Genomic DNA, 60,948 nt, shown 5'->3' with positions numbered 1-60,948 from the left:
CCTGGGTAGGGAGGCAAAGGTTGAGCGTGGCTGGATGAAGATACTGGACACATGCCTAATAAGAGCCATGGTGGAGGAGGGAGAGGAACAAAGCGATGGAGAGAAGAGACGGGCAGACTCTGTGTGGAGGCGACCTGGACGAGAGAGAGCTCAGAGCCGAGCGGTCTGAGTTCAGCTGTCGTGTGCTGAGTGATTCACAGCTCGGTGCCGACGTCTGGATGTTTGCTCAGGGACTTTTCTTTTCTCCTGCTGCTACAACAGAGCACATACAGTGAAATTCTCCTTAGATTTGTATATTATCCATGATTTATTCATTCATTTGTATTAACAGTTTTTTTTTTAAATCAATTTTTCATTTATTATTCAACATGAGTGTGTCCTTGACTTTTTTATCTAAAAGCTTATTTCTCTTTACTGGAGGGAAAAGTCTGGTGGAGAAAATAGCTAAAATTGTATTCACTAATTCAAGTGTTTATAATTTACGGTTATCCCTTCAATAGTGACGATAATTCAGTTTGTACCAAAGTGGACTTATGAACAACACCACTGGGATTGTAGCTCAAAAACCAAGCTGGAAAAGGACCTGAAGCTGATGTCACAGACCTAATTCATGTTTTTCTGATGCAGGAATTATGAATCTGCTGTAAGACACGGGAGAAAGTCTCTGCAGATCTCTCCAGCAAATAACGTTATGTTTGATCTCCCAAATCCCAACCACGCATGGCGTCGCGCTGCTCATCGAGCTGATTGGCTAATCCGATCTCTGTTTGGGCGGCAGCTTTGACACAGTCTGAATATTTACCGTTGTGCTTAAAATGTTTGTAACTACAAATATAAACTAAAAAGAGCCACCTGTCACTGCAGGGAACCCACGCACCTCAGGACCCTCACGTTCCAGCTTTGAGGAGAACATTTCAAGAAAGACTTATCGCAATACTAATTTGTATCTGTTCAAGCATTGCTTCTGCAACGCAAGTAATTTCCTCTTTCAGTCAAACTACAGCTGCAAGATATATTTAACAAAAATAAGCACCTCTCTGACCCCAGCTGTTTAAAGCGGCAAATATAAAAGCTTCTGGAAACTGACTTTGATGAGAATGGTTTGGTGTTCACGTGTGTTTGGAGGCAGCACGGTGACGTGGTGCCTCAGAGCAAGAAGGTTCCTGGTTCGAATCACATCTTGCTTGGGGCTTTCTATGTGGGGTTTTCCCCATGTCTACAGCTTCCTCCCACAATCCGAAGATATGCAGATTGGCTATTTGGAGACTGTGAATATGGCTGTGAGAGCTTTGTTTGTCTCCGACCTGTCCAGAGTGTACCCGCCTCTCACCCAATGGGATCTGCTCCAGCTCCCCCCACGGCCGTCAAAAGATAAGGGGTATAGACGATGGGTGGATGTTTTCGAAGGAGGAGGATGTTCGAAAAACCACGATGGTGACAAGACAGGACAGAAAGGAGGTGCATCCACAATCTTCAGTTTCTCATCATGACCACATGAGGGGACAGACGAGAAATCATCTCATCATCAGCCTGAAAGTCATGAAGAAGATTCACCTTCTCTGCAGTGAACATTTATTCTGTTGCATTAAAGAGAGAATTTGTGTTATTTGCTTCCTCAGACATCAGTGAGTGTGCGACACAAAGGCAGAGAGATGGAGTCCTTGTAGCGCCCGGGCTCTGTAAGGACGAAGAGGTGAACATTTAGAGGAGTGTAAAGAGATGTCACGCCTTTTTATGGGCTTATCCGCTGACCTCCAGCAGCCAATCAGACGGCTACTTTTGAAGGCGACACTTGAAGGTCCAGGCTTCTCTGAGGAGGACGGGACAATGGGATTACACAGCACACACACACGCACACACACACACACACGCACACACACACATGCACACACACACACACACACACACAGCAACAGCGGAGACTCAGGAGAGTGGAGAAATGGATATTTGCGTGAGTGTGTGTTTCATGCATGCTTTCCCATGTGTGTGGGAGGACCAAAGCACACAAGAGTGGGTAGTTGGGTAGAGGTGTGTTACTTACAGCATAGTGCAGCATGTGTGTATGTGTGTGTGTGTGTGCGTGTGTGTGTGTGTGTTTGTGTGTGTGTGTGTGTGTGTGTGTGTGCAGGCAGGTGGGCGGTAGCTTTCCAAAGAGCAAACCATTTAATTGAATTCTGTGCAGCTCCTTGTTATTCTAGTCATGACTGAGAGCCGCTCCATATTGTCCCAGCAGTGTGGGAGGGCCGGCCATACCTGCAACGGACTGGTTGGCACTTTTTGTGTGCGTGTGTGTGTGTGTGAGAGTTTGTGTGTGTGCATGTGTGTTTGTGTGTGTGTGTGTGTGTGTGTGTGTGTGTGTGTGTGTGTGTGTGTGTATGTAGAGGCAGGGGTTGTGAAGTGATTGTGGTTGTGCTGGTGTTTTTCTTGCGCAACTCGAGTCCTGATGTGGTAACGAGGAGGGGAAGTGGTGAAAGTCAGCCCTGAACCTCACCCTGAAAAGAAAGCACGAAACTGCTACAACATTAATACTAAATGTGTGCATGTGAGAGAGAGAGAGAAAGAGAGAGAGAGAGAGCGAAAGAGAGTCAAAAAGCAAGAGAACATGAGAGATTTGAGAATGAGTGCGTGTAAACCCATCAACTCATTGTCCTTGTTACAAAGCGACCCAAACTGCACAAAAGAGCACAAAATAACACAGTTCCCGACACACAGTCAGTTGAGCCACAGAGAAGATATGCTGTCTAATAAAATGAATAGAGTCTCTAAGCAATTACAAGCTTAAACGATGATGCATAAATTTCATTTATAGATAGATTTCACCAGGGCTTATCTCCGAGAAACACTGTAATAGGATTCAGAAAGATGTGTGTGTGTGTGTGTGTGTGTGTGTGTGTGTGTGTGTGTGTGTGTGTGTGTGTGTGTGTGTGTGTGTGTGTGTGTGTGTGTGTGTATGCGAGCATGTGCAAAGCTTTGATTGTGATTAGGCTGATTGGTAAAAAGGTGACCAGGATTCACGGTAATGACTCGCTGCTCAACAAGGACACCTAAAACCTCGGTGGATCTCGACATGGTTAACGATTGGTTTCATATTACTGTAGCTGAAGGGTAATTCTCCAGGGAGATGTTTCAGGTACGAGCTAAATACAGCACAATGACAATCCAATCAACCCTTTCCTCCCCAAACACACACACACACACGCACACACACACACACACACACACACACACACACACACACACACACACACACGGATGCTCCCACTGCCCTCCTCTATTGGTGACCTCATAGTCTTTGATCGGTGCTATTGGACACACTTGTGTTTGTGTGTGTTGCTGATTGTCTGTTAAAATCAAAACCAGGATGACAAAAGGCAAAGAGTCCCTGTTCCCTGGTGACAGACGCCTGTAAAGGTTTTATTGGCTGAAGTTGTCATGTCTGCAGTCCAATGCTTCCTGAGGTTGACACACACATTCAATTTATGATATACTTATGGTAGAATATAGTATTTAACAGTATTTTACGATGGCTTTGGCTCAGGTCTCACGCCAGATAACTTTGACAGCTGTCAACGCAGAAAATGTGGCCAATTTGGAAAATTGATTGCAACTTCCTGTCTTTTCATCACTGTGCAAATGTCGCAATGTATTGAATCTATGTCACAACAGTGTAAAATGACAGTTTACGTTAATGTTATATGTTGCATGCCAGCTTAATGTATTTTAGATCATTAAACTGGGAAAACGATCTTTTGTGTCCGGGATAAAAAACAATAACATTGTGATTGATAGAGACAAAGGAAACTGATATGAAATACACTCAGTCATGATTTACCTTCATCGTCTAATAAATTAATTACAACACAGACCTAGTTGCACATTTTTCCCTCTATTTCTTATTTTCCGCTATTTTGTATAATCTCAATCAAGTTATATTTGGACGAACTTTTGCTCACTGATGTTCGAAAGCATTTTTTTATATCAAGCATTTAATCTTAAAATGCAACAGTGACAATAACCATTGATATGACATGTTTGATTGGTATTTTTTGAGGTCACAAACAACCATTATCATTTATGTGTGAAACTGAGCCAAAGCTATGTCAAAAAGTCCAATGATGGTAAAATCCCCATTAAACAAATGTGTTGAATATCTTGTGGTAGAGAGCCGAGTGTTGGGTTGACAGATCTGTGACTGTGCACCGACCACAAACACATTCACAATGGTTTTCAGTGCATGAATAGATTTTCACTTATGTATGGGCTTAAGTTGACCAGTGTGTTAAAAATGGGGCTCTGAAACAGCAATTTGTCACATGAAGTGGCACATTAACCTGCCCCCTTCACACACATACACACACTGACATGCATGTGCGCACACACACACACACACACACACACACACACACACACACACACACACACACACACACACACACACACACACACACACACACACACACACACACACACACACACATACACAGGCTGTCTCAGTGAACGTTCTGCTATTTAGTGGCTGAGTAAATGAACATGATATTTAAGTGACTGCTATTTCCTGAGCCCAGGCTTTTCTTTCCTCCTCCTCCTCCGGCTTTTTTCTAAATTTCCCCCGGGAGCTACAGCCCCCTGGGCTTGGCTTGGTGTCAGAGTCCCGGCAGCCACGATACTTCATCAGGCTTTTGCACCATTATTGGCAAGAGCACTCCATATCCTCTTAGCAGTTATAGCTTTTCAATTTTCCTTTGAAATGCTGAGCCCAGCAGAACATATGGCAATATCTTGGCTTTAGGTCCTGGATTGGAGTGAAAGCCTGTAAAACGGCCGTGCATCCTGAACACGCAGCCACAGGCTACACACACCACCCTGACCTTTTCAGAGGCTCAGAGGGAGCTGCTGTGACCACTGTTAACGACATTTATAATAGGCACAATTACAAGATGCTGTTGGACGGTTTGACACAGTGATGTTACGGTGTGAGCTGTCCTATAAAAAATGATTTCAACCCCACCCCCACCACGTCTTACCCCCACCCTCAGGACGCAGAGTTTCAAGAAAGGACGAAAGAAAGAAAGAAGAAGAGAAATGATGAGAGAGAACTATCAAATACGTTCACCAGCTATTGTATCATTTTCAACTGCTCAACACACTATGGATTTTTGGTCCATTCCATTACTAATTCATGGCAGTGGAGGGGCCGGGGCTGCGGAGGCAGGAGGCGGGTCGACCCTTCTTGAAACCTAATCTGGATCAATAGGGTTGACCTTGGGCTGGGCTGCTACCAGGCACACTGGACCGACTGATAACTGCTGCTTTATTCATTATATTCATCATGTAACACAGTTTAATTCTAAAGAGCAGCTCGACAGTTTAGGGGCGTACAAATATTTGTATGCTTTCTGGCACATGGTTAGAAACAGGTGAGAGCACTCACATGTCGGCAGGGAGACACAGCCAGCAACTGGTTAGCTTAGCACACCTTTCTGAAGGGTCCCTGTAACAGTAAAAACCATCTAAGTACATGAAGTGAACTCTCTATGACCCGAGCGCTAGAATATTTGAAATCAGTGGTGGATGAAGTACTCTAATGTTATAATAAGTAAAAGTACAACTGAATTTAGACAAAATGTACTAAGGTAAAAGTATAAGTACCACATTCTCTTTTCTGTTTTAATAAAATTAAGTACTTGCTTTTGAATATGAGTATTAAATGTAAAAGTAGCCTATTCCTTAATTTAACGCCTTACTATCTTTATTCTCATTATGGCTGAGAATCGGTGATGTTTCTTCACTGGTGATGCTGCTGCGGCAGGAGGCGGGGTCTAATGTTACCGGCCCTCTCTGATTGGATACATTGACCGATTTCCTTCTTGTTATTTATTACTTTAAAAAAATGTATTTAACAAACAATGTAAACATGTAACGCAATGTCAAAATGTAGTGGAGCAGAAAGTGCAGATATTTGCAGATATGAGTAGTGGAGTACAAGTGAAAAGTACCTCGAAACAAACCCTTTTCAGTAAGGTACTAATACATGATAAATGTACTTAAGTACAGTAACTACGTAAATGTTACATCCCACCACTGACTGGAATGACACCTGTATGACAGCATGTCGTGGCAGAACAGTTGAACTGGATTGTATTCGACTGTACAGGAGCTAAATGTATGTGTTTTATGGACCATGCATGACATATATTTATACCTTTAGTTGGTCAGAGTCATTCGCAGCCAAAGGCATCGACAGTGTAGCAGTGACACTGTTTATGTTTAGAGGCGATTTCAGACCCTGTAGTGTGTCTACCTGTTACACACTTAGAGCTGGGCCTCAGGAGGAACAGAAGGTTGTTCACTAACCAGAAGGTTGGCAGTTCGATCCCGATCTCATCTCGGTCTGTTTCTTTTTATAAATGGTCCCTTGTTAAATTTTTTACTATAATATTTACTTGAATGTTACAGTGTGAACAACCTATTATTTTACTTTAAAATCTCTTAATAAAAATAGCATCACAAACTGAGCAGCTTGTAATTGATGTATTTTATTGTGAGATGGGGAGTCATAAAAAATGAATTAAAACAAAAAAACAAAAACAAAAAAAAACAATCATTATAAAAAAAGATGAGGGTGTTAAAAGGGGCGGGGGGCATATAAAAGTGGGTGTGGTCTTGACACTGACATATAAAGTAACAAATTGGCACAAATAAAAACATAAGAACATACGTCATTATTATTTTGGCTTGGCAAAAAGGACAGTTTGTGTGGTTAAGCATCATCCTTCAATACAACAGCACACACTCATGCTATTAGACATACAATTAGTTTTTTTTCTCAAAAGTTCAGTAGCATTATATTAGAGAGGGGGAAAGAAAACTAAACTAACATGAGAATGGATGCAGAAAGGTCACAGGTTCCAATTTTCAGGCTTGTAGGGTGCGGGTTTCTTTTCCCGAGGAAAAACATAATTTTGTTTGTTCGTAAAACATACTTCAGTATGCCGGAGTCTCGTTTTCCAGGCTTGTAGCTGTAGTTGCCTTTGAATCTTTTTTTGTTTTCCATACTAAAATATATTATCGTATTAATACAAACTACAGTATTGTACACTACATAGTGTAATAAATAACCATAAAGAAATATAAAAAATAAGACACATAAATATAAAAGTTCTCTATGACTAAACAGACATTACCATCTCATGGGGGGGTGGGGATAATACTGCCATTGCTGGAAACGTACAGTACACACACTGAACAGAACAGAACATAAAACAACATAAGAGACAAAAAATAATACTGACAGGTAAAAACTTTGTTGAATTAAACTCCTGGGATTTGCCTACATTTTGTTACCTGAAGAGACGTTTGAGCGTTTCGTGGTGTGTTAAACAAGTGCACTGAATAAGCTTTGAAAAAGGCAGGACACAGTTAACAAGTGGAAATCATACTTCATCATCATCATCCATTTTGAAAACATGTGCATCGTAATTCATGTAGTCGCTCGGCGTAGAAATAAAAACAAGTCATCTAGAGTCTATGGTACATGATTATGTGGTCGGGCTAAATTCTGCTCGCTCAGGTCTGATCATACCTGCGAAGCTTCGACAGCAATATTCTGTGGCACTTCTGATTTGCATGTTTCTCTTGTTTTAGTTTGATTCTTTTTTGCATAAGCCTCGGGGGGGTGTTGGGTAGGGGGTTACAGGGAGGGGTAAAGAAAGGGTCAGAAAGTTTTCTACATCTCCTTCTGCTCACTCTGAACATTTAAAAAAATAGCTTGACATTTAAGGTGTTACGCTCATTTGCTTTCACGCTAAGACCTGAGACAACAAGATACTGCGACCATATCTGCACGGTAAATACCAGGGTACAGCCAGGGGGGGCTAGTTTAAGTTTGCATGAATGCTGCAATCAGCAGGTAACAAGCTAACCAGACTCCATCTCTAGCTTTTTTTTCTTCGTCATCATTTGGGTTTTATTAGCATTTGGCAAACCAGGTTACAGGTGCATTACTGCCAACTACTGGACTGGAAGGAAATAACATATTTCCCTAAAGTTCTGGTTTTCATGTTACGCTATACTAAGCTAAATTTCGTGACAGGCGATTTACCGTACAGGCACGAGATTGGTATCAATCTTTACATCTCACTCTCACGAAAAAAAGCAGACAAGCATATAAACCGATATGTCAAACTATTCCTGTAAAACACTGATAGATACTTTGACAACAATGTGTCTAAACGTCTTAAAAGGAACTAAAGTGAAAAGACCCGTCCATCTTCCGTTGTTTTTCTTCTTAAGGCTCACATTCCGATCTAAATAACACACACACACAAAAAGTAATGCTAACATCTGCTAGCGGGATGATGTGGTATAATCTAGTGCGGTAATACTGAAGGGTAGACAACACAACTCAACTGCTTAATCCAAAGGTAAACCAAGCCACTTGTAGTGCACAGGATTTTTCTCATTTTCCTTCCAACTTAATAAAATACTGACTTTTTTTTGTTCATTGGCAATAAAAAGGTATAGAAATATCTCCCAACTGTACAGCTTTTAAAGGTTAAAATATGAGTGATAAAATTAGTAACACTGATAAAAAGAAATGACCCAAGGTGTTTTAGTAATAAAACATTATCTAAAACATGTCGGCTCTAGCTTCCAAAGTCTGTATAATGCATTTCCTTTGTTAAAATTTGTGTTCGTCTTCATCTTTTTCTTTACAAATGGATTTTTCTAACAGTGAGAAACTGCTCTCCTGTGGAAAAGTCACTAGTATTTTTTTCAGGCACACCTGGATTTCTACACAGTAGTGAACTGAAACAAACTGTCAGAGTGACCAGACATCATCTCCTGCGTTCTTCCTCTGCACGAGGAGAGGAGGAATCTGATTGTGTTTCATGGAGGAGTCTGGTTCCTCTTTTAGTCAGTATCTCCTTCCTCCTGCGGCGTCTGGTTCTCGTCTTCAGAACCCGTGTTCCTGTTTGTTTCGACTCCGCTCTCCTCTCCGACCTCTCCCTCTGCATTCCCCTCTTCTGTCACCCCTCCTTCTGTATCCATCACCTCCTCTTCCTCCATCTTGACTTCCTCCTCTTCCTGAGTGCCCGTGAGCTCCTCCTGCCTCGTGTCAGCCTCCACTTCCTCAGGTTTCATTTCTTTCTCTGATTTCTCTTCTTCTCCTTCTTCTCCTTCTTCTCCCACCATTACTGTTTCCATCTCCTTCTCGTTCCCTTGCTCTTGCTCCTCTTCTTCTTCCTCGTCTTCTCCTATCTGTACTACCTGGATGTCATTCATGTCTACCACACCTTCCTCCTCCTCCTCCTCTTCCTCGCTCTCCTCGTCCTCCCTTGTGCTGCTTCCTCGCTCATCCAAATCCAGCTGGAGAGGAGCCATGTGCTGCATCTGCACGTGGTTCAGGGCCTCCATCTCGACCGGGGCCTCTCCATCCTCCTCTGGGCTCTCCCGGTCTAGGTTCTGTGTCTCCTTCTTGCAGTAGGAGTAGCGGTGGTTCATGTGCTGGGAGTAGGAGCCCGAGTGGGAGAAGCGCTTGCCGCACTTGTCGCACTGGTACGGCTTCTCCCCCGAGTGTAGCCGCATGTGTTCAATCAAGTGGTGTTTGTGTTTGAAAGCCTTGCTGCAGATGCCGCACTCGTGAGGTCGCTTCCCTGCACAGAGAGAAAAAAAAACAATATGAGTCAACATATTTATGATAAATGACAACTCCCTTGAGTTAAAAACAGACTAAGGAGGGAAACAATAAACAGAACAATCACTACAGACCCCCACACTGTCGCATGAACAATGCCAAAGCTTGAGAAGGCCATAACGTTAACGTATCCAAGGAAAACATATCAAAACAATACAACTAAATCACAACAATTGTGCTTAAAAACCTTCAAGGAAACTTTATCCAGGCCACTTACACCTAGGCTGAGGTCATTTGGAGCCGGGAACAGTGCTTTCAAGCCAGGTATCAGAGTAATAAAGAAAAAAAGCTCAAATGCCTCTGAGAGGATTGACCTGAGCTTGGCCGCGGCATCATCATCTTAGAGCAATCCAAATCACTACCAGAGCCTCTTACAACATTCGGTGCTTCACATGAGAAGCTGGCAGTGTAGAGGTGGGGAGTTGGCGGAAAGAAATTCTCAGACCTCTTCTACGCATGTTGAGTAATACCTGCTGGAATGGAGCTGTCCACCCTTTTTTATACTGCAGCGCAAAATCCCCCTTTGGTCAAAACTCTGACTCATCTTTCCCAGGATCCAAAAAAGTAAGTGATGGTTAGACAAGTTCCCTTTCCTCAGTTTTATCTATGTTCTGTTATTCATATTAGTATTATTCCAGCTTCATCTGTGACTGGTGCTTGTGGAAAACAACACGAATTTGTATTCACCTGTGTGTTCATATTTGTGTCTCAGCAGCGAGCTGCTCTTCTGGAAGATCTTGTCGCACAGGTCGCAGGCGTACATGCCGCTCTCCGTCTTCTTCATCTTCTTCCTCTGAGGGCCTGAGTCTGAGTCATTCTGGTCCTCCACAGTAGATACGCCCTCCGAGTATGTGTCCTGTCTCTCCTCCTGGAGAATATGAGAAACCATAATAATACAGTGGTTGGAATTCAAAGGGAGGTTTTGTTTTGCAGCAAAAACACAATGAATGACTCAAAACAGAAAATACCATTGAACAGTGTACGTGGTGCTTGATGCTGTGTCATACACTACTCATCAGTCTCTGTGGACACTTAAGCAATCTTTTCCTTTGCCTGAAACAACCACACTGTTCACTTATGAGTGTATCTGCAGCTCTCTCCTGTCCCTTGGCTGCTAAAACATATGCACTGATACAGTGAACGAGGAAGTGAGGCATTATTAAGAAGCAGATATAAATACACAGGGCTCTTTTTTTACAAGGCAGGTCTATGCCAATCCACTTAACACAAAAGTATAATACAACAACAATAAATCAATGGGGCAGGCGGAGGTGTGGCGTTTAAACAGATTCCAGCAGATCAATAGGGGCGCTGCAGTAAAGTGCAGCCTCATGTCCTCTGGGCGACAGCCCAGGAAGATCACTCACACATGGTGAGATCTACATCCATCTTTAGGGGCCCATTAGGTGTCTGCACAATGAAGAACTATTAAGGGCTATTATTTTTACAAAGCGCTGAATTCTGACATTTCTGTATATGGGTTATTGATTAGATTTCTGAATGGTTTCACACTATTTATAATGTTGTAGTGGTTTTGAATAATGAGAGGTAATAATCTGGACTAAAGAGTCTGATTCCAATCCACTCCCTTCTCAAAGTGATTACTGGATTAGACACTGAAGCAGCTTACCCCCTTAGCCTGAACAACATGTGATTTGTTATATTAAAATATGTTGCTTTTATTCTATGACTTTTGCAATAAACAAATGTCACGTGTAATCTCAATTTTTCAAGTCATTCCGTTTTTCCTGTTTTATTTTTTGTTTAACGCTTCCTGTTGTTTTAGTTCCTGAACCCCGTTCTCTTGACATATACACACCTGCTCCCGATGTCCCTGTGATTCCCACCAAGAAACCCCTTATATACTCTGCATTCTTTAATCTTAGTTGCCACATTGTCACTCTCGTGTTTTTCCCAGTGTAACCTTCTCTTATCTCATGAACCTCACATGACTTTTTGATCTTTGGATTTTTGCCTGCTCCTTGCCTGTGTTTGTTTGCCTGATTCAGACTGACTACCTGTTCTCCTACCTGTTCTACACCAGTTGCTGTCTCCTGTCACAAGTTAAAAAAATCTACTTTAACTGAGCTGGTGGGCGGATTTTTTATTTTTAAATATAGCCTGGCTTAGTCTTTGTGAGAAAGCTAAACTAAGTTTCCGACAGTAGCTTTATATGAATATGTGAGTGGTATCTATCGTTGTTATATGTTGGCTTGAAAGCAAAAAGTGATGCTTTCCAAAATATCAAACTATGATTTTAACAGAAACAGGGCAGCTTAATTGTTGCTAGGATGGAATATAAACGGTTGCACACCTTCACTCCGTTGAGGTGGATGGTTTCGTGCATCTCGGTTCCTGCAGGGCTGTTTGCTGTAGTGGTATAGGTGTAAGCCAGCTGGGGGATCAGGATAGTCTGTTTATTATTGGTGGCTAGCGCCCTGAGGCATTGCATCGTGGTAACAATGTCGAGGGGTTTGGCACTTGGCTGGCTGGCGTACAGTGCGATGGGACAGTTGCCCATGACTGAGAGTGGCGATGCCTCTTTCTTTGTGCAAGTTAAGTTTAGGGGTTCTTCCTCATTGGTCAAGCAAGAGGAGGGAGAGGGGTGCATGCTGGCTTTAGCCACCACTCTCTCTGCTTCCTCTCTGGTGGGCTTTGGCAGCGATAGGTCTAGGGGTCCCTCTGTGCTCTGAGGGGTCTGGGCCGGTACTGGGCCGCCAGCTCTCACGTTTAGTGATGATTCCGGGAAGCTGTGATCACCATTTGTCTCTGCCGGGCTGGCTTCTGTAGGGCTGTCCTGGCTCACAGCAGGGCTCATAGTGGATGTGTCCTTGCCTGGGACCAGGGAGACCACACTGTTGGCTTCACAGGTATCCTCTTCCTCTGAGGGAGGTGTCGGGGCACCCAGTGATATTTGACCCTCCTGCATTTTGTCAAACCACTTCTTAACCACATGGACTGGCAGGCTCACTGAGTCAGAGATCTTGGCCAGCTCATCCTTAGTGGGCTCTGCATTTAAGGCAAAGTAGGCCTTGAGCAGGGACAGGAGGTTCTTGGGCTGGTTGCAGAGTCCTCCCTCTGACAGCAGGGCTGCAACAGCAGACTCAGACTTTCCCAGGCCTGCTCCATTCAGCCTGAGACAATCCTTCTTGCAGTGCTTGAGGGCATGGAGAGCTTCCAGCCCACCGGGACAGTTATCACACAGGAGACAAGTTTTAGTGGTCTTTTCCTCTTTTTCGTTTGTCTCAATGGACCTGGTGCCTCTGATCGTGAGATCTTCTGGGAGTTTCTGGGACTTGAAAGTGTCAGTGGTGGTGTGAGTTGGTGAATCAGCCCCAGGCTCTTTCTTCAGGTTTTGGGCTGTGAGCTGGCCATGGTCCAAGCTGTAGTTGATGATGATTTTTGCATTTCCATCCTGACCCATAATAGGCAGACTAATGGCTGAGATGAGTTGCTGCTGTTGAGGGTGGAGCATTCCAGTGGTTAACCCCGAGTTCATCTGCCCCTGGCTTTTGGCATTGTTTTCGAGCACCTGACGAATGACATCGCTGTCCACTGCTACTTTGAGAGCATTCTGCAGGTCTGCCAGGTTGATGCTGATGGGCGACATCAGCCCCACAGTCGGCAAGACTACGGCCTGCACTGTGCCCAGAGGAGCAGCAGCACCTCCGTTGAAAACCCCGTTCATGGCCGTCTGGGACGTGATCATTGACGGCTTGTACTCGTAGTCCACAGGCTCAGTCTTGATCTGATTGAGGGGCAGCTGCTCCTGCAGGGGCTTGCTGTGCTCCAGCTTCTCCCTGATCTGGGTGCGGAGGACTGAGGGCGGTGTGGGCAGCGCCGGCGATGGACCCTGGGTCTGGGTTTTGGTGTTCCCCGAGCGTGGTCTGCCGTTAACTGAGATGACGCTGATGCACTTCTTACTGCTGATGTGGGAGCTGTAGGAACCTGAGTGGGAGAACCTCTTCTTGCAGTTGGAGCACTCGTAGGGTTTCTCTCCTGAATAGAAACCACAATGTGGAGAACAGAGAGAGAGATAGAGAGGGGGAGGGGGAGGCATGTTTCCATTAGTGAATGAACCTAAATGAGCAAGCTAGGCTATGAGCACTATGGCAGGAAAAAGCTCTAATGCGTTTCAACGATGCTCAAACGCTGATGTAATGGCACCATTGGGAACCCTTCTCTAATTGCTGTCCCATAATGCAAAAAGAAACACAATTATTGCACATTAAGGAAGAGCACACAGTGGACTGAAACACAATAAAGGATATGTAATACAGGGAATTGGCTCAAACATAAATAAAATATAAATGCAATTTCAATTGAGACAGACATTTCTGTGGCCAGGAGAGACTCACCGTAGAGACATGTACACTAGACCTGCTCAAGTGCACGGACACGCCCATTTACACACACACACACAAACAGACACACAACGCTGCCATCGTGACATGGGTTGTCCACTCACCGCTGTGGATGCGTAGGTGCTCCTTCAGATGATGCTTGTATTTAAATGCTTTGCCACATTCAGTGCACTTGAATTTACGATTGCCGCCCGACGGCGTGATGTGTCTCTGTCAGACGAGGGGGGAGAGGGGTCACTCAGTGAGATACACAATGAAAACACAACCTTTGAACTGCCACTAATTCATGTCACAATGTCATTAATCAATCGAGGGCAAAAGTTCATGTTTATTTATCATGTTTGGAAGAAGCAGGACCAGGCTTCCATGTCAGGTTGCATAATTTAGAATCACTCCGTCATGATTAGTGTAGTACGACAAAGTAGAGTGCTACTGAAGTGAATCACAAGTCATCTAATCTGAAAATGATAATTGTAAGTGTAGACTGATCCTTATAAATAATAACACTTAAATATTAAACTCCTGCTTGGTTTCAGTCAATCTTTTAAAATATTCATGTTCATGTGTACACTTTGTTATTAGTAGTAGAAGTAAAAGTACCAGAGTAGTTGAATGTTCTTAAAAGAGGATTCATCTGGCTGCATTAAGTATTTAAATCAAATGTTCCCTTACAACTTTAAACACTGAGAGCAGAATACAAATTAAATCATTTAAGGTTACAAGATAACACGATTTGTCTGTCTATCCAGTGATTGTATCATTTGTATCCAGACATGAGTAAAGTGTTGAGTTTGTACCTGATCCCGTCCGCCCTTGTGGACTGTCATGTGCCTCTCCAGCTGCGCCCGGTAAGCGAAGCTGTAGCTGCACTCGGGGCAGTTGAAGCTCTCCTCTGTCTTCTCGTGCCGGTACTTGATGTGCTCCTTCAGGGAGCTGTAACGCTTGTAGCCGCGAGTGCAGTACGGGCAGGTGAGCAGCTGAGAGAAGGAATCAGGAGTTCCTGGATGGGGGGGGGGAGAAAAAAAAAGAAGAGATTGTAACGACATGTGCGAGAAGGAAGTGGGGAGGAGAGGAAAGGGTTAAAGACACATGGTCAACAGGCAGGGCTCTTTGATGTTCCACATGGGCTGCTGGAGCAGTAACGCTCCTGTGTGATTTCACCAATCACTGAAAGTTCCTCCCTCTCAGGTAAACAGCACCCAGGTACCCAGACAGATAGAGGCTGATTTCTGATCCATTTAACACCCCCCAGTCTTAAAGGACTGCAGTTTATTTATGATTTTGTCCTCCTTGCTTAGCAATAACAGCTTTCACACCTGAGATTCCACCATCCGATTGCCTATTGCACATTGGACGTGTTTCGAATAAAAAAACACCCACGTATGTTAGGAAAAGTGAGCTGGGTAAACAACTTCCACCTGTCTGGATCCACGCTGGTGAACAGAGGGTCTGAGTCGCACGGCTCCCACACAGGTAAAGCATTAGTGTGTTAACAGGTGATGTATTAAGTTCTCCTGTGGGACAGGTGAGGGCCTCGGGATGGGAATGCACACACATTACTGGCCAGGTAGCCGTGAGTCACAACTCGCACAGACGTGACAAATTTACTCAGGTGTTACTGTTTCTCTTCCTTCCCCCCCTTTCCTCCTCCCCTCCCTCTCTTTTTTCCAGCCGTCTGCGGTCGCAGGTAAAAGGCAAAAGCCCGGGAGCCATAAAGGGCCCAGTGTGCTGCACTTAACAAATTGCAGAGGGTGTAATGAAGTTGGAAAGTGGCGTTAATGGGATGGAGTTAACACCTGAGGTGAGACAGGGAGCAGGTAGAGCCGTCTCCAGGGGGCGTAATTACTGGGTAGGTGCAGTTATAGCGTGACGGCTCATTGACTGTGAGTTCATGGGTGGAAGTACTGGTGTGTTTGAAGAAGTAGGATATTGAAACAAGGCGGTAATGCCCCTTGGCATCGGTTGCTAACCGCCAGTAAGCCAAAAGAAGAAGAAGAAGGAGTAGTGGTGGGTAATTTTAGTGTGATTTATGGACACAACACTGCTTGTGTACACTAACAAACCAATTAATGAAAAGATCAAACAAAATTATGATTTTTTTTTTTACCGTTCTCATCGTGGATGCTGGCATCAGGCGTGCCCTGTCGTTGCGGCTCATCCTCCGGGGCTTCTGGGTAGATGACGGCTGTGTCTCCTTGCTGGAGCATCTCCTCCATCAGGGCGTCAGTGCTCACATTGTCCTCTCCATCCGACACACAATCCTCCTTCACTGTGAGACAAAAAACACACACTGATTAGAGTCGGGCCTGCAAAAAGGTATTATCGATTACTCTTTTATTACATGACTTGCACGCTCTCTCGCCATTGTTGCAAGCTCTGCATATGAAACTGTAACCTTTGTGTTTGAAATGCGATAATCCAATAATGTCACAGTGAGTGTCATTATAGCTGAACCGGATCTTCCAGTCCAAGCCCTCGGTCAGGACATGTTCACCAGCATGGAATGGGGCATGTGGCACGGGGAGAAATAAAGTGAACGCTGCTGTTCATAATAGGATGAGAAAACTAATTAGCATCAAAGGCCACGGGCGACTGTACGAGCATCAAGCTCTTTGTAAGAACTGAATGGCAAGCCGCTATTCACAGTGTTAGGTAAGGTACTTGTTGACACTGGGGCTGATAATTAGGTGATGAATCTTGTCCTGCTGTATTGTGGCTGATAGATATCGCACAGGAAAGGATGCACACACATGTTAACAAACACACACTCTGGCCTTCAGACTCCTCAAATCCAAGCAAATGAGAACCTGCATGTGGGAGCACAGAAGCACGCCTAGCTAACGTCTAACGAGTACTAATTACCAGGCAGCATTTGTAGGATGTGTAACCTGAGGACGACGTTCAGGATGAAATGAAAGCTTCCTTTCCCTCCCTCCGTCTTTGCTCACCCATCGTTTCCTGATGTGGCGGCCGGAAACCAGGTATAGTGTGTCTGCGATTCAACCGAGCATCATTCCTCTACGGATATGTTAGTGTGCCTGCGTGTATCATTACAGGGAATACTGTGGAGGTGTGTAGAAGGCAGATGTTTTATGGATTGATTTAAGGGCTCCCAGTGCAAGTGGAGATTTGAGGATTGTGTTTTGTGAATTGTGTGCTTTGAAAGACCAGAGCCAGCTGCGTTTTCCGCGGGGATGGGAACAGGTGTAGCGCCTCATGACTCACGGACACACAAGCGAATGCCAGTAGTGTTACGTACAGCCCTGCTCCGGCTTCCTCTGGTGCACCTTAATAACGCCAGGAAACAATAGGAGAGCAGTCATTTGTTGCTATGGTTATTAAAGACCATTCATAGAAACCTCCCGCCCTGACAAAAACACATAAGAGATAATCCAGAGAAAGAGGTTGTCTGCTGCAGAATGTGTGTGTGTGTGTGTGTGTGTGTCAAGCAGGAGCCAACAGCAGGTGCTGAGAAAGTCAGAATGAGGAATTCTCATCCCACAGTGGAGGGTCAGGAACACATTAAGTGCTGCTAACCCCGACATATCACACAGCTTTTCTCCCACGACCTCAACCGCATAAATTAAACACCCCTAGACATGTTTGCCACATTTTTATTACCTGGAAATAAATAACCCACCATTCTACAAAACAACCTTATTTGAGTTTGTTTTTTGTAGGTGGATTTCAAAAAATGATACGACTCTATGTGGCAGCCACTATTCCGACTATTCGGTAAATTATAAAATACACCTACCCGAAAGTGCTGATCTGACTGTGTTTAGTTCCCATCCGCTGCTCAAAGGCAGCATCCAAACACACAAACACACCTCCAGGCAACTAAATGTTGACCAAGTGTGTGAAGTGGAGTCCCAGTTGAGGGCCTGTGGTGCAAACGTATGACAAGCTGTTGTTTTCTCTCAGTCTGTGTGTGTGTGTGTGTGTGTGTCTGTGTGTTTCTGTGTGTAGTTGGCTCTCCCGTCCTTTTGTTTTCGTGCAGAGCGAGGCTGGAGGGGTTCACAGCCTCTCTGGGGCGGCTCTGTGTTATCAGGCTGCTCCCCTGACATGAAACATCACACAGGCCATTTATGTGCTGAGTCAGGGATGTGAATGCACCACTGCACAAGTGGAAAGCCCCCCCCCCCCCCCCCCCCCCCAGAGCTCCGGCCCCGCGAGGCTGCAGAGGGACATTCTGTTATAGTTCGGAAAATCTAAAAGAACTATCACAACCTGACTACAGTTTGTCTTAGAACAAAATAAGCAGACCACCTACTCTCTCCTCTTTCCCACACTCCTTTTCTCATCATTCTCTGCAACATGATACAACGCTATCCCATGATGCATTTCCTGGCCTGGCTCACCTCTGCCCCCACTGCTTCCTGTGGTCGTGCATCCAGACCAGACCCAAGCGATTCTATCTGGGATGGGGAGAGACTGTCACTGATAAGGATTTTCACAAACCGCTGAAAAAATTCCACCATCGCTAGTAAAGACGTTAAACCGAAAGGAGATAAGTGAATGACAAGACAAATGTAGGATGATCTGCTCCACCTTGTGCAATGAAACATTTCTGCTTAGTCTCCACTTGCTTTTCTGCCCAGCTCTCTGAAAAGGGGGTCTCAGTTTTAACATCACATAATGACATATAGCACACAGGAATGTAGGTGTTCCTGTGTGTTCTACGGAACATAGTGTCAGGCCAGCCGGGAGGAAAGAGTAAGTGTCATCGCGCCTGAAAGCCTTGTAACATCACTGCTGGTGGGAATTATGCAGTGCTGCATGAGTGCCCATCAAACACTCTCAGAATCCATCTTCTTGCCGCCTTAGGCTGTAGTTTCATGCAGATAAACCTAGTCTTTGTCACTAAGTGCCCTAGCAACCTCATGATATCCAAGCTCTCCAACTTCACCCTGCCTATTCTCTGAGATGTAATCATGCTCTACAACTTATCAAATGTAGAGGCCCTCCCAAGTTAACTCTCTCTCTTCACCTTCTTCTCCCTGGAGTAAGTCGGCCTGTTCTTACAGGAGAGCAGGCTGCGGTGTACTGCACCAGCACTGCGCTGCTCCACTGCCACATAATCATTTAAGAGTGAATGAGTAATGACAGCTAGCAGGGGGCCCATGATACCTTATAATCAAGAGGAATGATTCAGAACAAGAGACACAGTGAGAGAGAGAGAGAATGGTAGTGTAAAAAAACGAGAAGGATTGCAGGGAAAGAAAGAAGGCAAAGTGCTGAAAAAAAGGCTGTTTGGCTTTGGAGTGCAGCAGTCCCAGGAGACGGGGTGTCAAGGCTTTAATTTGAAGCAAACTGGGCTACACTGAAGAGAAGATTAGTGGGTGGTGGTCATCTTTCAAGGCTGAACCAGAGACTTCTCAGTTCTCAGGAGTGAAACCAGCAAAGGGAGGGATGAAGGGATGAGAGATGAGAGAAGTGTGTTTGTTTAAAGGACTGTGGCTTTCGGCATGTTTCATCAGACCGATCCAGAGTGACAGCATAGATGTTGCTTGATGTATGAGATGAGGGCTAGAGAGGTGTGTGTGTGTGTGTGTGTGTGTGTGTGTTTGTGTGTGTGTGTGTGTGTGTGTGTGTGTGTGTGTGTGTACTTGCATGTGTTTGCGTGTGCACATGAGTGAAGGCAAAAGAAAATATGCCTGATCAGGCAGAACTGTGGAGCAGAGCCAGCTTGCTGAGCTGTTACAGTGTAACTTATGTTTTTGAAGTGCTTAATGTTCACGGGCCCCGGCCAAAACCAATGACATTATTCTTCCCACAACTTTCCCTTTAAAAATAGAGGTGCGGCTTGAGAGCAGTGATGAAAATGACGGAATAGACAGGGGAATAGGTGGCAGGTCTGAAAACCATGCAACTGAGCTGAAACTGAGGTTAACTCATGGAAGAGGAATTTCTAAAAAGTCCCTCCCTAGATTATGTTGATAGGTTGCTAGACCTTTTTGCAAAGGCTCACTTGGCCAATTGCTAAATCAACGCTCCCCCTCAGTGTCACCCATGAGAAATTCAGTCAAAATCTGCAAGATGCAACACTCCACAATAAATATTCCTGTGATTGAAAATCACGTCAACGTGTCTAATTGCATATGGGCCTGTCACATTGTTGCACATACTGTACTTGGCACAGAGCCGAAGCTAGCAGCCTCACAAGTCCACTGAAGCATATTTATAAACACACACGCAGTATCAGGTCAGGAGCACAGCATGGAAGCCTTGGACCCAGCTTGAAACAGCAACATCCTTCAGCACCTGTAATTGTTGTTTGGAGGAGTCTGTGTCTGCGTATGTGTGCCTGCGTGTGTGTCAGCCCTTCCTGTGGACGTCAGCTGCCTGTGATGTCACTTCCTCATGGTTTGAGGTAAAAAGAAGTTCACTGAGGCGCCTCCAATGCCCACCAGTGCCGTAAACCTCTCCACCGGCTCTGTGCTCGCAAGGCTGTTCTCTGTGCTTGAAGGTCTCTCCCTCTGTTGGCATTGTCTTTGTATAATATCATGCTTCCTGCCTCGGTTAGAAATCCACCACATGTAGTACCTGCTTCCTCACACTCTGTGTTTCACAATGAGACAAAGCCTGGTACTTAATGGTGTACAGATGTCATTGAGACATTTTTTAACTTAGCCCCACATCACGTCATCTGAGGCCAAAATGAGAATAAAGACAATTGATATGTAACATAAAGATAAAGAGGTGGAGGACATATTTGCTTTTATGTGCTAGATCGATCAGTTACTACGGTTCTTATTCTGAGGGGGTAGGAGTAGCTATCATGTTCACACTTTATCGGCCTTGTGATGGCAGGACTGACAGTGAAAGGAGATAACTGTCATAAAAACACATGTTAAGATGCCATCTTTCAAGATGACACTTGAAATCATTTAAGCGTTAAATCTACAAGTGTAGTTTTGGTGACGCAGCATGCAGGAGGCAGGACGTAAGGTATAACTTCAGCTGTTTAAAAAACATCGAAACATCGTCAGTATCTTCTATTGGTCTTTTTCATGCTGAGATATTTGTATTCTTTTTGTTTTTTTCACTTGCCTCTGTCGTTGTTAGAAACGTCATCAACACACTCACTCGCTCGCAGTGAATCCTGTGGAGAATCTTATGCAGTTTTCTTATATGGGCTCACTGGAACATTATCCAGGGTTTTTACTCTGAGGAAACTTCAGACACTGTCCGCAGCAACTGACTGGGGAATTTGCGTTGTCACATAAATCCCTTCTGGATACTTTCAGGAGATTATCCGAGTCCAGTGCATGTCTGACAGCAGCTATGACGTTTCTTTTACAGTGTTTAGTGCTGTTGTCCCCTATCGTCATACTGAACTTTTCCACAATGCAGAAAAGTGGAACATGTTTCAGAACATTGTTGGTGGTGACTGTGAAGGGGGTGATGTGTGTTTGCATGATGCAGCGCGGATGTGCGATAATAATAATGCGGCCTATGAGTCTCACCTCGGTCCCAGCAGTGGTCCCTGGGGAGCTCATCATCTGGCAGGGTGCTGTCGCAGTCGGCCCCGTCCGCCAGGCTACTTTCCTCCTCCACAATCTGCAGCTTGTCCTCATCATCCGATTCTGAGCCCGCCGCCACCAGATTACCGTAGTTAGTCACTGTGCAAAGGGAACAAGGGGGACAGAGGTTAGAAGGACTTGTCTGATTGTGTCAACTCTTTAATTAGTCTTAAATGGAGAGTGAACGGGCGACACGCTTTTAGTATTTCTATCCTTTAATAAAGATAATGGGAGGGGTACTGTGTGAGCTCCTTGATTATGAGTACTGAATGTGAAAGGCCATGAGTCGTAGAGGTTAAATATACAGTAAATGTCAAAACTATTAGAGGGAATGGTTGGAGGAAGAGGGTGTAGTTAGCTTGAAACACCAATTAAATAGATCATGGCCCAACTTCAGTTGATTAGATTAAACTTAAATGACCCTGTGGGGAAAGTGGGTTGTTAAAGTGGGAGCAAATAAGACGGCTCGGGGAGTGAATAGGGGGCTAATAAAAAGTAATGCAAACGGTAATTATTGACGCTTTAATGTTTATAAAATTATGCAAATGGGAACCAAAGAAGGATTTTAATCTACGGTAAAAACAAGAGTAAAAAGGAGAGAACAAATCCCCAGACCCAAATTTCCACCCAGATGTAAAGTATTGAGTAAAGCCAGTGATAACAAGTTAATGCCTTTGAATCCATACTCTGTAAACAAGTCAAACTCGTTCCAATGAAAATACTACTTTTCTTGCCAATCGACATATCAACTTCACCACCTGATGACATAAATATGAACTTTATTATAAAAAAAAAAAAAAAAATTCAGCTCCAAATACAAAATGATTACAGAGGGACTGACGCACAGACATACTGATCACTGCGTCCCCCTGTGTTATACGCCAGGGGAAACCAAGCTCTTGAACAACACGCTCTGTGTTGCAGAGAAACAGAGAAAATTCACACTTGAGACACTTGCGGACACGCAGACAGTACCAGTGTGAGATCATTAGATTGCAGGCAGAAGTGGTGTGTGTGCTGTGTGGGAGTCGGCGTGACCTGGCCGGTTGTGTTATGGGCTGGAGGAGCCAGGAGACACAGAGACAGCCAACCTACAGAGAGGGTTATTACGGGGAGTAAATTTTCCTGACCGACTGTCTTCATCAGATGTGTGTGTGTGTCTCTGTGTGCCTGTGTGTGTGTGTGTGTGTGTGTGTGTGTGTGTGTGTGTGTGCCTGTGTGTGTGTGTGTGTTCCTGTGTCTTCTCATTTCCACCCTGTTCCCCCGTCTCTCAATTCCACCTGTGTTACTTCCACCCACTCTTCTTCCATTTTCTCTCTCTACCATCCATCCCTCTGTTCCGCTGAGAGAGATACAGATCCTCTCGGAGGCCAAATCAATTCTCCTGTGAGAGCAGCCCAGTCAGCAGAGGGCCCGGACTGCAGCACTGAAACTACCTCTCAGGCTACTTCATCTCACATCACACACACACACACACACACACACACACACACACACACACACACACACACACACACACACACACACACACACACGGCACTCACACATATGCACACACACCAACTGCATTCACTCGCTGAATATGCCGTGCCAGTACAAAGCATCTGAAATTTTTTTTCAATCTCTCTACCTTCCCCTCACCCCAACCCCACTCGCCCACCTCCTTCTGAAGTGGCTGCTAATATTCTTCTCTGGAGAATCGTGATCCTGTGTTCCAATCAATGAGAATTGTTTTGTCGAGGTCTCTCCCTTTCCCTCTGCATTGTGCGGGTCACTACAACCGGTTGGTCTTCACACAGACCCGAAGACAAGCAGAGTTCAGGCTGAGGGGGAGGCAGGAGGAAGGAGGTGTGGGGGCGGAGGGATGAAAGGTGGTGGAGGAGGAGGAGGAGGAGGGAGAAGCTCTCTTATTTGGCGAGTCGCTCGTAGGGTCAACTCCGCTGTGCTGCAGCTGCAAAATCCTATCGGGGTTCATCAGGAGAGCTTTTTCATTCACAACCTCTTTCCTCTCTTTGAACTATTTCTCACTCCACAATTCTTTATCTTAACCATGATGTGGTGGTGCCACGGCATTGTAGTTTTTGAGATGACGCACATCAAGTGTACCTGGCGTACCTCCACACTACATGTTATAGTTTAAAAATGATTAGCCCTGAGAGTCACAAAGATGGGATCCCATTCAGATAAACAGCTAAACTGTTAAACGATTAAAGTAATATAACATTGCAAGGCAGTATACATTTCATTCTTGCTTGTCTCCCTTACACCACCTCTATTTCCCTATTCCCACCTTTCTTTTCTGTCAGAGCCACTGTGCCAGGTGATATATTGTCCGTTCAGCAGCCCAACAAGGGTGCAACTCTTCATTCTCACACAGGAGGTACTTCAGGACAGGTCTGAGAGTCTGTTTAGGGCCACAGCCACTCAGGTGTGGAGCTGAGGTCAGCGATTACAAAGGCAACACTCTCCACGGACGGTGTCAAGAGAAAATGATCAACCATAAAGCTGTGGAGAGAAAATCGATGCGCGGTGTGCCCAGACAGGAGGTGGCAACGGAGAGCGGGATAATATAAACGGGAGCTGCAAAGTACAGCAAATAGGGTGAGAGAACGAGTAAAAAGGATGGAGGGTGGTGCGGGGAGCGACAAGAGATGGCCTTCCTGTGCCAAATGGTTGGCGGTGATGAAACAAAAGTGTGTGTTCCAACAGGAGATGTAACACCTAGCATCAACAAAGGCTGCAGTCCCTTCTGGCTGACCGGCTGAGCGTTTGGACAGCTGGCCTCATTAGCGCTAGCATGTTAGCACACAACAGGAGGACGACTCCTACGCATCTGAGAGAGAAAGCATTGCTAGGTGGAGGAGGTGAAGCGCTTACTTCTAAAAGTTTGCTTTCCTACATAGGTTGCAGGGAGCTGAGCACTTGTAGCCTCAAAATACTGTATCATGTCTTGATTTTAGTTACCCATGTTTCTAATCCTGAAAGAATTATTGATGCTTGGAAACAAGCTGGCAAGCAAGCACTTAAATATGCCTGCTGCGGACAGGGTTGTGTTGTTGTGACACCTGCCATGTTGTATCAATTACTAGCAAAGGAATGGGTGACTGGGTGGGTTACTCCCAAAACAGACCCAACATTATCCTGTTGGAGGGGGGTCATTTTGTAGGCTCCGTCCTGTAATTGTGTCAACTTGTTGACACTTATTTTAGACCCGTGCTGTTTGATCTTGGCCTGATTGATTTGATTGAATAAAAGACATTTCAGCAATTTAAAAAAACTTTAACTGAACTTTTCCGACACCAGATTGCCTGTTTTGTGCTCTCCTACACTGAGACGTGCCAGCCAGGAATGGCAGTATCTCAACCTCTGTGGGAGGGAGCTATCTCTGTGCTTGGAGGCCCTCAAGGTGTGAGTGACTGGTTTAATAACTGAACATTGGATGGGGACAAGGACACATATGTAAAGCCAGCATGTGAAAAAACATATTAGCATCTGAAGCAAGCTTTTATCTCGATTCCTGTAAGGACATCTGTGTGGGACTCAGGACCTATACATCTTGGGTGCAAAACTTCCACACCACACCAGAACATGTAGGTGGTATGTGTGGAATGTACAACCAAAACACTTTTTCTCTGAGTTTGTCTCTTTAAGAGACAGATCAAAAGGATGGGCTCTCCCTGCTACAAATTGTAATCAACTAACTAACACATATTCCAGATCTGCTGTTATTCGTTTTGTGATAAGACAGATTGACTCAGCATGAGCAGCAGCAACTCTTTGTCTGTCCTTCTACCTCTCTTGTGTCTCTATATTTATCCTTGGTACAAGGCTCCCTCATTGAGGTACGCCACTTATCTCATGCGGAGCTTGGAGCCAGGCAGGCCCTGGTGAAACTACCACAGGCATCCTCAAAGAGTACAGACCCTGCCGTCACAGAGTCTGCCCTTGCGGCTCTGCAATGCCATTTTCTCAGGGAAGCCAACCACTACAAAAAAAAACCAGCTTGAACCAAAGTAAAACAAAGCTGTGCCATTCAAAACCTCAAGTATGCCGTCTCAAGGTGAGGCGCCTCATTCAGCTCTGAGGTAAACGCTGCTGGTTTTGTTAAAACAACAGCCTTCCTCCCACAGAGTCAGGAAGGTCAACTCAAGTGGCAATAACAAAACAAAAGAATTGGGGATTTTTCATGGTTTGCCTGTTCGCAGGCTGCCTCCAACTTGCGAAACCATTTAGAACGGACAAAGACTGTTTGGTTCTAGCAGTTAAGACATATAAATGTGGACACAACCGTAAGGGATCACACGCTCAGTTAACTGTTGAGGGCACAATGGGTCCAGAGGGTCTGTTTCCTATCCTTGCTTAGTGGCTAACGCACAGTCTGTCCATTAGAAGTGTCTGCAAACAATACCATAACAGGCCAGTCGCATTTAGGAATATGTCATATCCTCCACAGATACACAGCACAACATTTAGCTCCACAAACAACATCAAATGACTCTTACTCATGAGGATGGGAGGCCAAAAAAGCACACCCACTGGACATACTGTAGACTTGAGGTAAAAAAATAAAATTGCACCTAGCAGTCCTAAGAATTAGTCCCTTTATTTGCAGTTTGTGTAAAATGTTCTATTAATAGATTAGGGCTGCAAATTCAACAATAAAATAACAATACAGGCATAATGCAGACAATTGGTTGATTATTTCATCAAAAGCAAAGCTCTTCAACAACCTGTGGAGCACAGCTCTTCACAGGAACCATTTCAGAGGTGAGCTGGAAGACAATGGGCTCTTGTCTTTCTAATGATGCTGATCAAGGTTTTAGCATGTGAGCTAATAGGCCTCTGCGGGTCACTCATCTCCCATCTGATGAGCACTTTCCATGATAACACTATTGCTAATGGGGACTATTGTTCTGGTAATCTGCATGATGACACTTGGAAGTGTAAAGGAAGTCGTGGGTGTCATTGAGTGTTAGGGAAAAGCAAAAAAGAGACTTAACTGCACCGCAGAGATTGTGGATTGCTCCTTTTCCAAAAAGAAAATTACTAAACCTTGCCTGTTACATGCTTTTCTTATATGGGCACGGGTTAGACCTAATATTGAAACAAAATGACAGCCTGATAATAGACTGTATTTCTAGTCAAAGGTTGTTCCAGGTACAAATGATAGTAGCAGGCAATAGTGTTTCTCTCCGGGGGTAATGAGCATGGTGATGAGCCACACACATTCTGTTACACCGGGTGTCCTCTGAGTGTTGCTGCTTCTGGCTCCTCTCAGCTCTTCTAAATAAGGCCAGGTGGGCTGGTAGGGACCGGCGGGTGTGATCACACCACATACACACACAAACACGCACACACAGAGCAATGCCTTGGCCACCGAGTATACACTAGTCACCCATGTTTATGTTGGAGGTGAGACAGCCCATCCAAGATAATAACTCTGGTACACCTAAGTGAGAGTGAAGAGTGTGTACGTGTGTCCTGTATACAAAGTTGTAAAAAGGCATGCTTAGTATGTAGACGGCTTTCAATCATTTTAAGGGGGGCGTGACCATGGCTGTGTATCCATCACAGAGCAAAACATTCCCCTAAGACAAAACGTTCTAAAGGACGGAGGCAACCCAACAAAGCCTCCACCAACACATGCTACCTACTTAGAGTATCTCTGGACCCTCGGCCTCCATCAGTGAGGAGGCCTGCTCCAGCTCTCGAACACTCAGCAGGCCTCTAGTGAGAGAATGCCCACCCATCACACTGAGCTGGATATGTACAATTTAGGCAGGCAACAGAAGGTGGGGTAGAGGTGGGTGAGTAGGGGAAGACTAAAACAAGAGAGGAAACATCTGCTGTTGATTCTGTTAAGACCAGAAAACCTGCAGTCACGCTTATGGCAACACCTCCCTCCTGCTCTCTCGTTTAGCTCTCTGCTCAAATTTTTATGCTTTTTACGGTTCATCGGTCACAGTGTGTTTTCCGCCTTGTTTCTGTCAGTGGACTATCAGCTATTAGACCTCTAAAACAAAACCGTGTTCACATCCTAAGTCCATACGATTAGGTCTGGAAAGTTGTCTGTTTGGGATGCGTCCTCACCTACCATGGCAAGGTGTGGCGCCTGGGTAGAGCGTAAATGAACGACAGAAACGACATCACAATGTCCACTCACTATCCAGCTTAGACATTGCACATGGTAATGGTCTGTTTAATGTCCTGTTCAAGAGATTTGACATTTAATTGGAAACATACAGTTCCTACGGGTGACCTTTACTGACGTTAGGGTGTACATGTGTGAAAGCAACTCAAACAATACCACACAATAAACTCCTACCATGTATTTGGCTTGATATTTTCCCTGGTGACTGCACTACAAATGACCTCGAACACAGACCCAACACCAAAACAGCAATACAAATATTTATGCCTGGCAGGAAGGCATTCGCTTCACACCTGGGTAAAAAGTTGTTTCCCTTCTGTCTCAAGTGAGGAGCAACACCTCTGTATCACCAGGCAGCCAACCAAACACAAACTGGCTAATGTTACATTAGCCTCCGTCAAGACTCGTTGGAGTGTTGCAGGCAAAATGAAATGTCCCTGCCACCTCTGCTGTCAGACTCCATTCAGGCTGCAGCTACCGACTGATGGGTTGTGAAAGCTGCACAGTGGAATAATGGTCTTCTTCCCTTTGATTTTGCCAGTTTGTGTCTAGGACTGACATTTTTAGGGGAGGCTCTTTGAGGATATTATTAGAGCAACTGACTAAAGGTATTCAGCCTGTGTAAATGTAGCTGGTTACATCAGCAGCATCGAACTTCATTAGATGGCTTGGTTACTCTGTATCCAACCGCTGCAACGCTAATGATGGGAACACGACTGGGTCAGCAGATACTGTCTGAGCACCGTGAAATTCATCCACTCATGCATTAAGGCCGCACGACAGGCGAATGCATCGAGTGGTGTTCTAATCATTTATGATCAACAAGAGGCAGGCCAAACAGTTGAGCCTGTTCTATGTGTTGTCAGACAACAGAGTCCAATTTCACAGCTTGATCCAAACGCTGTCACAGATACACATGGGTCAGATGGCTCAGCACTTCCAAGTTATGCCTAACACGCCTGAAATGCTACCATTTGTTCCAGTTACTTATGCATGGTTTTATCTGTGAGGGATCATTTAAAATGTTATGTTGGGATCATGAATAGGTTTTATTTTTGGTATATTAACTATGAGCAAATATACAGTAATTGCAAAACATATCAAATCCATCATTTGTTCTTATCTGAGCATATTTTCAATCTAATATGATTCAATCATTTTCTACAATTTAACCATATCATAGAATGGCCTAGCTTTGAGTTTTACTTTCCACACAGCAGGGCTGTGGCCTAACAGCTGAGCTGGGGCACACTGAGGTGTGTGTTTAAATATATGCAATGAGCAATAACGGTGTTATCCAACCTGCTTGAGTAGTGCAGGTCTATATTAGGTTAGTGTAGCACAGGGCTGTTGCATTTTAGGAGCAGGTGACTGGACATTCCTGCCTGTATTAGGCCTGACAGTTTACTGTGGGGGAGTACAGAGCAAGGAGAATTACACTGGCCTATGAAGAGGGAGGGACACATACTGCAAAACAATTCTCCCACTGGAAAATCTTATTAGATCTTGTGTACCTGTAAGTGTACCTTAGCACAGACTAGCATCAGTAAACCCACATCAGTTTACTGAACAGTGAAACATGTTACTCATCAGTTCCCAACTCTAGTCGAGACTGTGTTTGTTATGTTGATTAAAACAAAGATTGCCAGTCAGCAGCAAGGGATGTGTGCGCACAATCACAAAATGTTCAGGAAAGGTACACAGAGAGGAATGGTGGCCGGGTGGGAGGAGAGGAACCGCTAATGGCTTAAAAAGACAAAGCTGGCCTGTCACAAACGATGCTCATCTGAACTGATGGCTGCCCCAGGGAGGGAGTGTCACAAACTGTCAGACTGACTGAGAGAGAAAGAGTCAGAGAGAGCACAGAGGAGAAGTGGAGGCTGGGAAAAGGAGTCATAAAAGGTTGAGGCAAGGGTGGAAAAGTGAGTGAATAATAAAAACTGAATAGACGTAAAGGGAGTGAGAGCAGAGAAGAAAGACAAACTAAAGAAGGGAGGGTAATGGACAACATTAGTGTGTGTGCATTCTGTGGTTGCCTGCACTTCAGTAAAGGTCAGGTGTTGAATCTGTGGCTCTTCTTGACAGATGTCTCATTGAGGGGACAGGCCATCGGGGACAGGCTGTACACACACACACACACACACACACACACACAGACACACTTTGTACCCACTTGTATACAAATACACAGACAGTACAGAGTCCAGAAGTAATCCAAAAGGGCTTCTTTTGTTTTTTTCTCATTTGGTTACATCAAATTTGTACAACAGTTGCATTTACAGCATCGCAATCAGCAGTTCAGCACACCTCAGTGAGGCCGTGCTCTGAGATCCATGGTGACAACCGGCTACGGCTTCACTAATTCTGACACTAACATGAAAAAGTGCAGCGAGAGATCTCTTTTGTCAAAAATCCTGCTCTTTGTGGCATTTTGACAACAGCTGACCACACTCTCATTTCTCCAGAATGTCAGCTCTGTCACAAGACTCCCGAGGCCAAATGTCCTGGACGACCCCTCTCACACACACACATAATCAAACACACTGCCCCAGGCTATTGCTCAGATGTCACAGTGGTTTCTTGTTATTCATGTGAAGCGGGGAGGAGAAAGGGGTTAATGCCGTAAACGTACATCTACAAAAAGCCCTTTTGTCATTCCCCCCCTCCCCTCACCTTATCGTCCTTTCCTCTCCCCAGGGCAGAGTGGCCTTTTCCCCTTGTGATCAGGAAGGGTTGCCCCCCCCCCCTGCTCCCCACTACACGAGCCTCCAGGGCGGCCAGAACTGAAGAGCAGTCAACCAGCACTGCTCACACCATTACCCTGCTGTTAAATGACCATGAGGGTGGACTACAGACAGCGTGTCACATGGACAGTTACGGACATCTGTCATGCTAAACCAGGCGAGAGCGACACGGCCCATGTATGTGTGTGTGTGTGTGTATAGACCAATCATAACATTAAAACCCGTTATCTTTGTTTTAATCCCGTGGCGGATCGGCATGTGTTGCAAGGCCTCACTGTGGATGAGGGGGTCAAATTAGTCCACCGCCTCCCAGCTCTATACTGGGACTGAACCTAATATAACTACATGTAAACTTTGGTTTGTGGAGCAGGGGCGGACAAATGAAATATCGCAAATCGAGTAAGCACCATTGTTAATGTACCCTCTCAACATCGCGCTGATTGGTGAAATGGCTGAGGCAGCAGGTAAATGCAGGTCGTCAAGTATTGATGTATTGACGGGCCCTTTTTTGTCCATTACACCCAGAGGTGCTGGAGCGGTGCGTGGGCGTGTGTCTGGTTGCCACTAACCCAAGAGACCATTAGTCCGCTGTGTCAGAATTTGAAGGGGCGTATCGACAGGCCAGCTGGGGGGATCGATGTGTGCAGATCTCTCACTCCCCTCTGCCATCTACAGTAATGGGCCTACAGTGAGTCAAACAGTGCTGCTGTGGGACTCTTATGTACCCGGTTATATCACCTCACTTAGTATATTCCAGTATTGGACTATACTCACTCAGGGATTTCTTTCTATGTTCTTCTACTCATGTGAAGTCATGTCACATGAGTGTGTACTTGGTGAATTATAGTGTTTGTGTTGTATGTAGCCAGGTGCTATGCTAATATCTGTTTCTGTTTTTTCGCCTAAACTTATCTACACATGTATTAACAATGTGTATTACTTTGCTTCAGTTTGCTGCCATGAGAATTCCCCTGTTCAAGCCCCCTGGAGGGTTTTTAGGCAGTTCAACTTCACAGTCACTCGCAGCTTACATACTGCATCTTTATATGTGTAAACAAAGACTCAAAACAAAATGAAACCATAAACAGCAGAAAAATTAGCTGTTGCTTTTGAGCGAGGAAACGGAACAAAAGTAGGTCAACCAGAGTGAGACTGAGTGCGTTGCAATTGTGGGACTAATGCAACTGCCAGCCAAACAACGCTGTTTCTTTCTGATGGCATGCAAGCTCCATACAGCTGTCTTGTCCCTAATTCAGCTTCGTCATGTTCTTACCCACTGGTCAGATGCTAGCTTCATCCTTTAGCCTCTGGGGGTAGCGACTAAGACCAGGGCTTTTCTCGTACGCAAAAAGGGTGGGGAGCTCTATTACCCAAGCACACTGCAATCATTGGACTGCACTCTCGGGACTATCCCATGTGATGTCAGCCATGATGTGAAGTCATTCAACAGGGAACAGCCAGATGTTTTCTGGGATAGACTCACATACACCCAAGTAGAAATGCAGGAACACAGTGTCTGATAGAAGCAAAAACTACAACTATAATCATAATGGCTGTCTATCAGAGGATCTCTTCAATTACTTTCTGTTTAACAAGTGACCTGTCCTTGTGACCTCGGTTGTTTTATGAGTTTTATTACACAACGCCACTCCCCTAGGGACGTCCATGGAGCAATGACTTCCTCCAGGAAGGCCGCATTCATAGGGATTCAGTGATTTGCTAAAAAAAACACAGGCAAAGCTTTTCCAAGGACACCCAATAGATCTAACCCGTGCTTGAGGGCAGCAAACATCAGGGCTGATATCACCATTTGCAGTTTGTGACCTGAGCATAGAACAACTCACCAGAGCTTTACAGATACTGCCCGAGCAAAGATTGTCTGAGGGAAAGCAAGCTTGGATAGAAGAGGAGCTTGTGCTTAGTATTTTCCGACACTGACAGTATCTGAACTGGGTCATCAGAGATATGTTTTGCTCTTGTGAGCTCCCTGCAGTTCAGGGGGAATTCCACTGGGCAGCGCGTGACCCTGCACACTGACCTTCCTGTTCAACCATGGAGATGAGCTCTGTAGCCGAGAGGAAGAGGAAAGAAAGACAGTTCTGTCCAAGGACTAGCACTTCTTGTCACACCACTGACATGAGTGTGGCTTGTGCTGATGGCTTGTGTTAGAGCCGCCTGTGTGTTTATGTGTGTGTGTGTGTGTGTGTGTGTGTGTGTGTGTGTGTGTGTGTGTGTGTGTGTATGTGTTGCTCTGCTCTGGTGTACAGCTGTTGTCAGACAGATCAGTGATAACACACTGGCTTTTAATAAACTCAGCAGGAGTGTGTATGTGTTAGTACCTTAGAGTGTGTGTGTGTGTGTGGCTTGCTGAAAGGTCCTGGGCGTGTGATTGATGGGAGCTTTAGCACAGTAAACACATGCACACACACATTGGATGTGGGTGGAGAGAGGGGTGGTCATATGCAGCAATGCTCAGCTAATATTATTCATGCCGTGTTCATCTGTATGAGCTGAGCCCACCGTTGCTCATATTGATGAGCAGGGCGGCGTGTACTAGTCACTTTATTTACATGGCAACAAACACACACAGGAAGGGACATTAATGAAGCCCCTGTGAGACTAGCAGCACAGAATTGAGGTAATTTAGAGCATGTGGGCTGCTTTTCTTCTGCGTTCCTTCTTGTGTTCTGCACTTCTCCTATTTGTTTTTAGGGCGACGGGGTGATTCAGAGAAAAGGTCGGGAGAGGGTGGCTGAGGAGGAGAGAACTGAGGGAGAGAGTGAGCAGGGAGGAGGAGAGGTTATTTTGGAGTCTCTAAACTGTAATCACCACCTACAGCTGCTTCCTCCCAGGTGCCCCGACTGGACATGAACAGAGAGAGAGGGAGGGAGAAGTAAAGAAGCGAGAAGAGAAAGAGAAACTGTATCTCCACATCAACGTGAGATACTCATGGAGTCGATGTACTAGCATTTTTCCTGTTTAAAATTAAGCCACAATTTCCATCTGTCACTTGATTACTAAACCACACTCGTAATATCTTTTCCACAGCAGTCATGTGTAACCTGCTCATGTCTTTTCTCGCAAACAAGGGGAAGTTTTATCTTGAGAGAAGGAGGAAGTTGAGGAGGCCATCAGAGAGCTGACAGGACACTTCCAGTACCTGCCAGAGGAGACAGGATGGTGACTCCTTTAGAGGAAGCTAGACTGGCTGTGTGTCATGCCAGACAGCATGTGACTTGCGCAAAAAACAGCAGATGACCAACAGGTGAGACCAGATGACCAGCAGGGATTGATCTATGTGGCAACCTGGTCCACACGTTACGTTAATCATTTACTCCCACAGCATATATTTGACTGAAAATAAATGAATTAGTATGTGGAGTACATCACACACTGTAACAGAGGTACAGAGCAAATGTATAGTATATTAATTCCACAGTGCAGTAATGCCATGGAAGTCTGTGTCTCTGTCAGTATTGGCAGATTTACACAGTGAATTGCAGAATAACTGCAATTAAATGTGATCTGTAAAATTACCTTTTAGATTACTGAAAGTAATATTTAACATATAACGTTTGTATTGGACCCGTTTTACATTATCATTGCATGGAACTGTGAATGAATATGGCATGGCAACACAACCTAAATTAGTTAAAATCCTGAGGTCTGTCTAATGGTAATGTTTAGTCTTACAAAAAGGACGAAGACCTAATTTATCCTTGACCTATTTTAACAGCATAAATAAAAAATATCTGGATTCACAGTTCAATACAACACTTTCCTTTTCACTTTGCAACAGATTTTCTTAAAATAAAAATATCATCATACAACGCAGTTTTTAGCTTCTCTTTTTTCCTACAGCATCGAATTGGTGAAAAGGATATTAACAACAATAATGTAAATCTGCATCGGCTGGCTAGCACACCAAAAGTCCCAGTCATTAAAGTGGGCATAAACATTGGATAGAAAAATGAGCAAAAAATATAGACAATATTAATGTTGAATTGCCTGGTTTGTATTTTGCTAACTAGATGACAATTTGACAAGCAAATGTTAAACTACAACTACTTTACATTTCAGAGTGAATAATAAAGGTAATCCCTTTATGTAATCCAAGAATTTCAAGAATTTCCTTAGCACTTCCCTACTACTCCTCAATGCTGAACTAGGTCAATCTGATAACCTAACACTGTTATTTCATTAGCTCACACATCCCACGACCACGTAATGAACTAATGAGGGCGGACTTATATACAAGCTGCCTTATTGTCCAATCAAAACAAGCAGTAACCTGTCTTCCTGTTCTGATACGGAGGAGCAAACGTCACCAGCTCATCATAACACAAGATGTATTCTACAAAACAACAGTACATGAACACATAAAGTACTACAAATGTACAACTACTAATTTTCCACAGTGCCTCACATCACCTATGATGCATGTTTTAGAACTCATGGCACCGTGGCACAAACACAATTATTCATCCGGCCAAAAGCTGCACCCACACAGCTATAGGTGTTGCTGTGTTAAGTGTCTGAGGCCAGAAAATACATCATACAACGGTTCACTTGCGCTATAGCAAAACTTTCCACATGTGCACCAAGCGTCTTGTCTTCAAATAAAACCCCCTCCGTATGGAGGGTTGCGGCTGCATCCCTGTAAGTCATCCATGGCAGCCTCCCATTATTGTCCAATAAAAGCAGCTGGCGCCATGTGAGCTGTACATGTCACCACCAACAGCTCCACTGTCTGCTGCATTTCCAGCAAGCACACGGTGACATGGTGGAAGCACCAACAAATATGGATTAATAATACCACTAAAGAGAATACACAACTGCTCTAGCACAGACCAGATTACAGGGTAGATAAAGAGAGATGGGGTTAGAATACCTAAAAGACAAATGAAATCAACAATGCATTCTCATGTATAATGTAGAGAAGGCCATCAGCTGAAGTGTTTAACACTGAATTGCCAGCAGAGACTGGACTAAAGGAAAATATGTAAAAAGATCAAACCTAAAGACTCATTACAATGAACAGTTTTCTGTTGTATAACAATATTTTCCGTTCTACTAAGAGAAACACGTTCTCGCACTGAAATGCCAGAGCACAGGCACACACCTCACAACACTATCAACCTATTCATGCATAAATAAAAACAACAGCTAAAAAAGAGCAACACAGAAAAACCACAGAAGGTTAATCGTGCAACTTGTCATCCTGTTAAAACCAGCGTTCCGAGCCTGGCCAAACAAACCTGGCTGATAAGCACAGCGGTGGCACCAAAGCCTACAGATTATAGATTACCATCAAATCAGTCCATGCACTGCTGCAATGGATAGGCAACTGCTTTGTTAATGAAATTAATGAAATACCCCAACCTTCCCAGCTTCCCAAGCGTGCTGTGCTAGTTGTACAGTTTGCAGCCTCTCTGGACCCGTCACTCTCCTCAGCCATCAGCCGAGGGAAATCCTGACCTTCTCCACCTGTCTGTAATGCCACTGCTCACTTTAAATGGATCCTTCCAAGCTAATTGGCTGGATTACTACTCAGGTGCTCAGCCAGCACCCCGGCCAACTCCAATTCCTATAAGACGTCAATGACCAATGTTCCAGAGGTCTCTCTGACAGATTGTACAATTTATATGAATTGATTGAGATGCAGCCTATGCAATGCTGAGAGGGTTTGGGGAGAAAGAGAAAGGGTGTGGTAGACAGTCCACAGGAAATGCTGATATTCTGACCTGCCCAGCACAACACCAGCACCACAACCCCTCCCTGCTCCCTCAAAATCCCAACAGCCGGCAGAAATTCTCACTCCTGTCCGTCTCCTTGCCGGAGTCGCTGGCGTAGCACTTTTCTGCCGTTTTCATCGGCATTCTTAACCTTTATCTCACTCCGCTCCTCCCATCGTCTGTTGTCCGCTCTTTATCTCTCCTTTATTTTCCCTTTTCACGACCAGGCTCCTCACGATGAAACAAGGTTGTAAACGTGGGAGATGGTGATATTGTTTGGTCTGTGTGTGTGTGTGTGTTTGTGTGTGTGTATGTGTACTCTACCTAAGCTTACATCCTGGGGAATATTTTTGGCACACTGCCTGCTAAATGGCACTCCTGTAGGTATGTGTGTGCTCTAAGTGACTGTGTGTAGAATTGCTTTTGTGTTTTTGTTCCTCTGTTTTTTATATGCCAAGATGATTGCCAGTTCTCTCAAATGAGGAATTCGTGGATTTTACCACCATTTTTATTCCACTTTGAAAAACCAGCATGGGAACGAATTTAATAAACATGAAAACAATTACAAATGTAGACTTATTGGATGACAGGATTCTGAATTCAATACAGAGCAGGTTGAGTGCTCACTGTTAGAGTTCTGTGTGCAACAACACCTATACATCCGCACTGTTGTGTCTTCATATAGCATCGTTCATGCTGTCCGTCTCACATGTATCAGGAGAGACCCTGCATGCATATTTCATTCACACCCACCCATTAGTTATGTATGGGGGACTAGGTAGGTACACTTGCGCTGCAGCCGTTTGTCTTTCTAATGGAGGGGGAAACAGCAGCAGCTACAGGGAGAGAACAACTCTCATGCTCCTTTAATGGGAATGAATAAAGGATGAGTCGAAGCTCAGACACCAGGTTAAGATGCTGTTTAGCACCTCTGGCCCAGCGCCCAGTGTTCAAGGCAGGGATGGAAGGGAGGGAGTGATGATAGAGAGAGAGGATAAAGAAGACATCAGGTAGAATAGCAGGGCGGACTGTTGAGCTAGCAAGTTTTGGAATAGATTTGTAGTCTGAAGTATCATGTCAATGTTTCCTACTAGGCAGTCTCGCATCATCTAATGTGCTCAACCATAGCTTTATAATGATTCAACTTTTTTCACAATTCTCATTATAGCATAAAAGATCTGAAAACGTAGGTCTAAGAAGATGACCCGTAACCAAACGTATAGAATTCCGAAGCTGTTGGGGTTATTTTCTACACAGAAAATTCCAGCAAACTAGGTAGGGACTCTGAGAAAGCAGAGAAAGCTACTTGTTGACACTGAGTCTGGTTCCAAACGCCTCTGCAGACCTCTTCTCTTTGATCCACCTTAGAAGAAAATGAAAGGCGCTAGAAGAAAGGAAAAAAGCAAAGCAGGGAGGAGCAGGGACCTGGGAGGAGGGATGAAAAGAAGTGCCTTTGACAAAGTCCTGCTAACTTCAGGCATTGAGGTTGAGAAGGGACTGCCAGGCCAGCTCATCTTAATCAACTACTCTGTCGAAACCATTGGTCGCCAGTGCGGATTAAGAAAGCAGAACCCACTGTGGGAACGGCAATGGTGCCAGTCTGCTTCCTCAGACAGAGCCGTAATGGCTGCCACCTGCCCTGGGTTATAGCAACCAGAAAGACCTCATGGCAGCAGCCGGCAGCACCTGTGCTCAACAGTCACGTCACCACATCAAAACAAGCCTGAAGGATTACATGTCTACTTGGGGTGGAGCTGAAGGGCGCCACAGAACAAGCCACAGATGGAAAGGTGCTTTTCAAGATGCATGAACTGGGACCAGTGGAAAGAAGACTATAGGTTCAGTAGGCCAACAACAAAACTTATCTTTAGCTGTGTACCGTCAGTGTCGATGGCTTTTCAAGAGCTAACCAAACACATACAAGATGATGGAGATACACAGCAGTACAATAAGTGATTTTACTCTTTTTCCACACCGAAAAACCTGCAGAGCAGTGTGAACACTTTTAAGCTTTCAAAGTCCAGAGAGTATTTGAGGAGCTGTGGGTGATGGCTGGTGCCATGTGACATGGTGTGAGTGCATCTTATTTTAGAGTGAGAGGTTGAGATAAGGTGTTAAAAGGAGGGGAGGGAGAGGAATGCTGAGCTGTCCTTGTGAGCCTCGATGTAATCTCCCCTCCCAGGTTAAATTCTTTGATTACAGCTGCTGCCAACTAATGGTCAAAGAAAATGCGCTTTATGGCATTTGTCCTGATCCAGACCATTTAACCTCAGATGTACTCCATATCAAACTGCAAATATCTACCCTGTAATGTCTGCCCTTCTGTCTGAGTGATCCTGTCACCTCTAAAAGCACTCTCTCTTTCTCTGTCCTCCCTGTCTTGTCTCTCCTCTCTCTCTATCTGTGCCCCACGCAGCAGTTTATTTAGCTGCCATGTTTACATTCCTGTTCAGTCAGCCTCTCCCAGGGGAGGATGACTGGATCTGAGCACTGTGGCTGAGCCTCTCTCTCTCTCTCTCTCTCTCTCTCTCTCTCTCTCTCTCTCTCTCTCTCTCTCTCTCTCTCTCTCTCTCTCTCTCTCTCTCTCTCTCTCACTCTCGTGCGCTCTCTCTCTCGCTCTGTCAGTTAGACGACAGCTACAACAGAAAGTAGTGACTGACACATACAGGCGTACAGTATAGACTTTGGGCTCTCTGCTCAGGCTAACAAAAGCTAATGTACATGTAAATGTCAAAATAAGCTGGTTTCAATAAAGTGCACGTATGCAAGATGAGAAACTTATGAAATCACCAGTACAGCATCGATCAGAAACCCCGTCTCTCTGCCTTGGCAAAGAGAAGCGTTTTTTTTATTTTTATAATGGAAACAAAGATAAATGGGGTGTCCGCCCTCGGTTGTCCTGCTCGGGCTAAGTAACGGTGACAATGGGCGGGGCCAGAAAAGGCTAATTGGATGGAGCTATAGGACGTCCTGAGCGCTCAGGTCCCCGGCACTTCACTGGCCTCATCATTAGACTGACTGGCTCCTGTGGCCTCCGGCGGAGTGCTGTCTGCACGCCCTAATGACCGCTGACTCACTCAGCACGCAGCATCGCCGCCACATTAGTCCAGCCCAGAATAGCCCCAAATAAAGAGAGATGAGAGGGGAGGGTGGATGCTGGGCGCCCATACAGTCTTGTAAGGCATCACTCTAGACTACATACATAGTTGTGTTGTGTTCAGCTCTATTATAAACCACTCTGTGTTGCACTCATTGCATCTGATCTATGATATTTAATTAATTTCAGTATAAACTCAGACTCTATTTTGACAACTTTGATGGTCAACTCCCCTGTATTTGTAATTGCTTTGATACTACGGGTTAATACTGGACTTAAGTATTCAAGTTTTATTATAATGAAAGATTTTTTGGGAGAGCCATTGTCAAACAAATAGTTTGTGTGTTAGTGAACCAGGACAAAGACAGAGCAAATATACCGATGTGAATAAGTGTCAATTGACAATTGACAATACAGTTGATATGTTTAAAATATTCAAGATTAAGAATGAACGCTGAGGGTTTAGACTTGATACCAAACTTCACAAGTAACAATAATGATGAGAATATAGGCTGACAACCATTGATAAGTTATGATAGTGACTTTATAGTTTGACATTTCGGGCTATATGTTTATTTCACTCCCGTGCCGAGAGTTAGATGAGAATATTGATATTACTCTTATGCTTGTACAGAACGTATGAAGTTACAGCCAGCAGGCAGCTAGCTTAGCATAGCTTGAGGACTAGAAACAGAAGTGGCTGCAGGTTGTGGCCTCAGATTTTGCAAACAGCCATGATAGTGAGCCACAAGAAGAAGAAGAAGCAAAACAAGCATTTATTTCCCCAAACTATACATTTAAGGGACAGAGCAGAGCAGAAATGAGAGGCTGAGCACAGCAAATGAAACACTGTGTGGAACAATATGGAGCCTGGCTCACCAGAAGACCATGGGTTAAATGGGTTGTAAAACTCACATGATGGCAGGACAGAGGACTGCTCTGTATTTAACTGACCATGGGGGGCAGGAGGATGTGAGAGGGAGGGATGGAAACAGGAGGAGTTTTGTACTGTTGTCTCTCCATAGAGAAGATAAATTCGCAACAAACCTTCACAATCTACCAAGCTAGGAAGGTGGGAAGATCCAACTAATTTGAATGATGGATGAGATAAGTTTTGGCGTAAAAAGTAAAATAAAAGTAAAAAGAGGAGGGGTAGTTTTATTTTTCTGAATGGTCACTTATGAGTAAATGTGTGTACGACAGAGAAAGAAAGAGAGAACGACAGGTAGACATGTGGGAGAGGTATTCATAAAAGCAATTTGCTCTGTGCAGCCCAGAGACTGTATAAAAAGTAAGGAGTAGCTGCTGTGTTTTGGGTTTAATAGTGTCATGGTGGGCAGCTGATGTTTAGAGTGTTCGTGTGAAAGACAGTATAGCGCGGAAAACTGATGAAAGTGAGCATGTCCACCTGGGTGTCACGTTTATCACTGCCAACTGGGGCCGATAAATACCTACTGCCTACCAGAGTCATGACCCGGGAATGAAAGCCAATTGTACCCTTTCAAACTGAAGACAAAAGCCAGATGTGAGTGGGTGTTTTGGTCCCGTGTGAAAGGGGCTGAAGGGAGACAGGGGGGGAGACAGAGAAAGAGTGGGAGAGAGACAGAGAGCGGACACATCTGCTTGGGATTTGGGTGATTTCACCTTCTGTCAGGAGCGAGAAAGAGAGACAGCAAAGTGGAGCGAGCGTAAAAGAGACACCGCTTTACTAAAATACAACAACAGAGTGCGGTATCAGCCAAAAATACTCCTCCTTACAAGTCTATACTGTGTATCGATCACCTCTGTGCAGGGCTTATGCAACATCACCACCTCAGTATACAATGATGGTGAAATCCCTGTGTGCGAGCGGAGGGTTTGCACAGCAACCTGCTCGCCCTGTTGGAAGAGTAAACTCCTCATGTGTGCCACAGGGTCCTTAAATCAAACTGCACAATGTGAACTAATGGCCTGGAAACACTGGGAGAACTGAGCCCGCATAGACCCATATATAGAGACAGACACGAGGAGAGAGTGCAAAGGAGGCAGGAGGAGACGAAGGGACCAGGCGTGTTAAATGTTTCTTAGAAGGCCTCAACAATGGAAATGACTTAGTGATGAGAAGTCTTCTGCATTCATAAATCTAGAGGAGATGCAGAGCAACATCGAGCTGAGGCGGAGAGCCAGGTAAAGAAAAGCAAGCAACAGAGCGGAGCCACGATGTGAGTGAGACACTTCTGAGCGAGATTCAATCACCTGTACTCTTCATCGTCCGACTCTCCTCTCCTCACCTGCTCCTGCTTTTCCTCCCCTCTTTGTCCACCGTCAACTCCTCCCCCTCTTCCTCGCCTGAAACCCAACGCAGCACCATTTCCACTGGGACTCTGATGTGAGCCCGGAGACAGCCAACCTTAATCGATAGTGCCAGGTTGCCAAGACAACCTTGATTTCCTGTCGCTGTTTTTGCCGAGCGCCGGTGATTGTGCCGGGTGTCCGTTGCACCTGCCGCCCTCTCCCCCCTCCTCCTCCGTCTCCTCCTTTACTGTCTCATCAAGCGCTCCTTATCCCTCGCCTCCCTCCCTCACTCCTGCCCTCCTCACGCCGTACAGCCGCCATAGACAAAAAGCGAAGACAGATATACAAAGGCAAAATGGATTAGACCCCAGAGGTTAAGTTTCAACAATCCAAACACAATATTGAATGTGAGGCTGCATACACACACACAAACAGGCACGCTCACACACTTTGAACAAACACACAGACACACACACACACCCTGCCATCCCTAACAAAAGCAAGCTGTGACAGCTATCATATCTACCTTAGAGGGTGATGTCATTGCACCTGGGGAGCATTTACTATCAGGCCCTCTCTCTCTCTATCTCCCTGTCTCTCTCTCACACACACACCCTCACCCCCTCTCTCTTTAGGAGGGGCTGGCACCTCCTGTTTTTTTTTCATTAATGGAGAGCTCATTAATCGTGGCTGATAACGAGGATGTGGGACAGGAACATGATTAAGGGGCTCTCTCTCCTTTAGCTTGGCGCCCTTGGGGATAAACAGCCTAGGGTGGGTGTGTGTACGTGTGTTTCTTGTGTGGGCCGCATGTTAAAGCAGGTAAAGGACATACACCCACTGCTATCTCGAGGACATCTGTGGGATAGGGTGCTACATGCTTTTACTTTTAAATGATTACAGTCAAAGTCAATAATCCCTTGTATCCCACTTAGAATAGTACCCATGCTCTTCCCTTAAAGATCTCACTGTGTTCATGCAGGATTCCTTTAAAGCCACATCTGCAAAATGGACTAGGGATTCAGAGAAACAAAAGTGAGACTTTAAACAAATGTTTTAAAGTCTCATAAAGTTTATCTTTACTTATACAACACACGTAGGCTGTGACTCCTCAGCTCCCCAGTTCTGAGGTTTTACTCCTGCGAGATGAGATAATCTGATGGTCCATGTCAAACTATGAATATACCGGGTTTTGAGGTGACAACACTTTTGTGCTTTATCTTGTAATTTGTCAATTCAACAGTGTGTCAAACCGAAATGGAGTCATATTACTTACTAGAGTGAACAATATGTATGCCCCACTGGAACTAATATTTCAGTGTCGACCATGCTGTAAACTATGAAATTGTTGATTGCAAGTTAAGAGAGTTAGGTGTGTGTGTGTGTGTGTGTTCATGTGGGTTTGTGAAAATGTTTGCCGGAATTCTCCTGTTTTCTTTGAGTCAGGATTAATCTGTTTCAGCCTTAAATGTCACTGAAGCACCCATAACCACATTCACTGAGTTACAAGAGTTAATGGCAACCTTAACCGTGAAGGGACACTGGGATACATGGGCATTATTATGCTGCTTACATTACGAATGTGCAGTGTTTTAGAACAAATGTTCAGTTCTGGGTCAAACAGGAGCAAGTAACCAACATATAAGGACAGATACAGTTTTGTTACAGGTTCAGGTACAGCCGGCGCCGATTAAGTGGGTGGGTGCTAGTGGGTTTTTGGATCAGTGGAAAAGGGTAACTCTCTATTTTGTTGAGTCCTCAAAACATACAAAATATCAAGGAAGGAAACAACAGTAAAAAAGAGGCCATTAAACAAATTTGATTGAGCAACACATAACATGAAAAAATAAAGTGTGTAATGTATAATTACAGATGAGTAATAATGGGATTTAATGCGGAAACTACTGAGGATAAAATAATAATAATAACATGTTTCTGTCTTCCCAAGTCGGACCTGACCTACAACTGTAATGGACATGACTGATCCACTTACACAACAGTATGTGATGACGTCTCAGCCAAAGAACACAGATCAGTCTACATACACAGGGGCTTTGTAATTTAGTTTTACACACACATTAAATCCAATCTGTCTGGACCAGCACCCTAATCCCCTCTCCATGACCATGGAGGCAAGCAGACAGTAATCCTCCATTTTTGTATATTAATAGCCAGAGTCTCAGAGGGGGCATCTCTATATATCATGATGTATGTTTTATTAGTTGGTTAATCTGCTTGTCGATCAAAGGACCTGGTCCATTTAAACCTGGGTTTTAATAAAAACACAGTCAGCCCTGCCTGAGGGATAAGCTCCCCAAGGACAAGGGGAAAGGCATCCTGGGATTCAAACGACTCATCATAAACAATAAACAGCTTTACATCAATGTTATCTGTCAAAGGGCAATACAATTATTATATGGAATTCCGGCCTTGGCTTGTGTTCATTCCAAAGAAGAGGGCCAGATGAAGGGTGACCCGAATGTAAGCCTCCCGTAATGCTCTTTTCAATCAACTCTAATGTTGTTTCCGAGTGTACCTCAGCATCAGTGACTGCATGTGTCTGTAATAATCTACATTGCCCTGAGAAATCCTCCCTGTCCCCCTGAGGAGTGTGCTCGCAGGACGCTCGGGAGGAACAGATCTGGTTAGAATGCCGTTCCATGTCAGCAGACAGGGCCGGCGGAGTGAAGGAGAAAGAAGAAGGTGAGATTCCTTTGGATCTGAATCACGTTGGAGTCGTCTCCTCGCCTCTCAGCCCGTCTAGACGCTGTGTCACTTCCACACCCCGGCGGACATCTGCCCCGATTCAATAGATTTATCAGACAGCCATTCGATTAGAAGGGCACTGCCTTAAATTAGCTGACCGGTCGGGTAGTGATGTAGGTATGGAGGACAGGAGGGCAATTACATCCCACAGGTCACTGTCCCTTCTGCCTACCAATGGTCCTCAGTCACAAGGAGCACTGTGACAACTGATATCATTTTAACTATACCAACTAGTGATGCAATAAAACTGGTCCACTTGTAAAATTTCCACATGTAAATTATTTGACTCTAATACTGAGGCATCTGTCATCAGTTTGCAGGCCCAGTTTTATGGTAGCCATCAATCAACGTGACTTCCATTGGGTAAACAAACAAACAGCTTTTAAACATCTGGTCAGGAGAGAGAAAGAGAGAGAATGAGAGAGGCACCCCGTGGAGATGTGAGGTTTTTCCTCTGAGATCTGTTGATTAGAAGGAAGGATAGAGGGAAGCACAGAAAAAGCAAAGGAAGCATTTCAGAGACAGTTCATAGTCAGGTCAGATTTCAGGTGGAGGCCAGGAATGCACTCACTAACTACACTTAACACACGGAGCTACACAGACACACAAATAACATGGTCTTCCAATGCACTGCAGCCAGGCCATGTGACTCTCATGGGGTAATCTCATGGGAGCATCCCCCACCCCTGATCTCCCTGATGGACTGTAACAACAGGAAGTCAGCTCGGCCTGCTACATCACACCAAACCACACCTACAGACCACTGCTCCCTCTCTCTCAAACACACAGTACACTAAAAGAGAAAAGTAAAGTAAAAAAGAAAACGTTCACAACCACGCAGAAAGACACGTATCCACAGCTCCCTTGCACCGTATCAGCCTTCCTCCTCATTTATGCTTTGCGTTCACAGAGGCCATTTATCAGTTATCAGAGTTAAGTCTGAGTTTAATCCCTCTAAAAGTGTGCTGTGTGTCGCTGAAGAATTGATGGCACGGTGCCCGCTGCTGCTGGCATTGGTGGCGCGCGAGACGCGCTGCAGCCTGGCACTGAAACAAGGACAGCCCAGGGCTGGCAGGGGTGGAGGTGGGGCGAGCTTTTCAGTGACTGAATAGCCCTTGTTTATCTAGGTCCCTCTGGGAAGTCAGGACACTGCAGTGAATAGGGGCCAGTTAGCAGTGATGGCATAATAAGACCGGGTGGATGGGGTGGGGGGGGGGCGGGGGTCATTGAAATTCAACGCAGACCACTGTCAAGACAAACCACCCTTGCCAGCTGTGGCAGCGACTCAAAAGAGCATCGAGGGGTTTCTAAGACTGAGGTTTTGATAAACAACGTAGCATTCTGGGACCAACAAGCTTTCATGTACCGTTGCTTAATCGTCAGAAATACTTGAGGTAAATTGACAGAAGTTATCTTTTAGAGGATAGAACTGCTTCACCAAAGCTGAACAAAAGAGACACACAAACGTGTCAAATTTGAGTCAAAGAGCTCCTCAGATGGGTGACAAAGACACGACAAACAGGGCCTTGTCTTTGGGCCTGTGTGTCATACTGTGCCCAGGCAGAGGTGGCTGGAATCACGGGTGAGCCACCAAGAAGACACATGAGCCGTTTTCAGACATGCACACTGCAGAAAGTATGCAGAATGGCTTTGCCCTTCACATATGAAGAACGCAGCAGGAGATTTTCCTCTCAGACACATTCACAAACAACACAGGAATCTCCGGAGCATTCAGGTGAGGGGTGGCCCAGCAGGCGGAGGCGGGATATAACATATAACTTCCGCTGCTGATACCACACATTTTTGTTTATAGTACATTGACATCAGCGTCGGCCCTTATCAGCAACAGCTCCCTTGACATCTCTGTCTGTGTCAACACCACTTTTTCATACTGAGATATTTGTATTCTTTTGTTTTTTTTCAGTTTTGTGTCTGTCTCGTGTTAGAAATGTCCTCAACTATCCCAATCACTAACGGTGAATCCTCCCGAGGATCTCCTGCTGCAGGAGAAACTCACAGTATGTCCAGAGCTTCTCTCTCTGACATTTGCGTTCTCACGTGCAGCCCCTTTCATTGTTTATTGCAAGTCTGAAAGCAGCTAAGCAGTGTTCCTTAACCCTATTTCCAATTCTGTCCTGGATCGTGAGGTGCACAGTACAAAAAAGGGACCATTCATTCCTGGGCTCGACCTGGGCAAACTCTTTTTTTGAATGTGTCTGAAAAGGAACGCTATATATCTTTGCACTTTGTGTTGTGTGAAACAGTTGGGACTGCATCGTAGCAATGATTCTCTCTCCAGGCTTTCATGTTTTCTGCCCCGGTCTGTGGCCTCTGTAGCCCCTGATGAGGAGCCTTAAATAGGCTGCCACAGGTGCTGGGGGGCCGGGGCGGGCGAAGGAGGACGTGGGGGTGGCCTGGATGGGAGCAGGGCCGCAGGAAGCCTCTTGTTTTCACAGAGATAAAGGGGCTTTCAGGTTGCATCCTGGGCCATAATCTCTCACACACTTCCTGGTTTTGTTCCCGGTGAGGCAAGAGAAAATGACAAAGTAACCTTCGCCCAGAGTGGCTGATCGATAGCTTCTGATGAGACAGGATGTGCGCCTGCCACTGGTGGATTTGACGAGCATAAAATGACAAAGAGACAGCATGGCTTTTATTCTGAGCTGTGTTCATTAATAGCCCTTGATTTATGGGTTCATTTATTCCGAGTGCTGGTTCATTACTGATGATGATTATAAAAGTGTGCATATAATTTCTCTCCTGACCTCTTCATTTGCTTTTAGAGCACGATTAACATTGTTCCAAGCTCTTACATTCTAATTACAAAAAAAGATAACACTCCCTTCCCTCAACTTCGAGTTCCTCCTTAACCAGTCACTTAGTGCTGGCCTTGTGTTTAAAAAGATCCATTTACCAGAAATTTGCATGAAAGGGGTTTATTGAAAAGTTGGCATTGAGGAAAGCACACCAACTTCACACGAAAAAGAGACATTCACCTTCACGAAGAGAGAAGAAGCTCCATTCCTCCTCTTTCCTCTGCACTCCCATTTTCTCTTTCTATTCTGAACATGTCCTTCTTGAGAAGGCCAGCGTTTGACCGTGAGCCACACCCTGTTCTCCTGCCAGAGGAAACGTTCAATCTCGGCCTCCCTGGCTCACTCTGCCTGTACTTCTGGCTCTCTCATACTTTTGTCAGGTGTTATTTATGAGTGCTGTATAGCCGGGTTGCTGCATGCCTACAGCACCTGCTCGTGTTGGAGAATCAGAGCCAAAGCAGCTGCCAGAGAGAGGAATGAGAGAAAGAAAGACAAGAGCAGAGAGGAAAGAATACATGGGACTCTGGAAGGGGCCGATCAGAGAGACGCTTTATGAGAAAGACGGTGGGGCGAGCGCATGTGGCTCTTGTTGATGTTGTAAGAGCACTGGCGAGCGAGCGGACACGTCACGCAGCTAATGACGGGCGTTATGATGGGAGCAGTAGGACAAAACAAACAAACAAGTGATGAGCAAGTGCTAATTAATGATGTTGCTCAATTCGAACATGATCAATTAAAGGGCACGCTTCATTGAGTTGCGGGGGCAAAGCTCCAGGCGGGGGGGGGGGGGGGGTAGGGGCTCCTGTCAGCATGAGTAAGAAAGCAGATGCATGATCGCCTGGTTATGGAGATCCGAGGGTATCTACTCCCTTCTCTTCACTACACACTACACACTACACACACACACAACCACACACACACATTAAATTCCACATTACACACATTCACACTAATGAAGGGAACAGGCTTGGGGAGGCCCTGGTATGTTTTAACTGTAAACACCTGAACATTGGCTGCAGTGGAGCTGAGCCAGGACAGGTGGGCTGAGACAGGTCAAAGGTCACTGGCTTGATTCCAGTTCCCAGAGTTAAAGAGACCACGAGTCAAAAGAACTGCACAATGTACTTTGTGCTTGGTGGTTTGGGGTATTTATTTATTTATTTAAATATCTCTGTCCAGACAAGAACAAAAAAATGACTGCAAAGCTCAAACAAGCATGCTGGGCCAGTATGTGGTGAGATAGTTTCCATCAATTATCTGTCAAATAATAAGAAAGTTGTGAGCATGCTCAGTAAGCTTATTCTTCTTTGGCTGTAGTAATTTCAAAAACAAAACAATAGCAGCTCAGGCTTATTTCAGCTTATATCTATTTATCTTTATATCTTTACATTTCCCTCTGTTTTGTCGACTTATCCAAGACTTTTCTGGCACACGACTCAAAGCTTCGGTAAAGCTGTAACGTCATTGTTTCCCAAAGGCTCCATTTGTCATGTTCACATGGATACACCGAAACTGGAGTGTTCAGAAACCCACACTTTGGAAGGCGTTCGTAAAATCTCTGTTGTAGTCGTGAGAAGCCAAGAAGGTTGTTTTACAAAATATCCGTATTTGAGTGGACAGGGCATAAATCTATAGTTTGGTCAGCAAGAGCAAGAACACAATCGCAACCCATAACTCTATTGTAAAGACCATCAAATCTAAAAGGTTTAGTGTGACACTAACTATGTGTTAAAGCAACACACAGGTGGTAGGAGTAAGAAACACATGGAGTGATGCAACAAGGGAATAAAGTGTTCATTCACTGACAGGTATTTCTCAAACAGCGGCCAGGCCTGTTGAGTCTCTTAAGGGAGGAACTTGATGAAACCACATGATTTCAGACTCAACAGAAATGCATGAGAACAAAACACCAGCATTGTTAGGAAATACAGAGCATTCCTATACTGCAATTACCCTCGGGACAGAAAGAAAAACACCTTCATCCCTCTGTTTTAATCTGTGTACTGCTGTGAAGATGCAGCATCAATTCAATCCATGTTACACATAAAGGATTCCCTATGTTCTTTATCCTCTGTTCTTGCAATTTTGTATTTCTTATCCAAAGGACATAATGTAGCGCCTTCTTCAGTAATAGTCAATGAATGAGTCTGAGCTCGGTTGCCCCCTTGGGTTAAAATAATGTCTATGGGTTAAATGGGGCGATGTGGATGCTCCATGCCCCCCCTCTTCTGCCCTCCCTCTGTTTTCAGCCGGGCCATTCTCCTCTCATTAATCCAGTGTGGATGTTTATCCATGATGACATCCAGCATAGCGGCCGGCCTTCTTTCGGACTAACAAACAGGGTGACTAAGGTTTTTTTTTGTTGCAGGAGCTGTCACAGGGCTAGCCTAGCTTAGCTAGCTCAACCCACATGCTTGGGGGGACGGAGGGCCACTCCATTTGTTAGTCACTGTGGCCCTCGGGACGACTGGAATCAGTGTGTGAATATGAATGCCTACCCCCTCAGGAGGGCCATTATCAGTTCTGTGTGCTATGGAGAGGAAAATCAATATGATCATCATAACGGTCTGGCGAGGAGCCAGCCACTCGGCTGTGTTCAAAGCACAGTACACGGCAGCGGATTACTCCTCATCTGATGTCATCTCATTTCATCCCTGTAGACAGAAACACCGTGGGACTATAATAAGGTCAAGGGACGTTGAAAAGGGACTACACCTCCAGCCTTTACAGCATGTCACATATAGGAAGACAACAAAATAAAAGGATGACTAACTGACAGTCAAGTGGTCTGAAGAGACGCTACACTAGTAGTCTGAGGTTTTGCCACAAACACAAGCTCGCGCAAATGCCCCTCACTGGGCCCGCCTCCTGCTTCTTCTGTCAGTCCAGTCTTTTTCATTAACTGCTCCTCTGAGGACCACAAGAAGGGGAGGGGACAGATGGGCGGGAAGGGAGAGAAGAGGAGGCAGTGGTGATGATGGGGGAGCAAGGAGGGGGGGGAGACCGACCCAAAGGGACTCACTGTGGGCCTGAGGAGCAGCCACCAAATATACATGATTAAAAACACACATCAACACACAGCGCTGGGCACAGTGAACACAACATTCACCTGCACCAGGGCGGCAATTTAGAGGTAATTTCTCCCTCTAGTATACACACTGCTAGAGAATATTACATCTCACCCCCCCACACCTGTAGGGAGAGCAAGTAGAGAAGACAAGAAAAGCTAAGAAAAGGAGGAGGAGAGTTCCTAAGGTTGAAGTCATCTTGCAAACGCACCTGTCTGCCCATGACTCAGCGCTTTGGGAGTCAGCAGAGGAGGCTTCTCTGCTCAGTTAGTTTACAGGACACACTCGACTGAGCTCTCCTCCCTTCGCTCTCCTGCAACAGATACCTGCCTGCACCAATTCTCTGTTTCAGTATCAGTGTTTAGGTTCAAGGCCGTCACACAAACACAAGTCACCTAGGAACAACAAGCACGTTGTGTCTCATGACGGCAACAGCTCCGGTTACTACAGTAGCAAAAAACGATCTGCCGTGCAGACAGGAGGCGGCGCGGGCTGCTACTCCGGGGGGGGGGGGGGCGGGGGGGCCCGTTTGGCTGTAGAGCAACGGTTTTGTTTTTGTTCAGTTCACTGAGCTGACACGTCGCTACAAGCTCCCACCGCCTCATCCCTGCGCTACCCCCCAACCCCCTCCTTACCCCCCTTTTATTCGACCCAGCAAACGCAGCCACTCTGGATATGTTTGTCCTTTCAGAGACAGTGTCGCCGATCTATGGACGGCTGCGTCATCGTCGGCTGGGGAAGCCTCCAGGCACGCACACCCAATCACGTTGTCCTGTCATGCAGATGGACCCCTCTTGGCCCGAGCCGGGGATTCAGGGGGAACTCCTGCCTGCTGTGCCAAATTAAGCCCTCAGCCTGACATTAAAAACAGCACACTGGGTATAGCGTACACATTGCCACTTTAAAACACACGGGACAGAAATGCCACGGGGACGCATCAGTGTTAATGTTGTGGCGAGCGGGCGTGACGCAAATGTAAGCTACATTTCTAAGACACAAAATGTCACAGAGAGAGTGCCGCGACACAGGCTCTCGAGAGCCTGAGGCCCGCGTGAGAGAGGGATTTGATGAATTCTGTGAACGTTCCACAGATTCCTCCCTCGCAAGGACCTTTGGGAAAAGAATGGGTCATATGCAAATGGCATGCACAGTATGGAGGAGAAGTTTCCCACAAGCCGAGTGTGAAAAGGGCTCTCCCTCCCCATGCCGGGCCCGCTGAATGGGCCTTTTCTTCTGCCACTGAAAGTGTATGAGGTAGAGCAGGCAAACTGCAAAGGTAACTAGGCTCTTTCTCCTCAGGCTTTCTCACTAAGGCCTGAACACACAATGGTTCATTTAAGCATTCAGCCACACAAACCCCAATAAAGCACATCCAAGCGCAGTTAAGGGGGTTACTGAAACTGACTCTGGGTTTAAAACCCCTTCTTTACCTTTTTATAGGCTAATGCTCTCAGCCTCCATGGGAGCAGCTAAACATTAAGCTGCCTTAACCGAGGTGGGAGTGTGGGTGTACATCACGTAAGTTTGATGGTCAGATGAGGACAGGTCTCTTCCCAGCCCGATTGATGTGGAGGGATGAGCCTGAGCCCAAAGCAGAACTTTTTTCCACACTGGTAATAAAAACAACGGTTGTTAACTTCACCTGTACAGCGTCTAAATTCTTAACGGGCTATTTTTGCTGATGTATGTCCGCAGCATACCATACACCTTTACTGACCCGTAGGTCCATACAGGTCTGGGAGATAGCTGCCATGTGTGTCAGGCTTTTCATCCACCAGCACCGGTCCCACAGTTGTCACCTGTTGTAAAGTTCTTCAGTCACCTCGGCCATTTTGCACCAACTCCCTCCATCCCCCCCTTTTTCGACTCCACAGGGAACATGGAGCCCACGGTTTCAGGGGTCAGAGAGGAGTGGGTGGAGAGAAGAAGGGAGCTACACCCCCCCCTCTCCCCAGCTCCTCTCTTCCCCTTTTATTGAACAGGCTTAAACACAAACACAATTGGACATGCCGAAAGCCTCACAATGGCACAGGGGGGGAAAGTGAAGTCATACTCTCGGCACGCATGGGTGCCCAGGTCAGGGGGCAATCAAAGGCACCCCTGGCTACTGTGTCTTAACCCCCCGAAATAAAGGACCGGCTCTGGAAGGAGGAGTGACAGAGAGACAGAGGAAGAGAGAGAGAGAGAGCGAGAGAGAGAGAGAGAGAGAGAGAGAGAGAGAGAGAGAGAGAGAGCAGAGGCGGGCGGGGGGGGATTTTCTTCTTACTTGGCACTTTCAAATGAAGCTGCTAAGGAAGTTTGTGAGCAGCAGTGAGATAAATGAGAAATGTCCTCCTCTGCTAAACTCTTCACAAAACAGGGGGAGGACCTTCTAAATGTAAACAGATGTTTAAAGAACTGAAGTGGCATGTGGACCGAGACAATCGCCACCTCCTCCTAGAACCCAAAACATGGCTTTTTCTACCAAACAAACTGTAGCTATCACTAAAACATGATCAGTTTCACTCTTGCTACATGTGGTCATATTCTGTAGTTTCTACACAGGGTGAATGAGGCCAGGGGCACTTAGTTTAGTAAGGTATAGTTTTACCAGGCCAATAAACATGCTCTTCAACATCACATGAGTTGTTGCCAAGTGCCGAGCCCACAAGCTCATTTTCCTTATTTGCTGCGTGATTCATTAAGGTGCAAGTGTTATATGAAATAGAGACAGAGAAGGGGGGATATGGAGGGAGAGAGAAAAGAGAAGAGTCAGAATATGGGGACGAGACCAATGACATATGTTGATATTGTCAAATAAATAGAATTCCTTGCTGCCTGCGTGAGCGCTTGTTTCAAAAGTGACTCCTAACACCGTCCGGAGAACATTGACTACAGCGCCGGAGCTCGGGTACAAAGCTGTCCCAGGACAGGCCTGTTTATTTTTTCAAAGAATGTTAATACCGGGTGCATTCCTCTATTCCCAAATTGCTGTGTTAAATTACCGTTGCGCGGAACGGCTTTTATTCCTGAGGGGAGCGGACTGGGTAGAAGCGTCAAAGGAAGCCTTAGTATCACACCGATTGCAAACACCTGTCATCCTGCGGGCTGTTAACACCTCTCTGTTTACAGCGGGGGGGGGGGAATGGAGCTCACCTTGATGTCAGCTCCCCCAGCGAGCCCGGGACACGGCAGAGCCACTGGCCATAACAAGCCGGACACAACCTGAGGGCTCCCTTAATTATACGGAGCCCCTAACACTGGCTAGCTAAAGTTTTTTTTCACCCTATAAGTAGTGAGTGATTTGTGGCAAAACCAAGGCTGTGAGGACATGCAACACCAGCCTTCAATTGAATGTTAGAGAGGAGTTCTCAAAACACAAGAGAAGTTGATTTACATGACAGATCAGCTGCTTTGTCAGACGTGAGGACTTCAAAGCACGACTTCACTGCCCTTAGAGGCAAATGGAGCTTAAGTGAAAAGGGAACACATCTGTTTAGATACAGATGTGACTTTGAATATCAATAGGGCTGAGTCATTTGTTACAAAAGTTTAGTTAAAAGTCAGTTAAGTTAAAGAGGGAAAGAAATCTACATTTTTAAAGTGGACGTCCTGATGTGTCTCCAGATTAGTAAACAAGACTTCCCTTTTTTCTAACAAGGCAGAGAAACATTCACACCTTGACAGCAGTACCGTTAGCTGAGGTGTGGTCCGTGTGCGTGTGAAGCAGCGCACACGCACTCCAGGCACAACAACGCAAAGAATGACAGAAACGAAATGACGGTGAAGAGCATTGGATTGCATCAAAAACCAGGACAAAACATGTTACTCTTCAAATCCCTCTCGGGAAATCCACACGACACCTAAACGGCACCCGAGCACACATTTAGCCTCCCACGGACCCGACTGCTTTTAGCACCACAGAAACAATCCGCTTCTTCTCCTTTTTTTAATTCTACAGGCTCGTTTAAAAAAAAAAAAAAAAAAGAATAACACCGAATTCCCAGCATTGCCCCAGTTCCTTAAAGCAACACGGGGAGGCACAAACACACGTGCATGGCTGAGTTTGATGGACAGCATTTGTCAGGGCCACCTTACTTTCTCGATATAATAATTAGTTAATAATGAATTTTAAAAATACGTTTAATTCAAGAAAATGCGGTAAAAACAACTGGAAAAAGTCCTTTGAACATCAAAGTCCTCAAGCCAAGTGAGCGTTTTCAGATCGGAAGAATGTGGCAACAAAGTATCCGGAGCTGAAGAGAATTTTACTGGCTACTTTAGAACCACGTAAATAATATTTTCACGGCATAATAAGGTGCGTGAACCCCCCCCCCCCCCCCCCCCCCGAATATGAACATAATTAAAACGCATCAAAGAAATTGTTTTTAATTAATTCTGCAGATTCAGTTGAGATAAAGGGGAAGTGGAAATACAAATAATACGAAATAAAAGAGACAAAATGAGTGTTTGAGGTTTCGATCGCGACCTCAGTCCGGCGAGAAATCACGATTCCCAGCGCGCGACAGGAGAGGATCCGCTGTCCTTATATGGGCTTCACGCGCGTGAGATGTCCCTCTCTCCCCCGGAACCTCCGCGTGCAGCGAGCAACATCCAGGTTCCTGCTGAGCTCCAACACCTCACCCCGGAGTCCAGCCCCTGAGCCCGGACACCGTGAGAGGCGACCCGGGGCCCGGAACACTGTCACAAGAAGTTGGGGGGGGGGGGGGGGGAGGGCGACGGCGAGGGGAGTCGCTCAGGGACGCGATCAACACAACAACTCGGATCTGTCCCACTGCCTCGACACACTGTGGCAATGTCGTGGTTCAACGTGAAATGAACTCGAAGCCGAGAATTAAAAACAGGAAAGCAGGTTTTTAGTCAGCGCTCAGCAACAGTGTCCCGGGCGCTACCTGCTGCCTCCGAGCACCAGAAAGAAGCCCAACAATAGTTTTACATCTCCTTCAAAAACACACCAACGATTCCCACAAGCTCGTTCGACTGAAGCAGAATTATATCTAATGTGTTTTTCCAACTCGAAGTGTTCAAAAACAACCAGTCCGTCGAGGTCCGCAATAACAAGCAGGGGCAGCCTCGTTTCCCCCCCAACGAGACAGGTCCGAGTCCGGTGGTGGGCTTAACAAAAAAAAGTGGACATAATGGGAGTAAATCAATGAAAGCGGGCGAAATAAAGAGGTTTAAAGTGAGTGAGGGTGGATAGAGGTGGAGTGGAGGCAGGAGCAGGTCCGGGGACCGCGGGGTGAGGTGCGTATAACGGTCCCCGGCGCGGCGGACCGCTAGGCGGAGGGAGAGACGCGACAGCAGGTATAACGGTGCACCGCTCAGGCGCTCGCTGCTTCCACTGCACTTTCTGAGACTGGCAACTCGACTCTCCCGCGGAACAAACTTTTCGCTGAAATTCACCGGTGGTCCCGCGGACCCGTCTCCCGGAGACAGCGGCTCCTCCGTGGAAGTAGTTTTTTTTTTTTTTTTTGTACTCACCGCTGTTCCTCCTCGGGTTCGCCTGCTTTCTGCGCTTACACCTGGGGCCATCCGCCATGATCCTTTCGTTGTGTCTAAATGCTGCCGGAGAGTCACCTCCTCTCTCACCCCTCTCCCCCCCACCTCCACCCCCCCTCTCTCTACCTCCCTGCCTCCCTCCCCCTTCACCTCCCCTTCTCCGCACCTGGTTTACGACACTCCGCTTTACGACATCACCTTCCCGCACCTCCCCGACCCTCGCTGCTGCCAGCGCCGCTCATCCTGGATCCTGGAAGTGAGAGGGATGGTGACTGCGTGTTGTTGCTGTACCTTGACAGCCTGCTAGTAACCTGTCCGGGGTTTATTCCTCTAGAAGATGTTTGATTCTTCATGTAATGAGTAAAGGTGGAGCTCTAGGTGATTATTTTTAACAACACATCAAACTACCAACCGTACTTCTTTCACTTTATTTACCTGATCACAATGTATGAAAAGTCATTTGTCTAGTATTTTGGACAAAAATATGTGTCAAATTTCGGGGGAAATTAAAATTATGTTGTAAATGGAAATACGAACTATAATAATAACCACACTACCAATAATTACAATAATGATGATGATAAAAAAAATGTATTTTGGCACTATGAGACAAATTGTGATATGTGAATATGGACTATACAAAATTTGAACGATTGATTGATAATAATAACAGCACTTAGTGACAAATTGCTTCACCGAGACAACATATAAAAACAAGAAAACAAGAAAACAAAATATCAAAAGCAAGAAGCAAATCAATACAATGTCATTTTAAAAAAGACACTAAATGATACAATACAAATGATCAAATCAGACAGTAGATGAAGCAAACAACTTCATTTCAAAGTAATGGCAAAAGAAAAGGGTCAAAAGAGGTAATACTCAAAAACAATAAAATAAAAGTCGAAAGTACGTTCTGAGGGATAATAAAAAAATGATCACATTTTAATTTCATCTTTTACACACAACTGGTTGGAAATTATTATTCTTAAACATGATCAGTGCACATCATAATTTGATATACACATTCAAATATGATATTTTGAAACTTTGACCGACCAACCTGTTGTTTACATGTTGCATGTGTGTGTGTGCTCATGTGTGCTCATGTGTGTGGGGGGGAAGGGGGAGGAGGAGGGTGTGTGGGTGTGTGTAACACAGTAGGACAGCAGCACAGCAGACAGAGAATGTGTGTTTGTGTGTGTTTGTTACAGAGAGGAAGAGGTCATGAGACTGTCATCACTGATTCAATCCTCCACCTAAAGAAAGACCCTGCTGTTCTCCTGAGCGGAGCTCACTGCAGCCGTGATGAAGAGGACGCAGACATGCCAGCACAATCAGCAGGTTCAGACTGTGTCCAATCAGACCTCAACCTCAGCTACACACACACACACACACACGCACACACACACACACACACACACACACACACACACACACACACACACACACACACACACCTACACTACTTATCACAGAGGGCTCTGTGTAAATCGGAAAGAGAAAATCACAAGTTTGAGTTGAATTCTTCTGGAAAGATGTGGTGACAAGAAAGATGAAGAAGTTTATAAACTCAGCGCAGAATGAAATAATGCTTGAGGTCCCATGACTTGCAATTATAGGTCAGAGGAGCAGCAGTTGCTGCAAGGCTGTGGCTATTCTTGAAGCAGATGACTATAAGGTTTCTGTTGCCTGGACCTCTGGTATGTGAGATGTTGTCATCATTCAGTCTATTGTGGAAGCCAGACTGTGTAACCCAGTTTTCCCTAAAGTAGGGTGTCCTGTATTGTCAGGAAAGACTGTTTAATGGGGCCATGACATTGTGTAATCACTGGAAGTGATTTAAGGAACAAGCAGAAGTTACCGCTTCGCCTTATGTCTTTCTATGATATATTTGGATTACACCTCAAAGATTTCATCATGTCACAAGCATGTTACTTTGATATCAATCTGCCTGTAAAGTATTTTCACACTCCAAGTAACAAGCTCCTCATTGCAGGACGATCATCTTATCATTCAGCTACATGTGACAGCTTGTATACGTAGAGTGGCAGATCTGTGGGGTGAATAATTCAGTAGCAGCGGAGCAGTCCAGCTCTCAGGGCAAGCTGCCCAGACAGAGAGTAATAGCTTTAGCATAAACACCACCTCCAAACTTGCTCCAGGTGGCCTCTTCTGCCATTAGGGGAGGGTGCCACGGCTTCTCTCTGCCTCCCTGATGAAAAAGGCCCCAGAAACAGTCTGCATCAGCAGAGATCAATGATGAGACGCTCAGCTAACCGTGCGGTTGTAGCAACGTTCCCTGCACACCGAGCCTGGAAAAATGGGATGCTTGTTATCCAATGGAAAAGTCCAATCTTTCCCATTTTCCTTGGATCACACCACCATTAGCATGAAGTCATTTTTCAGCGTCTGCGGAAGAAAAAGAAGAACAATTACACGACCGCTGCGTATAGGAAATAGCCTGAACACATCTCTGATCTGTTTTAGAGCAACTGGAGTTAAAAAATGGTGATTTATTTTCTCTGGCAAATGAATGTGTATTTTGTACTGGAGCGAATTCACGCACTGGTAAATGTGAAATACACAGAGCGGCTTAAGTTGTTTGATACATGCACGCTTCTCAGTGACCTCTCCATAATTTGGATAAAAGCAGGGTCAGAGGTCCATTACAAGGCATTAATCTAATTTGATAAAAACATCCACCTCTCACTAAAGCCAATACCTCGGCTAATAAAGACGGACTGTTTTATCATAAAGGCCCCCCGAAGACAACATACAGGTGCTATTCACCTGAATAATGATCCCAGCGATAAAACTGAGATATTGTCTTAACTAAAGTGGGCCATAAAATGAAAGGCTGACTCCTGCTCTTCCTATGGGGAGTTGAAACTGAGGATTGGCAGCGGGGGGGAGAGTGAGGGATAAGCAGCCATCCTGCACTACATTAAGGGATCATGCTGCTCCCTGAAAATGAGTATTGATCCTCTTAGGTCCAGGATCGTTTAGGAGATTAAAGGTTGAGCTTCATGGTGCTCCATGCAGGACCAGGGGATCAGCTCAGTGGGACGGCCGAACCAAAGCGGCCTATAGCTGGGCTGGGAGAGCAGGGCTGGTGTGCAGTTGTGGAGGTGGTGGTGGGGGGGGCAGCTCTGTCTAGTGCATCCAGCCACAGCCCCATTAGCTATGTGCCATCTGGGCTGTCAGCTAAGAGAATCGGCTGAATATCTATGGGTCAGGGGAGTGAAAAGGAGGGGAAAAGGCTGGAGGGTGTAAAATAGAAACTGAATGGAAGGGGTGGGGGGGGGGGCTGTAAGAGAAAAGCTCCTGCAGTGTCTGAAAGCAGGCAGGATGGATGGCAAGGAAACACAGCGAGCAGAGGGACAGAGGAAACGAGAGCAGAGGAGAGGAACAGAAAGTGCAACAAAAGGAGGAGAACGGAAAAGGTGCACGGCGCCCAGCTCCGAGCCGAGAGGAGAGGCAGGAGGGAGTGATAGAGAGAGAGACACAGCAAAGACTAAACTGCTTAATCTCTCCCAAGAGACGGCAGCTAAATGTGAGGTCCACCTCCTCCTCCCCTTTCAACAGACCACCAACCCCCACACAACACTATCACCACCACTGCATACTGCTCAGCTGCAGTCAAGGCTGTTATCCAGGCAGCCAACACACACCACACGCACACACACACGCGCACACAAACTGTAAAAGTGCTCAGGTGGAGCCTGCAATGCAACTGATACAATGAGAAGAGAAAAGATCAATTTCCGCCCAGAAGGGAAGCTCAACACTGCACAAAACAAGCTGTGAGAATATGACTCACACATTGAAGAAAAAACACACTTTTTGATTTTTTGATTCTTCTTCCTTTAAAAATCTGGCTTGTAGCAACTACACATATCTCATCGGAAGCTCAAGAATTTTCTCATGCCTCCCTTTCGGGGTCAAGTTGGCCCCTTGGGGGAAAAATCCTAAAGCAAACATCAGCTGAAGAATTCAACAGTAGTTGAATGCACTGTGTCCGAGTCCGAAACCCAACAATACAATGTTTGGAGGACTAGATGTCAATCTCTTGGTTTTCCTCCACCAAGCCGGAGTATTCTCAGGTCACTTCCGTCTTCCTCTATGGATATATTTCTTGAGACAGGAAGTAGCTGACATGCTGGTCATGGACTGAGCCACTCCCCAAAAATTGAGGGGAAAGGTGATCATGGCAGTACCAAACATCCAGAAGTATCTCAAAAAACACTCACTTTGTTAAAGGGACATTCCACAGATTCTAAACATCAAGTACAGTTTACTGAGTTTTAATCAAGAGAACCTGCACTTTTACTAAGGAGAATGATATCACTGTGTAACGGTCACATGGTCTTTTTTTTTGTGATGACTTTTAAGAACTTAGTGCATTTCTCTCAAACATGTGGATACTTTTACTCAAGATAACATTTTCACTTCAGGACTTTAACTCCAATACAGCATTTAAATGCATCCTCCACATGCAGTTACACAACTTTAGGTGCCTCACAGTCCCAGCAGGCCTTGGAATCTCACTTGGGAACATCATCCTCTTTCAACTTAGTTTATAATATAGGCTTTTTGTTACATGAAAATTTAGTTACCCTGACTACCATTATGGTGACATCATAAAGACTAGCAAATCCATTACAAAATGACCCAAATGACATCATGGTTGTTATTTTTCTTTAAAAATCGTATTTGTTTTCAAAGTCAGAATATGACAAATAAATGCATCTTAATTTCTATTTTAATGTTTTCCTTTTGGCAAAAACGTGAGAGAACTGAGAAAGAAGATTTTCCTGTATTTTATTCTCTGACCTCCTTACTTTCTTCACCTGATGAGTCAAAAATCCGGATGACATCATGAGTCTCGGGGAAGGATTTTGGGGGTGAGGATTGAACGGGTGTGAAGAAGCCCCTTCTGAAGCTCAGAGTAACACAAACAAAGACGGACTCCCCCACTCCCATGATTCCACAGGGGTGGGTGGCCACGGGGCTGAGAGCTCCTGACCTACGGGTGAACGTAACGTTGCCTGTCTACGCTGCTGGCCAAGATATATACTTGTTTTGGCGAGTGAGACTCGTGTGTGGACTTATCCACATGCATGCACGCACGTAGAAATGAATACACCCACACAACCACACAACCTCAGCGCTCCAGTCAGGCTTGCCCCAGTCTTCTCCCTCTCTACT

The 60,948-nt window shown here is 45.3% G+C and overlaps 1 protein-coding gene across 1 annotated transcript; it reads right to left on the bottom strand.

Annotated features, from left to right (window-relative positions):
• Positions 1 to 6,516: 6,516 nt before the first annotated feature.
• On the bottom strand, positions 6,517 to 55,810 carry zeb1b (zinc finger E-box binding homeobox 1b). Its single transcript, XM_061093893.1, has 8 exons — positions 55,720 to 55,810; positions 21,531 to 21,686; positions 16,169 to 16,330; positions 14,859 to 15,061; positions 14,166 to 14,271; positions 12,012 to 13,696; positions 10,385 to 10,565; positions 6,517 to 9,656 (listed from the first exon to the last, which is right to left on the bottom strand). The coding sequence occupies exons 1-8, from the start codon at positions 55,775 to 55,777 to the stop codon at positions 8,914 to 8,916; spliced, it is 3,294 nt and encodes a 1,097-aa protein (XP_060949876.1). The 5' UTR covers positions 55,778 to 55,810; the 3' UTR covers positions 6,517 to 8,913.
• Positions 55,811 to 60,948: the final 5,138 nt, after the last annotated feature.

The sequence above is a fragment of the Limanda limanda genome, chromosome 20, assembly GCF_963576545.1.
Source record: "Limanda limanda chromosome 20, fLimLim1.1, whole genome shotgun sequence".
In the NCBI taxonomy this organism is placed as follows: Eukaryota; Metazoa; Chordata; class Actinopteri; order Pleuronectiformes; family Pleuronectidae; genus Limanda; species Limanda limanda.
Note: the sequence above shows the minus strand (reverse complement) of the source record. Positions and strands in the feature narration are given on the sequence as shown.

Coding starts and splice junctions, on each gene's coding strand:
- zeb1b (XM_061093893.1), bottom strand. CDS start 55,777: ATGGCGGATGGCCCCAGGTGTAAGCGCAGAAAGCAGGCGAACCCGAGG. Junction 14,272..14,858: donor ACAAGGGCGGACGGGATCAG/GTACAAACTCAA, acceptor CTCGTCTGACAG/AGACACATCACGCCGTCGGG. Junction 10,566..12,011: donor TCCACCTCAACGGAGTGAAG/GTGTGCAACCGT, acceptor CATATTCTCCAG/GAGGAGAGACAGGACACATA.